Consider the following 72089-nt stretch of genomic DNA (forward strand, 5'->3'; position numbering starts at 1 on the left):
TTAGTTACCATTTATTACTATGTGGTATATTCTAAAACTGATGTTCTATAGCAGGGATCCTCAAACTACGGCCCTCCAGCTGTTGCGGAACTACACATCCCATGAGGCATTGTAAAACTCTGACATTCACAGACATGGCTAGGCATGATGGGAATTGCAGTTCTTGAACAACTGGAGGGCCGTAGTTTGAAGACCCTTGTTCTATAGACATATATTTTATGTGCATCCACTCCTGAGGAAGGGAGCAGTGGATCACGAAACGTGTCAAGTTTTCCCTTATCGTCTTTCAGGACAGCACTTGAGAGAGTGACTCCTCCCCTTGCAAACAGGAAACACCTCTTCCACCAAACTTTAAAAGGAGGCTCCTTTCCACACATTGGCAGTAGTAGTAGTAGAGAACCTCCGGCCCCAAACTGGAACACATAATCGAGATATGATTAGTCACAGTATATATATATGTATATATAACAACAATAGGGCGGGATGCTGCTGTCCTGAAAGACTCATGAAAAACAAGTTACCGGTAAGTCTAACTTGAATTTTCCCTTATCGTCTTTCAGGACAGCACTTGAGAGGATAATAGAGACTTACCCCCCTAGGGAGGGACAACAGCCTGCAGAACCTTTCTGCCAAAAGCCTGATCACCTGCTGATAGGAGATCCAGTCTGTAATGACGGACAAACGTTAAGTAGCTTGACCACGTAGCCGCCTTACAAATCTGATCTGGGGTGGCACCAGCTCTTTCTGCCCATGTAGTGGCCTGGGCTCTCGTTGAATGAGCCCTAATTCCCAGCGGGGAAGCTAAACCCATGTGAGAATAGGCTACAGAAATAGCTGTCTTAAGCCATCTAGCCAATGATCCTTTCGATGCTTGTTGGCCTTTTTTGTTTCCAGAAAAAAGAACAAATAATGAATCTGAAACTCTAAACCCTCCTGTTACTTCCAAATAATGTAATATTATTTAAAGCAAAACACGCAGCTCCCGAATTTTTTCTCACTTCAGAGAGACAATTGCTCTCAGGGGATAGATGCTCTGGCACATCCGTGGGATTTTCACCTGGGGTATGCTTTTCCCCCATTCAGGTTAATCCCTCTAGTGTTGAGAAAAATACTGAAAGAGAGAGTATCAATAATTTTGATTACTCCATATTGGCCAAAGAGAGCTTGGTTTTCCACAGTTCTTCAGTTGGCAATCAAACCATGTTGGCATCTTCCGCTCAGTCAGGATCTGTTGATTCAAGGGCCAGTGCATCATCCAGATGTAGGCAGGTTAAAACTCACTGCCTGGTATCTGAGGAGCAGTTAATGAGAAGCAAAGGCTTTTCAGAACGTTTAACTACTACGTTGCTTTCCAGTAGGAAAAAGGTAACCAGGAATATTTACGCCAAAGTATGGAAAGTCTATGTTTCTTTCTGTCATTCAGAACATAGGGAGGTTAAAGACCTGGTTTCAGTGCTGGAGTTTTTGCAAAAAGGTGCAGACAAGAATCTGGTGGTCAGCACTCTTAAGGTGCAGGTGGCCGCCTTGGGAGTTTATCTGGAGAGATCCTTATCTTCAGAAGCTCTGATTATGAGATTTTTCAAAGCACTTTCCAGGTCTAGACCGGTCCCGGTGAGGCATTTGCCAAATTGGGATCTCTCGGTGGTTCTGCAAGCTCTGGCAAAGGAACCATTTGAGCCTTTACAGGCTATATCCCTAAAGAATTTAACTTTGAAGACTATTTTTCTGGTCGCAATTACTTCAGCAAGAAGGATTAGTGAACTGCACGCCCTATCAGTAAAATTGCCTTTTTTGTCAGTTTTTCCTGATAGAGTTGTCCTTAAAGTAGATCCAGGGTTTTTGCCAAAAGTGGCACGCTTTAGTAACAGGTCTCAGGAGATTACTCTACCAACCTTTTGTGCTAACCCTTCGGGTGCAAAGGAAGAGCAGTTTCACAATTTGGACGTAAGACGTATCCTATTACATTATTTGGAAGTAACAGGAGGGTTTAGAGTTTCAGATTCATTATTTGTTCTTTTTTCTGGAAACAAAAAAGGCCAACAAGCATCGAAAGGATCATTGGCTAGATGGCTTAAGACAGCTATTTCTGTAGCCTATTCTCACATGGGTTTAGCTTCCCCGCTGGGAATTAGGGCTCATTCAACGAGAGCCCAGGCCACTACATGGGCAGAAAGAGCTGGTGCCACCCCAGATCAGATTTGTAAGGCGGCTACGTGGTCAAGCTACTTAACGTTTGTCCGTCATTACAGACTGGATCTCCTATCAGCAGGTGATCGGGCTTTTGGCAGAAAGGTTCTGCAGGCTGTGGTCCCTCCCTAGGGGGGTAAGTCTCTATTATCCTCTCAAGTGCTGTCCTGAAAGACGATAAGGGAAAATTCAAGTTAGACTTACCGCTAACTTGTTTTTCATGAGTCTTTCAGGACAGCAGCATCCCGCCCTATTGTTGTTATATATATATATACTGTGACTAATCATATCTCGATTATGTGTTCCAGTTTGGGGCCGGAGGTTCTCTACTACTACTGACAATGTGTGGAAAGGAGCCTCCTCTTAAAGTTTGGTGGAAGAGGTGTTTCCTGTTTGCAAGGGGAGGAGTCACTCTCTCAAGTGCTGTCCTGAAAGACTCATGGAAAACAAGTTACCGGTCAGTCTAACTTGAATTTTTACGATGTCTTTTTCCAATCCTGTATTGACACTTCCAATTTTCAAGCATGTATCATCTATTTGAACTACTACTAATCGGCTCGACGTTATTGTATTTGCGTGTGATGAAATATGATGACAACTGTAACTACCTTCATATCTAATGGCCATGTGCGGTACACCTCATTCAAAGTCCCAGGGCATAATTTCGTTTTTTATATGTATTAATAGGGCTATAGTTGCAGCACTGGTGGCACCAGACCATTCTTATATATTTTGCTTCAAGGCAGGACTGGTTGGGTGAGTTCAGGGAGAGGTCAGGCTTAGATGAACCTTGGCTGATCCTCATTATGGACATTATAGGTACCTGGCAACCCGTGTGACACACCCCACCCAGAACACACACAGCTATACACACATAATGCACTCTGCTACCTCTTATCAGCAGTAATCCCTTTATTAACCCCTCTCCTGCCATTAACTCCTCACTGGAGCTTTATAGGTATGACTGGGGGTTCACCACTACCATGGGTTTTAAAATTTTGTGGTCCGGACCCGGCAAATTAATGTGGAACTTTGTCAGACCAAGTTCTGTGTAACCATAATGCAGTGCCTGGCCATTGAACTTAGGTAAGCTGGCTCAGGCTGATAATGGGGGGTTTCGTTATGTGCCCACCTCCTCACTATACAAGTGGGGGCTCCTGGTAGCCATTGGTCGGTGTGTGTTAGCGTAGTTTAGGGGGAACTGACGGTCTGTGTAGAAGACTGTTTGGCAGGCCCAAAGGAAGGGGCACAGGTTCTGCACATGGAGGTAGTAAAGGACAACAAATTTTCGATGGAGCCTACACACGGTCAGAATTTCCGACAACAAGCTCACATCGAACATTTGTTGTCGGAAATTCCGACCATGTGTACGCAGCATAACTGTTCTGTAACACAGCATACAGTACCCCCCTCCCCCGACCCCCATCAGCTAGAGGCAAGGCAGGACTATCTTTTCTTTACAGCTACACAATGGACAGGACCTTATGGCTTGCCCTGCTTGCAGGAACATGTGGCATTTTGTCAGGAAGCTCTGGGAAAGCTGGAGTTTGGACCCCCCTGACTCCCTCCTTATCTATGCCTCTGGCCCTGCAATCATTCCTTTTAGATCCTTTGTGGATGCTACTTTCACCACTGGACAAAAATCAGGGGTCACAGCCAAAACTACATTTTTAATGATATAATGAATCAACTTGGGGTTCTGCTGCATGATGCATTCTGTTGCTGTCCATGAAAGTCATACTGTTCTGTAACACAGCATATGGATTAAAGATACACCCCCCCCCCCCCAATTTAGATTTCAGTAGATGCACCTATCAATAATATTGAACCTAACGGATACGTCAAGGTCCCTGGTTTCAGCACTGCCCTTGCCCATACCTCCCGTCTCACTTTTCCCGACCGACCGGGTCATTGCTTCCAGGTAAAGTCCGTGGTCCCAAGAGACTGACTCCTCCCTTCCTCAGGCTTATTATGCCTTCTCCCAGCATTCTGCCTCTCCCTCCAGCTGGCTGGAACTTCCACAACAGTCCGTCTTCAATTTAAACGTGGCTTTCTGGACTACATGTCCCAAGATCTTCTGCTCTTCTCTCACAAGTCCTCACTTGCTCTACATTCAGGATGTGGTAAACAGGGTCTGTGTTGAGCACCAGGGGAAACAGACTCCCTTTGGCAGATCCTGCAAAGTGTCCTCTGTCATGGCAGGCAGGTTGAATGAATAAAAAAAAAACCTCATGCCATACCAGTCCTGACTCCCATTACCAGAGTTGTGGGGAATAGTCCCTTGTCCTCATCATCATAGTGACAAAGTTCTTTCAAAGGGGGTCCCCCCTGGCTCAATACCACCCATTTCAAGGGCAAAGTGTCTCAGGCTATTTTTTGTACTTGTAGGGGGTCCCCCTTAAAATTCATACCAGTCCAGACCACCACATCTACCAGACCAGAGCTGTGGATCCTTTCCTGGCTTGCCATGCTGCATACTTGCATAAGGGTCTGGTAAAAAAAAATTTGGGGTACCAAGGGACCTTTGGTCAGTTTTTATTTTTTTTTTTCTTGTAGGGGTCCCCCCTTAAAATTCATACCGTTTCTGACCACCACATCTACCAGATCAGGGCTGTGGAAGAGGCTCTTGTTCTCATTAACATGGTGACAAGGTGCTTTGCCAACGGGGTTCCCCCTGGCAAGGTAACCAGCCATTTTAGGGGCATGGGGCCTGGCATGGTTCAAGAGGAGGGTGAATGTTCTTCCACTTTTAATGGCTTGGCAGACTGCATACAGAGATAAGGTTCTGGTATGGAATTTGAGGAGCAGCACACTTTTTTGTGTGGTGTCCACTTTGCCAGCCATAGTTTCCTAGGGCAGTACCCAGCCCCCCCATGCTATTTGTTTGAAAATCCTTCGTATATTAGCCTAGGAAATGGCCATTAACATTTGGCTTCAGTGAGGTACGGATTCGGCACGCAAATTTTAGTATGTCCCTGAACCTGCCCGCAACCGTGCTCATGTGTGTTCAGCTCATCATCACTAAGCATCACCACAATCACTAAGGTAAATGGAAACTCCATTTAGAAAGTGAACCTGTTCTACTCCTTTAGTGACCTCAAAGCCACGTAACTCTCTAAATTACAGTAAATGGAAACTGGTTACTTAACGGCTTGGCCATTGTGTGGATTGTTTTGGGATTTACTTTAAATCCTTCAAAACAAATGTTTCTAAGGATTTAAAGCAAACATCTGATGTCAGAGTTGTAGCCCAGGGGAGGGCCAGTCATTGCATCCCAGGAAACTTCCTCCTGTGGCTACAGAATTGGCCAGGACAGAGTGAGCGAGAGACAGAAAGAGAGAGACAGAGCGAGGGAGGGAGAGAGAGAAGAGTGACAGAGGGACATAAGAAGAGAGAAGCGAGAGTAGAAGAGCTCTACAGAGAAAAGAACACTAACAAAAAGAGAGAGAGCAAAGAGAAGGAGAAAGAGAAGAGCGAGAGAGCTTCTGCTACGTGATGCATTCTGTTGCTGATGTTGTCCATGAAAGTCTTACTGTTCTGTAACACAGCATACAGATTAAAGGTATCCCCCCCCCCCCAACTTAGACTTCAGTAGATGCACCTATCAATAATATTGAACCTAACGGATACGTCAAGGTCCCTGGTTTCAGCACTGCCCTTGCCCATATCTCCCAAAATTTTGAGATGGGAATGTGGGACACCTACTAGCAAAGGTATGTAGGCATAGGACACGCCCCTGCCACACCCCCTTAACGGAGAATTAACAAAAAAAAAAGGTTAATTAAATCCACAAGGGGTTTTTTCTACCACTACTATTCCTTTTATATTGGTTTTTAAAATGTACAAAGGCAGCAATTTAGCAATTGGATGAAAGGTTTAGCACTGGGAAAAACTTTTTGAAAGATAAAAAGTGCATTTTATATACAACTATATAGACCAGACCAAAATGAGGGACAAAAGAGGAGAAAAGAGCGACAGAGGGACATTGCTCCAAATCAGGGGGGACAGCCCCTAGAAATCAGGGATAGTTGGGAGCTATGCCCTTACCCTTTCTCTGAATCCACTGTGCCACCCTAACGGCTGGCCAGACACTGCCGACAACGGATGTGTCCACACTTGCTCACCGGAGGTTTTTCTTTGCTGCCTAGGTTGCAGCCCCAACTTGCTTTTCCCGACTGACCGGGTCACTGCTTCCAGGGGAAGTCTGTGGTCCCAAGAGATGGACTCCTCCCTTCCTCAGGCTTATTACGCCTTCTCCCAGTGTTCTGCCTTTCCCTCTGGCTGGCTGGAACTTTCACAACAGTCCGACTTCAATTTAAACTTGGCTTTCCGGACTACATGTCCCAAGATCCTCTGCTGTTTTCTCACAAGTCCTCACTCGTTCTGCATTCAGGATGTGGTAAAGAGTGTCTGTGTTGAGCACTAGGGGAAACAGACTCCCTGTGGCAGATCCTGCAAAGTGACCTCTTTTATGGCAGTCAGGTTAAATGAATAAAAAAAAAAAAATTACTGTTCACCACGCCACACCGATTGGTGAACGATGGGGCCCTACAACTTGTAACATTAAACTAATAATAAAGAAGATAGATGTTAATACATCCCATAGCCTATTGGGGGTCTTTTTATGAAAAAAAAAATAGCTGGACCAATGCCACGCCCACAAGCATTCTCCCAGTCATGGCCGCTGATGAGGGTGTGGCACCAGTCCTCCAGTAAGGGTCTGGTATGGAACTGCCACACCAGTCCTGACCCCTATTACTACAGTTGTGGGGAATAGGCCCTTGTCCTCATCATCATAGTGACAAAGTGCTTTCAAGGGGGGGTCCCCTCTGGCAAGATATCACACATTTCAAGGGCATAGTGCCTCAGGCTATTTTTTGTTCTTGTAGTGGGTCCCCCTTAAAATTCATACAAGTCCAGACCACCCCATCTGCCAGACCAGATCTGTGGAAGAGGCTCTTGTTCTCAACATGGTGACAAGGTGCTTTGCAAGGGGGCTCCCCCTGGCAAAATTCCACCCATTTCAAAGTCATAGTGCCTGGCATGGTTCAGGAGGGGGCCACATGCTCTTTTGTCCTTTCCTGGCTTTCCAGGCTGCATACTTGGATAAGGGTCTGGTATGGAATTTGGATTGCCAGAGTTGTGGGGAATAGGCCTTTGTCCTCATCATCATAGTGACAAAATTCTTTCAAGGGGGGTCCCCCCTGGCAAGATAACAGGCATTTCGAGGGCAAAGTGGAAAAGTGTCTCAGACTATTTTTTGTTCTTGTAGGGGGTCCCCCTTAAAGTTCATACCAGTCCAGACCACCACATCTACCAGACCAGAGCTGCGGAAGAGGCTCTTGTTCTCATCAACATGGTGACAAGGTGCTTTGCAAGGGGGCTCCTCCTGGTAAAATTCCACCCATTTCAAGGTCATAGTGCCTTGCATGGTTCAGGTGGAGGGGCCACATGCTCTTCCCTCCTTTCCTGGCTTGCTAGGCTGCATACTTGCATAAGGGTCTGGTAAAAAAAAAATTTGGGGGACCAAGGGACCTTTTGGCTAGTTTTTCATTTTTTTTTTTCTTGTAGAGGCCCCCCTTAAAATTCATACCAGTCCTGACCACCACATCTACCAGATCAGGGCTGTGGAAGAGGCTCTTGTTCTCATTAACATGTTGACAAGGTGCTTTGCCAAGGGGGTTCCCCCTGGCAAGGTATGAAGCCATTTTAAGGGCAAAGGACCTGGCATGGTTCAAGAGGAGGCTGAATGCCCTTCCCACCTTTAATGGCTTGGCAGGCTGCATACAAACATAAGGTTCTGGTATGGAATTTGGGGAGCAGCACACTTTTTTGTGTGGTGTCCACTTTGCCATCCATAGTTTCCTAGGGCAGTACCCAGCCCCCCCATGCTATTTGTTTGACAATCCCTCGCCTATTAGCCTAGGAAATGGCCTTTAACATTTGGGTTCAGTGAGGTACGGATTCGGCATGCAAATTTTAGTATGTCCCTGAACCTGCCCCCAACCGCGCTCATGTGTGTTCAGCTCATCATCACTAAACATCACTACAATCACTAAGGTAAATGGAAATCTGCTTTAGAAAGTGAACCTCTATACACTACATGTGTAGTCAGGTCAACTCACAACACAAAACGGTCCCCAATGTCAAATACTTGTCAAGTGGCTTCACTCCCTCACCTCCATCACACCTTTTGTTGGGTAGACAAAAGAAAAATATTTCTAAGGTCTTAAAGTCAACAGCTGATGTCAGAGATGTAGCCCAGGGGAGGGCCAGTCATTGCATCCCAGGAAACTTCCTCCCCTGGCTACAGAATTGCTCAGGACAGAGTGAGCGAGAGACAGAAAGAGAGAGACAGAGCGAGGGAGGGAGAGAGAGAAGAGTGACAGAGAGACATAAGAAGAGAGAAGCGAGAGTAGAAGAGCTCTACAGAGAAAAGAACACTAAGAAAAAAAGAGAGAGAGCGAAGAGAAGGAAAAAGAGAAGAGCGAGAGAGCGAAGAGCAACTGAGGGAAGAGAGAGGTAAGTGATTGGCTACTAGCTGACAGAATGTTACATATAAGGATCTACAACTTCTATTCGCTTTGCCCAACTTCTGTTCCCCAGGACATACCAATGCATGGATGCCCAGTAGGTATAAGGAAAATCTTTGCCACATTTTTGCAAAAAAATTGAAACTTTTGGTAATTTTTCTTCATTTTTCTTCAACGGGGAAGACAAAATTAGGATGGTTTTTAATGCCGCGTACACACGGTCGGACTTTTCGTCTACAAAAGTCCGACGGACGCCGACGGACTAAAGCTGGCTGACAATCCGATCATGTGTGGGCTTCTCCGGACTTTCAGCAGACTTTTCCAGCCTCAAATCTGACGGTCTTTAGATTTGAAACATGCTTCAAATCTTTACGTCGTAACTACGCCGGACCCAGAAATCCGCTCGTCTGTGTGCTAGTCCGACGGACAAAAACCCACGCTAGGGCAGCTATTGGCTACTGGCTATCAACTTCCTTATTTTAGTCCGGTGTACGTCATCATGTACGAATCCGTCTGACTTTTGTGTGATCGTATGTAGGCAAGTCCGTTCGTAAGAAAGTCTGCCGCAAGTCCGCCAAAAGTCCGTCGAAAGTCTGTCGGACAGGCTGTCGGACTTTTGTAGACAAAAAAAGTCCGACCGTGTGTACGCGGCATAAGAGTCCAATACATTTTAAACATCTCCTTTTCACCCATCCTGGCCCTATTCTTGTGCCAAAAACAAGAGGCCCCTCATTAGCCTCACTATTTTACATTTTTTTTGCACATAAAAACTGAGAAAAGGGTAAAAAAAGAAAAAAAAAAAAGAAAAGTACACAGACAATGATCAAATACAGAAAAAATGACAAAGATCTCTGGGGCCCGTTTACATTTCCATATTGCAGTAATGTATGTAAAAAATGTTACAGTTACATGCCTAACATTTGTAAGGGGGCACTGTGATGGTGACACCTTATGTAAAAGGAGGGAAAGTTGGGGACACCTGATGTAAGGGGGGCACTGTGATAGGGACACTTGATATGGGCGGGGGGGGGGGGCACTGTGATGGGGACACCTGATACAAAGGGGCACTCTAATGGGGCACCTAATGTAGGGGGCACCTGATGTAAGGGGGGCTGTGATGGGGACACCTAATGTAAGGGGCACTGTGATAGGGACACTTGATATAGGGGAACACTGTGATGGGGGATACCTGATGTAAAGGGGCACTCTAAAGGGGGCACCTGATGTAAGGGGGGGCTGTAATGGGAACACCTAATGTAAGGGGGCACTGTGATAGGGACACTTGATATGGGGGGCACCTGATATAAAGGGGCACTCTGATTGGGGCACCTAATATAAAGGGGCACTCTGATGGGGCACCTGACATAAAGGGGCACTGTTATGGGGACATTTGATATAGGGGGAGACGTAAGAGGGGCACTGTGATAGGGACATTTGATATAGAGGGAGTCACTGATGTAAGGGGGCACTGTGAAGGGAACACCTAATGTAAGGGAGCACTCTGATGGGGGCACCTAATGTAAGAGGCACACTGATGGGGGCATCTGATGTAAGGGGGCACTGTGATGGGGGCACCTAATGAATAGGGCACTGTGATGGAAACACCTGATGTAAAGGGGGAAATGTGGGGATACCTAATGTAAGGGGGCACTCTGATGGGAACACTTAATATATGGGGGGGGCACTGTGATGGGACAATTTAAGGGGGCACTCTGATGGGAACACCTAAAGTAAGGAGGCACTCTGTTGGGGACACGTAATGTAAGGGGGCACTGTGATGGGTACACCTGGTGCAAGGGGGCACTCTGCTGGGGATACTTGATGTAAGGGGGCACTCTGTAATGTACATGTGCGTCTATGGCAGCAGAGGTTTCTATGCTGGCAGCGCACTTCCTACTTACTTCCAACACAGTGACTGAGCTGTCACAGACAACTCCTGGTCTCTGTTTGTGGTCGGGATCAGTGGGGTGGGCTCCTGATCCCATTGTGAAGACCCAGTTAAAGGACCACCAAGAAGAAGTGAGAAGGGGTTTAGTATTTTTTTTCAAAGAAGCTCAAAATGTGAAAAAAAAACATTTCACCAAAATCTCTCTGCTCAACCCTAATCACCAGTCATATGACCAGTGTCCATCTGAGGGTTTAAAGCAGCCTTTCTCAACCAGGGTTCCTCCAGAGGTTGCTAGGGGTTTCCTTAGATGTGGCTGGCTGACTTGGCACCTGATGGGGCCAACACCACTTGGCAGAGCCGGCTGCATGACACCAATGATCTATTTAGTTGTCTGGGTGTTCTTCCCACTGGCCACCAATGAATTGCTTTAAGCAAGTGTCCCTCAAGACCTGAACATTATTTCAAGGCTTCCTCTTGGGTAAATGGGTTGAGAAAGGCTGGTCTAAAGGAAAAAAGGGGTGCTCTACAAAAAAATAAGACGTGCCTCAGGCTATTTTTTGTTCTTGTAGTGGGTTCCCCTTAAAATTCATACCAGTCCAGACCACCCCATCTGCCAGACCAGATCTGTGGAAGAGGCTCTTTTTCTCAACATGGTGACAAGGTGCTTTGCAAGGAGGCTCCCCCTGGCAAAATTCCACCCATTTCAAAGTCATAGTGCCTGGCATGGTTCAGGAGGAGGGGTCCACATGCTCTTTTGTCCTTTCCTTGCTTTCCAGGCTGCATACTTGGATAAGGGTCTGGTATGGAATTTGGAGAGACCTCATGCCATACCAGTCCTGACCCCCATTACCAGAGTTGTGGGGAATAGGCCCTTGTCCTCATCATCATAGTGACAAAGTTCTTTCGGGGGGGTCCCCCTTGGCAAGATAACACACATTTCGAGGGCAAAGTGTCTCAGACTATTTTTTGTTCTTGTAGGGGGTCCCCCTTAAAGTTCATACCAGTCCAGACCACCACATCTACCAGACCAGAGCTGCGGAAGAGGCTCTTGTTCTCATCAACATGGTGACAAGGTGCTTTGCAAGGAGGCTCCTCCTGGTAAAATTCCACCCATTTCAAGGTCATAGTGCCTTGCATGGTTCAGGTAGAGGGGCCCCATGCTCTTCCCTCCTTTCCTGGCTTGCTAGGCTGCATACTAAGGGTCTGGTAAAAAAAAAAAATTGGGGGACCAAGGGACCTTTGGCTAGTTTTTCATTTTTTTTCTTGTAGGGGCCCCCCTTAAAATTCATACCAGTCCTGACCACCACATCTACCAGATCAGGGCTGTGGAAGAGGCTCTTGTTCTCATTAACATGTTGACAAGGTGCTTTGCCAAGGGGGTTCCCCCTGGCAAGGTATGCAGCCATTTTAAGGGCAAAGGACCTGGCATGGTTCAAGAGGAGGCTGAATGCCCTTCCCACCTTTAATGGCTTGGCAGGCTTCATACAGAGATAAGGTTCTGGTATGGAATTTGGGGAGCAGCACACTTTTTTATGTGGTGTCCACTTTGCCATCCATAGTTTCCTAGGGCAGTACCCAGCCCCCCCATGCTATTTGTTTGACAATCCCTCGCCTATTAGCCTAGGAAATGGCCTTTAACATTTGGGTTCAGTGAGGTACGGATTCAGCATGCAAATTTTAGTATGTCCCTGAACCTGCCCCCAACCGCGCTCATGTGTGTTCAGCTCATCATCACTAAACATCACTACAATCACTAAGGTAAATGGAAATCTGCTTTAGAAAGTGAACCTCTATACACTACATGTGTAGTCAGGTCAACTCACAACACAAAACGGTCCCCAATGTCAAATACTTGTCAGGTGGCTTCACTCCCTCACCTCCATCACACCTTTTGCTGGGTAGACAAAAGACAAATATTTCTAAGGATTTAAAGTAAACAGCTGATGTCAGAGTTGTAGCCCAGGGGAGGGCCAGTCATTGCATCCCAGGAAACTTCCTCCCCTGGCTACAGAATTGCTCAGGACAGAGTGAGCGAGAGACAGAAAGAGAGAGACAGAGCGAGGGAGGGAGAGAGAGAAGAGTGACAGAGAGACATAAGAAGAGAGAAGCGAGAGTAGAAGAGCTCTACAGAGAAAAGAACACTAATGCCGCGTACACACGGTCGGACTTTTCGTCTACAAAAGTCCGACAGCCTGTCCGACAGACTTCCGGCGGACTTTCAGCGGACTTGCAGCAGACTTTCTAACGAACGGACTTGCCTACACACGACCACACAAAAGTCCGACGGATTCGTACGTGATGACGTACACCGGACTAAAATAAGGAAGTTCATAGCCGGTAGCCAATAGCTGCCCTAGCATGGGTTTTTGTCCGTCGGACTAGCATACAGACGAGCGGACTTCGGGGTCCGTCGTACTTACGACGTAAAGATTTGAAGCATGCTTCAAATCTAAAGTCCGTCGGATTTTAGGCTAAAAAAGTCCGTTGAAAGTCCGGAGAAGCCCACACACGATCGGATTACCAGCCAGCTTTAGTCCGTCAGCGTCCGTTGGACTTTTGTAGACGAAAAGTCCGACCGTGTGTACGCGGCATAAGAAAAAAAGAGAGAGAGCGAAGAGAAGGAAAAAGAGAAGAGCGAGAGAGCGAAGAGCAACTGAGAGAAGAGAGAGGTAAGTGATTGGCTACTAGCTGACAGAATGTTACATATAAGGATCTACAACTTCTTTTTGCTTTGCCCAACTTCTGTTCCCCAGGACATACCAATGCATGGATGCCCAGTAGGCATAAGGAAAATCTTTGCCACATTTTTGCAAAAAAATTGAAACTTTTGGTAATTTTTCTTCATTTTTAAGATGGTTTTTAAGAGTCCGATACATTTTAAACATCTCCTTTTCACCCATCCTGGACCTATTCTTGTGCCAAAAACAAGAGGCCCCTCATTAGCCTCACTATTTTATATATTTTTTTTAACATAAAAACTGAGAAAAGGGTAAAAAAAAGAAAAGTACACAGACAATGATCAAATACAGAAAAAATGACAAAGATCTCTGGGGCCCGTTTACATTTCCATATTGCAGTAATGTATGTAAAAAATGTTACAGTTACATGCCTAACATTTGTAAGGGGGCACTGTGATAGTGACACCTGATGTAAAGGGAGGGAAAGTTGGGGACACCTGATATAAGGGGGGCACTGTGGTAGGGACACTTGATATGGGCGGGGGCACTGTGATGGGGACACCTGATACAAAGGGGCACTGTGATGGGAACACCTAATGTAAGGGAGCACTCTGATGGGGGCATCTGATGTAAGGGGGCACTGTGATGGGGGCACCTAATGAATGGGGCACTGTGATGGGAACACCTGATGTAAGGGGGCACTCTGATGGGAACACTTAATATATGGGGGGGCACTGTGATGGGACAACTTAAGGGGGCACTCTGATGGGAACACCTAAAGTAAGGAGGCACTCTGTTGGGGACACGTAATGTAAGGGGGCACTGTGATGGGTACACCTGGTGCAAGGGGGCACTCTGCTGGGGATACTTGATGTAAGGGGGCACTCTGTAATGTACATGTGCGTCTATGGCAGCAGAAGTTTCTGTGCTGGCAGCGCACTTCCTACGTACAGTGACTGAGCCGTCACAGACAACTCCTGGTCTCTGTTTGTGGTCGGGACCAGTGGGGCGGGCTCCTGATCCCATTGTGAAGACCCAGTTAAAGGACCACCAAGAAGAAGTGAGAAGGGGTTTAGTATTAGCTCAAAATGTAAAAAAACATTTCACCAAAATCTCTCTGCTCAACCCTAATCACCAGTCATATGACCAGTGTCCATCTGAGGGTTTAAAGCAGCCTTTCTCAACCAGGGTTCCTCCAGAGGTTGCTAGGGGTTTCCTTAGATGTGGCTGGCTGACTTGGCACCTGATGGGGCCAACACCACTTGGCAGAAGCGGCTGCATGACACCAATGATCTATTTAGTTGTCTGGGTGTTCTTCCCACTGGTCACCAATGAATTGCTTTAAGCAAGCGTCCCTCAAGACCTGAACATTATTTCAAGGCTTCCTCTTGCGGAAATGGGTTGAGAAAGGCTGGTCTAAAGGAAAAAAGGGGTGCTCTACAAAAAAAATAAGAATCATGACTAAAAGGTTGGATAGCATTGCTTTGTACTTATTGCCAAAAATCTTCAACTAATCCAGGGAGGAGAATATGGCAGTCCTCACTTTGCTGTTCCGCCGTTTGTCCTGTGTGAACCCCGAGGTCTGCACTCTTATGTTGGAAGGACATATTTGTTTCTCTGCAGGGAGACCAGGTGTAGAAGGAAGAGGAGCACCAAAATGATGATTTCGTAAAATGGCCAACAATTGTATTTTTATAAAAGTTGACTGACTCATCAATTATTCTTTTTGGTGTTCCACCCGCTTCTATGCTTTATGTTTTACTCAAGGTCAGTGGGTAGAGGTCAACTAGGGTCTAGGACAGCCATCACTAAATGCCAGACTGTGTTCTGGACCTGGACTGAGTGGCAGTCCTGTTTGGACCCCCAGCAGGCAAGCCACTCCCCAATACAAGTTCCTCCTCTCCTTTTGGAGTCATTGGTTGCTAGGACTGCTGATGTCCTAACAAGCCGTGTCATTACATGCATGCCCTGCCCCCGGCATTTCAGGAGGACAGTTTAAATTGTCCTATCCAAACTTGCAGGTTGCTCAGGCTCCCATCCTCTGCCTGTCTGGCACTAAAAGGTATGGTGACACCTGATTTATGGGTACACTTAGGGCACTGTGATGATACACCTGATGTAAGGGGGGCACTGTGATGGGGGCACTCTGATTGGGACATCTGATGTAAGGGGGCAGTGATAGGGACACCGGATGTAGGGGGGCACTTTGATAATGACACCTGTGGCAAGGGGGCACTCTGATGGGGACACCGGATGTAAAGGGGCACTCTGATGGGGACACCTAATGTAAAGGGGCACTCTGATGGGGACACCTGATGTAAGGGAGCAGTGATAGGTACACCCGATGCAAGGGGGCATTGTGATGAGGACTCCTGATGTAAGGCAGCACTCTGATGAGGAAACCCTATGCAAGGGGGCACTGTGATGGGGACACTTGATGTAAGGGGGCACTCTGATTGGGACACCTGATGTAAGAGGGCAGTGATAGGGACACCAGATGTAAGGGGGCACTTTGATAATGACACCTGTGGCAAGGGGGCACTCTGATGGGGACACCTCATGTAAAGGGGTGTTCTGACGAGAAAGTTCCCCTCGGCGGATAAGGACCCCCCTCTACTGCGCAGGCGCAGCGCTTGCACAGTAGGAGCTGGCGGAAATAGCCTAAGCAGAATAGAATAGAAATCAGCTGTACACGGCGCCTGAAAGAGGGCCCCTCGCCACGCTTTGGGCACGGCCTCGCTTCACTCGGCACTCTTTTATTCTCCCTCTAGGTCCACTTGGATGGTGGGGCTTCAACCTGGACCCAGGGCGCAGGCGCCGTGTACAGCTGATTGAAGTTTTTCAGCTTTGGCTATTTTCGGCGGCTCCTAGTCATTCGTACTGCGCAAGCACTGCACCTGCGCAGTACAGGGGGGTCCTTATCCGCCGGGGGAACTTTCTCGGCAAGACAGGGGCACTCTGATGGGGACACCTCATGTAAAAGGGCACTCTGATGGGGACACCTGATGTAAGGGAGCAGTGATAGGTACACCCGATGCAAGGGGGCATTGTGATGAAGACTTCTGATGTAAGGCAGCACTCTGATGAGGAAACCCTCTGTAAGGGGGCACTATGATGGTGACACCTGATGTAAAGGGAGGGAAAGTTGGGGACACCTGATGTAAGTGGGGCACTGTGATAAGGACACTTGATATGGGCGGGGGCACTGTGATGGGGACACCTGATACAAAGGGGCACTGTGATGGGAACACATAATGTAAGGGAGCACTCTGATGGGGGCATCTGATGTAAGGGGGCACTGTGATGGGGCACCTAATGAAGGGGGCACTGTGATGGGGGCACCTAATGAATGGGGCACTGTGATGGGAACACCTGATGTAAAGGGGGAAATGTGGGGATACCTGATGTAAGGGGGCACTCTGATGGGAACACTTAATATATGGGGGGCACTGTGATGGGACAACTTAAGGGGGCACTCTGATGGGAACACCTAAAGTAAGGAGGCACTCTGTTGGGGACACCTAATGTAAGGGGGCACTGTGATGGGTACACCTGGTGCAAGGGGGCACTCTGCTGGGGATACTTGATGTAAGGGGGCACTCTGTAATGTACATGTGCGTCTATGGCAGCAGAAGTTTCTGTGCTGGCAGCGCACTTCCTACTTACTTCCAGCACAGTGACTGAGCTGTCACAGACAACTCCTGGTCTCTGTTTGTGGTCGGGACCAGTGGGGTGGGCTCCTGATCCCATTGTGAAGACCCAGTTAAAGGATCACCAAGAAGAAGTGAGAAGGGGTTTAGTATTTTTTTTCAAAGAAGCTCAAAATGTGAAAAAAAAACATTTCACCAAAATCTCTCTGCTCAACCCTAATCACCAGTCATATGACCAGTGTCCATCTGAGGGTTTAAAGCAGCCTTTCTCAACCAGGGTTCCTCCAGAGGTTGCTAGGGGTTTCCTTAGATGTGGCTGGCTGACTTGGCACCTGATGGGGCCAACACCACTTGGCAGAAGCGGCTGCATGACACCAATGATCTATTTAGTTGTCTGGGTGTTCTTCCCATTGGCCACCAATGAATTGCTTTAAGCAAGCATCCCTCAAGACCTGAACATTATTTCAAGGCTTCCTCTTGCGGAAATGGGTTGAGAAAGGCTGGTCTAAAGGAAAAAAGGGGTGCTCTACAAAAAAATAAAAATCATGACTAAAAGGTTGGATAGCATTGCTTTGTACTTATTGCCAAAAATCTTCAACTAATCCAGGGAGGAGAATATGGCAGTCCTCACTTTGCTGTTCCGCCGTTTGTCCTGTGTGAACCCCGAGGTCTGCACTCTTATGTTGGAAGGACATATTTGCTTCTCTGCAGGGAGACCAGGTGTAGAAGGAAGAGGAGCACCAAAATGATGATTTCATAAAATGGCCAACAATTGTATTTTTATAAAAGTTGACTGACTCATCAATTATTCTTTTTGGTGTCCCACCCGCTTCTATGCTTTATGTTTTACTCAAGGTCAGTGGGTAGAGGTCAACTAGGGTCTAGGACAGCCATCACTAAATGCCAGACCGTGTTCTGGACCTGGACTGAGTGGCAGTCCTGTTTGGACCCCCAGCAGGCAAGCCACTCCCCAATACAAGTTCCTCCTCTCCTTTTGGAGTCATTGGTTGCTAGGACTGCTGATGTCCTAACAAGCCATGTCATTACATGCATGCCCTGCCCCCGGCATTTCAGGAGGACAGTATAAATTGTCCTATCCAAACTTGCAGGTTGCTCAGGCTCCCATCCTCTGCCTGTCTGGCACTAAAAGGTATGATGACACCTGATTTATGGGTACACTTAGGGCACTGTGATGAGACACCTGATGTAAGGGGGGCACTGTGATGGGGACACCTGATGTAAGGGGGCACTCTGATTGGGACACCTGATGTAAGGGGGTAGTGATAGGGACACCGGATGTAAGGGGGCACTTTGATAATGACACCTGTGGCAAGGGGGCACTCTGATGGGGACACCTGATGTAAAGGGGCACTCTGATGGGGACACCTAATGTAAAGGGGCACTCTGATGGGGACACCTGATGTAAGTGGAGCAGTGATAGATACACCCGATGCAAGGGGGCATTGTGATGAGGACTCCTGATGTAAGGCAGCACTCTGATAAGGAAACCCTATGCAAGGGGGCACTGTGATGGGGACACTTGATGTAAGGGGGCACTCTGATTGGGACACCTGATGTAAGAGGGCAGTGATAGGGACACCAGATGTAAGGGGGCACTTTGATAATGACACCTGTGGCAAGGGGGCACTCTGATGGGGACACCTCATGTAAAGGGGTGTTCTGCCGAGAAAGTTCCCCTCGGCGGATAAGGACCCCCCTCTACTGCGCAGGCGCAGCGCTTGCACAGTAGGAGCCGGCGGAAATACCCGAAGCAGAATAGAATAGAAAGCAGCTATACACGGCGCCTGAAAGAGGGCCCCTCGCGGGCTCGCTTCGCTCGCCAAGCTTCGCTCGCCACGCTTCGCTCGCCACGCTTCGGGCACAGCCTAGCTTCGCTCGCCACGCTTCGGGCACGCCCACGCTTCGCTCGCCACTTTTTTATTCTCCCTCTAGGTCCACTTGGATGGTGGGGCTTCAACCTGGACCCAGGGCGCAGGTGCCGTGTACAGCTGATTGAAGTTTTTCAGCTTCGGCTATTTTCAGCGGCTCCTAGTCGTTCCTCCTGTGCAAGCGCTGCGCCTGCGCAGTACAGGGGGGTCCTTATCCGCCGGGGGAACTTTCTCAGCAAGTTGGGGGCACTCTGATGGGGACACCTGATGTAAGGGAGCAGTGATAGGTACACCCAATGCAAGGGGGCATTGTGATGAAGACTTTGATGTAAGGCAGCACTCTGATGAGGAAACCCTATGCAAGGGGGCACTATGATGGGGACACCTGATGTAAGGGGGCACTGTAATGGGGAATACCTGATGTAAGGGAACACTCTGATGGGGGACATTTGATGTAAGGAGGCACTCTGATGGGGGACATCTGATGTAAGGAGGCACTCTGATGGGGGACATCTGATGTAAGGGGGCACTGTAATGGGGAATACCTGATGTAAGGGAACACTCTGATGGGGGACATCTGATGTAAGGAGGCACTCTGATGGGGGACATTTGATGTAAGGAGGCACTCTGATGGGGGACATTTGATGTAAGGAGGCACTCTGATGGGGGACATCTGATGTAAGGAGGCACTCTGATGGGGGACATTTGATGTAAGGGGGCACTCTGATGGGGGACATCTGATGTAAGGAGGCACTCTGATGGGGGACATTTGATGTAAGGGGGCACTCTGATGGGGGCACCTGATGTAAAGGAGCACTCTGATGGGGGACATCTGATGTAAAGGGGCACTGTGATGGAGACACTGGATCCAAGGGGGGAAGCTGATGGAGACACCTGATGTAAGGGGGTACTCTGTTGGGGACAGCTGCTTTTAGGAGAAAACCTTATGGGGACACCTGATATAAGGTTTGGACCTCTGCTAGAAGAAAACTTTACTGACTGACCTCCATGAATTTTAATTCAACACCTGGTCTACAAGCAGCCTATTGGCTGCATAATAAAACTTAACCCCTTCACGCCAACCATACGCAAATTTGGGGTCATACCGGGATAATGCCTACCGTTTTTTAGAGCGGGCGGATGGCTCTTCAGTGATAACAACCAAAGTGGATAAAAGCCGCGCCGCTGTTAACCTAAAGAAGCGGGAGGGGACACCCCTCTCCTGCCGCCTTCCGCCTCTCTTCCCGGGCCTCCCGTCCCACCGGGAGACCCAAGCATCCCGGACCCGTACAAAGCCAAATTCGGCTCCGATCTAAAATCCTTTACTCGGCTGCCAATGGCGCCGATTTAAAAAAAAAATAAAAATTGCAGTATTCAGAATAGCTATTTTTGGCAATCTGAATACTTTGAAGTGCAAAGGAGGCATTTGGGGTCCCCCGATCCATCCATAAAGGGTACCTGTCACCACCTATTACTGTCACAAGGGATGTTTACATCCCTTGTGACAGCAATAAAAGTGATCAGATTTTTTATTTTTTTAAACGGACGATGGAAAAATAAATAAATAAATAAGAAAAAAAATTTGAGCGCCCCCTGTTCCCGCGAGTGAGAGCAATAATTCTAGCAAAAGACCTCCTCTGTAACTCTAACCTGTTAAAAAAATTTAAAGCGTCGCTATGGAGATTTTTAGGTACCGTTGTTTGTCGCCATTGTGCACTATTTCAAAGAATGACATGTTAGGTATCTATTTACGCGGCGTAATATAGTCTTTCACATTATACAAAAAAAAAAAAAAAAATTGGGCTAATTTTACTGTTTAGTTTTTTTTTTTTTTAATTCATGAAAGGTGTCTTTTTTCCAAAAAAATGCGCTTGAAAGACCGCTGCGCAAATACCGTGTGACATAAAATATTGCAGCAATCACCATTTTATTCTCTAGGGTCTCTGCTAAAAAATATATACATAATGTTTGGGGGTTCTAAGTAATTTTCTAGCAAAAAATATGGATTTTAACTTGTAAGCAACAAACCTCAGAAATAGGCTTAGGCATGAAAGGGATAATAAACATTCAAGAAAGCGTAATAAAGAATCTTCCTTCCATTTCATATAGTGCACAACTAAATAAATAACCAACAAAGTATCCTTTTATAAAGTAACAATATCTGTATAAAGTAATAAAGTATATTTCTTCACTGCAACACAGACTAGATAACAATGTCCTCCTTTGTTGGACTTTATTCATTTCTACAAGTTAGACTTTTACTTTTGTATTATATTTTTTGTATCATGTTTATTAACAATAGAGGGCACGGTGTATCTGGTTTGTGGTGCTGTGAAGATACACTTTGTTGGTTATTTATTTAGTTGTGCACTAATGGAAATGGAACTTAGATTGGAGTGTTGTGCTCTATTATCCTTTGTTACACTTTTTTGGGTGTTGTATGACACTTTTATTATACAGTTGTAATAAAAAGTATGTGAACCCTTTTGAAATGATATGGATTTCTGCACAAATTGGTCATAAAATGTGATCTGATCTTCATCTAAGTCACAACAATAAACAATCACAGTCTGCTTAAGCTAATAACACACAAATAATTAAATGTTACTATGTTTTTATTGAACACACCATGTAAACATTCACAGTGCAGGTGGAAAAAGTATGTGAACCCCTAGACTAATGAGATCTCCAAGAGCTAATTGGAGTGAGGTGTCAGCCAACTGGAGTCCAATCAATGAGATGAGATTGGAGGCGTTGGTTACAGCTGTCCTGCCCTATAAAAAACACACACCAGTTCTTGGTTTGCTTTTCACAAGAAGCATTGCCTGATGTGAATGATGCCTCGCACAAAAGAACTCTCAGAAGACCTACGATTAAGAATTGTTGACTTGCATAAAGCTGGAAAGGGTTATAAAAATATCTCCAAAAGCCTTGCTGTTCATCAGTGCACGGTAAGACAAATTGTTTATAAATGGAGAAAGTTCAGCACTGCTGCTACTCTCCCTAGGAGTGGGCGTCCTGTAATGATGACTGCAAGAGCACAGCGCAGACTGCTCAATGAGGTGAAGAAGAATCCTAGAGTGTCAGCTAAAGACTTACAAAAGTCTCTGGCATATGCTAACATCCCTGTTAGTGAATCTACGATACGTAAAACACTAAACAAAAATGGATTTCATGGGAGGATACCACAGAGGAAGCCACTGCTGTCCAAAAAAAACATTGCTGAGCGTTTACAGTTTGCACAAGAGCACCTGGATGTTCCACAGCAGTACTGGCAAAATATTCTGTGGACAAATGAAACCAAAGTTTAGTTGTTTGGAAGAAACACACAACACTATGTGTGGAGAAAAAGAGGCACAGCACACCAACATCAAAACCTCATCCCAACTGTGAAGTATGGTGGTGGGGGTATCATGGTTTGGGGCTGCTTTGCTGCGTCAGGGCCTGGACAGTTGCTATCATCGAAGGAAAAGTGAATTCTCAAGTTTATCAAGACATCCATCTGTCTACCAGCTGAAGCTCAACTGAAGATGGGTGTTGCAACAGGAAAACGACCCAAAGCATAGAAGTAAATCAACAACAGAATGACTTAAACAGAAGAAAATACACCTTCTGGAGTGGCCCAGTCAGAGTCCTGACCTCAACCCGATTGAGATGCTGTGGCATGACCTCAAGAAAGCGATTCACACCAGACATCCCAAGAATATTGCTGAACTGGAACAGTTCTGTAAAGAGGAATGGTCAAGAATCACTCCTGACCGTTGTGCACGTCTGATCTGCAACTACAGGAAATGTTTGGTTGAAGTTATTGCTGCCAAAGGAGGTTCAACCCGTTATTAAATCCAAGGGTGCACATACTTTTTCCACCTGCACTGTGAATGTTTACATGGTGTGTTCAATAAAAACATGGTAACATTTAATTCTTTGTGTGTTATTAGTTTAAGCAGACTGTGATTGTCTATTGTTGTGACTTAAATGAAGATCAGATCACATTTTATGACCAATTTGTGCAGAAATCCATATCATTCCAAAAGGGTTCACATACTTTTTATTGTAACTGTAGCTGTACCTTGATAATACAATTTATGTAGATAGCGCTAATTTCTCTTCCCTCTAATCTATTCGCCAAATGGAATCTCAACTGCTGCTCTTCACATCAACCAATTCCGAAGTCCATCAGATCCACCGCCATTTCTGACCAGACCTTACTAGGTGGATGATGGACTCAGTGATGCAGCTGTGGGTCACATCAACCAGTTCCGATATCCGTCAGATCCACTACCATCCCCGACCAGACCTTAATAGGTGGAGGACAATGACAAGGTGATGGAAAAAGCAAGGGGCCAATTGCAGGTCAAAGAGAGTTCCAATTAAATTAGGAGCACATCAGATAGAAGACCAGATGACTCAAATCTGAGCTTCTGGTGACCTGTGGCCAAGCACCAGTGCATCAGAATATTTATCTGTGAAGGTTCTTATTTATCCAGATCACAGGGGTGCAGACAGAAATACATTCCTGACAAAGGGTAGAGGGCTGGATCTTTAGTAAAGTTAAAGAAGAACTTCACCCCCCCCCCCCCCCTTTAGATTTTTCTGCCCTCTTATCTGTACTGCTAAGTTTACAGAAACACTGCTCCAGCTCAGCACTCCGGGTCACACACCGCCATCTTCTCATGTGACATCAGCAAGGAGGCTCTTCCGATAACTTTGAGTTCCCCCCCTGATGACGCAGTGGTACATGTGCAGTGTGGCAGAGGATGCCTCAAGTCTCCTGTCATGTGTGATGTCTGTATGAGAGGGCTTTGGGAGGGAGATGTGGTGATGTTATCCTCACTTAGGCAAGAAAGTAGGAAGTGCGGGTTTGGAATCCACAAAAGAGGCACTTATTGCCTCTATTTTTTTTTTTTTAAATGTCCAATTGAGTAGTAGGGTGTGGGGCAGGAGGAAGACTATACCAAGCGATAGAAGAGAGTGACTGACTTGGGTCTCGTCTTTCATAGAGGTTTTCTTTCAGATGATTTTTCTGAGAACAGGGGGTGAAGTTTGGCTCTTATCTCAGGAAGACTGAAGGTGTATATAGGAAATCACCAAAATCAGTATGTTAGGTCAAAAAAATGTGCAGTCAACACATTGTGGTGGTCCTAAGAGACCCCGTTCTTCTGGGCTTCTCATAGATTACATATGTCAAACACAAGGCCCTGTTCTGTGGCCCTCACTTCCACCACCTCCGGCTCTCACCCTCCACTCCCACCTCCTGCGGTGGGGACAGATCCCCAGAAAGAGAGAGACAATCTGCCTGCAAGGTGACGTAGAGCCACCTACACAGGTAGGTACTAGAGCTAGGCCAGGTAGGAGGGAGCTATGCGAGGAAGCTTTGGGGGGGGGTTTGGGGGTTGCACACAGCACACCCCTGAACCCTGCACTCTGTATGTAGCGCACCCCTGAACCCTGCACTTTGTACATAATGCAACCCTGAACCCTGCATCTGTACATAGCACAACCCCAGATACAACCACCACTTTGAGTTTGAGGGCAACCATTCTGCTGATGTGGCCCACAATAAAATTTTAATTGACACCCCTGTCATAGATAAAAGCCCAATTGAACTTTCCCTTTAAATCAGCTAAATACATTCCAGGAGCAACAAATGATAAGGCTGCACAACGTCTTATATTTCAGCAGCAACAACCTTTCCTCGGCCAGCATGCTACAGGAAAGGAGCCTTGCTTTGTGCATGGAAACAGTGGTCTCCAGATATAGGCAGAACGAAAACATTTGTTTTGTTTCATGTCACTTAGATTTGTTAATTAACTAATTTTGTTTAGTTAAATTTGTTTTCGGAATTTGTTTCGTTTAGTCTCATTTATTTGTTTTCAAATTAATTTAAAATTCTCCGGATTCGACCGAATTTAATTTAATTTGAATGAATATGGAAAATTTGCATTAATTTTTTTTTTTATTTGGATGCGGCTGCTGAATTTTTCACATCTAATGCAGCGTACACACGACCGGACTTTCTGGGAAACTATGTCCGACTTCCGACGGACTTCCGACGGACTTTCGGAACGGACGCACTTGCCCACACATGACCTGACTTTCCGGCAGACTAGGTCCCCCGGCCTGCCCGACGGAGTTACGGCGGACTTTCCGAATAAACGGACTTGCCCACACGCGGACAAGTTCGTTCATTTTGAACGTGACTCGGGTACGACGGGACTAGAAAGGAAGTCAATCTTGCCGCTTTTATCGGCGAGATTGACACCTTGCAAGCCCCGTCACGGGGCATACCAGGCCCTTAGGTCTGGTATGGATTTTAAGGGGAACCCCCTACGCCGAAAAAATGGCGTGGGGTCCCCCCAAAATCCATACCAGACCACTATCCGAGCACGCAGCCCGGCCGGTCAGGAAAGGGGGTGGGGACGAGCGAGCGCCCCCCCTCCTGAGCCCCCCCCACCCCAAAGCACCTTGTCCCCATGTTGATAAGGCCTCTTCCCGGCAACCCTGGCCGTTGGTTATCGGGGTCTGCGGGCGGGGGGCTTATCGGCCTGGTATGCCCCGCACTCGCCGCAATAGGAAAATTTGTTTTTCCTATTGCAGCGAGCGCAAGATGCAGCACCCTGCCCTTGCGTTATATCTGGTCCGTCGGACCAGCATACAGACAAACGGGCTTTCCGACAGGAACTGAGTCCGGCGGAGTTACGACGTAAAGATTTAAAGCAAGTTTCAAATCTAAGTCCGTCGGATTTCCGACCGAAACAGTCCGTCGGAAGTCCGATGCAGCCCACACACGGTCGGATTGTCCGCTGGATTCGGTCCGTCGGACCAGTCCGGTCGGAAAGTCCGCCCGTGTGTACGCGGCATAAGAATTGCAATTTACATTTCATATTCGTTTCAAAATTCAAATCGAATTCGAATTTCCTTACAGTATGTCTGACAAATTTAATGAAGTTATTTCCAAGGATTCGTTTACATGTTTTACTATTGTATAGCGAATAACAAAAAATTTGTCCGAATTTCGATTCGGAAGGAAACAAATTACACATGCCTAGTGGTTGCTCTTCAGAGGTCTGACGCACCCCCTGCTGAGTCAGAGCTCTAGATCAGTAAAGCTAACGTTCCCCCCCGATTATATTTAAACATTAACAGAGGATAGAATTAAAATTAGAGTTGAGAAACTTAACATTAATAAATCACCGGGACCAGATAGCTTGCATCCGAGGGTACTTAGGGAACTCAGTCAAGTAATTGCCAGACCAATTTTTACTGACAGTCTACTACTGTAGCACCAATATTTAAACAGGGCCCAAAATACATCCCTGGGAATTACAGACCAGTTAGCCTAACATCAATAGTATGTAAACTCTTGGAGGGGATGATAAGGGACTATATACAAGATTTTAGTAATAAGAACGGTATCATTAGCAGTAATCAGCATGGATTCATGAAGAATCGTTCTTGCCAAATCAATCTATTAACCTTCTATGAGGAGGTGAGTTGCCATCTAGATAAAGGAAGGCCCGTAGACGTGGTGTATCTGGATTTTGCAAAAGCATTTGACACAGTTCCCCATAAACATTTACTGAACAAAATAAGGTCTGTTGGCATGGACCATAGGGTGAGTACATGGATTGAAAACTGGCTACAAGGGCGAGTTCAGAGGGTGGTGATAAATGGGGAGTACTCGGAATGGTCAGGGGTGGGTAGTGGGGTTCCCCAGGGTTCTGTGCTGGGACCAATCCTATTTAAATTGTACATAAACGACCTGGAGGATGGGATAAACAGTTCAATCTCTGTATTTGCAGACGATACTAAGCTAAGCAGGGCAATAACTTCTCCGCAGGACGTGGAAACCTTGCAAAAAGAACTGAACAAATTAATGGGGTGGGCGACTACATGGCAAATGAGGTTCAATGTAGAAAAATGTAAAATAATGCATTTGGGTGGCGAAAATATGAATGCAATCTATACACGGGGGGGGGGGAAACCTCTGGGGGAATCTAGGATGGAAAAGGACCTGGGGGTCCTAGTAGATGATAGGCTCAGCAATGGCATGCAATGCCAAGCTGCTGCTAACAAAGCAACAGAATATTGGCATGCATTAAAAAGGGGATCAACTCCAGAGATAAAACAATAATTCTCCCGCTCTACAAGACTCTGGTCCGGCCGCACCTGGAGTATGCTGTCCAGTTCTGGGCACCAGTCCTCAGGAAGGATGTACTGGTAGTGGAGCGAGTACAAAGAAGGGCAGCAAAGCTAATAAAGGGTCTGGAGGATATTAGTTATGAGGAAAGGTTGCGAGCACTGAACTTATTCTCTCTGGAGAAGAGACACTTGAGAGGGGATATGATTTCCATATACAAATATCGTACGTAAGGGGAAATCCATCATTTTGTCAGGCGATGTAAATTCACGACGATGACCAGGCCAATTACCTGGAGATGTAGAATGACAGGGGAGAGTCACATGACACGCAAATCCTGGTCTCTGCATTACTCAAATCAGCGTCCCCATTTCCTGGAGGTGATGATGTCACCCGATCTGTGGGGGATGGGAACTGAGATTAGTAAAGACACAGAAACGTGATTTACCGCAAAATAATAATAGGCAGATCTTATCTGTGAGAACTCCTAGTAAGATCAACCATCCACTGTACTATAGGAGTCCCTGAAATGGAGCCCTCCTCAGTGATCAGACTGTACATTGTAACTCTGTATTAGGGGCCCCCCCAGTGATCAGACTGTACATTGTAACTCTGTATTAGGGGCCCCCCCAGTGATCAGATGTTCATTGTAACTTTGTATTAGTCCCCCCCCAGTAATCAGATGTACATTGTAACTTTGTATTAGTCCCCCCCCAGTAATCAGATGTACATTATAGCTTTGTATTAGTCCCCCCCCAGTAATCAGATGTACATTATAGCTTTGTATTAGTCCCCCCCTCTAGTAATCAGATGTACATTATAGCTTTGTATTAGTCCCCCCCCAGTAATCAGATGTACATTATAGCTTTGTATTAGTCCCCCCCCAGTAATCAGATGTACATTATAGCTTTGTATTAGTCCCCCCCCAGTAATCAGATGTACATTATAGCTTTGTATTAGTCCCCCCCCAGTAATCAGATGTACATTATAGCTTTGTATTAGTCCCCCCCAGTAATCAGATGTACATTGTAACTTTGTATTAGTCCCCCCCCCCCAGTAATAAGATGTACGTTGTAACTTTGTATTAGTCCTCCCCCCTCAGTAATCAGATGTACATTGTAACATTGTATTAGTCCCCCCCCCACCCCCATCAGATGTACATTGTAACTTTGTGTTAGTCCCCCCCCCTGCTTGTAATCAGAAGTACATTGTAACTTTGTATTAGTATCCACCTCCCCCCCCCCCCCAGTGATCAGACTGTACATTGTAAGTTTGTTGCAACTCACAAGGTGAGAGGCTGCAGCGGGGGCGGATCTGTATCAGACGTTTGTGAACACAGCCAAGAACTAGGATTTACTGGATTGTCGTCTCTGAGCTGGCACCTCAGTCAAGGAAGTAGAGGGTGACCCTGGATGAGGCCTGAACAAGGATGGCACTGTCCTTCTGGGGTGAAAACCAGGTTAAGGCATTGTCAGTTTACTGTGATCCTTGGGACAGGTAATAATAACCTGGAAGAGTCACACTGGCACATTACTCATCATGCTGCACTTCTCATAAAATAATGGATCGGAGGCCCAGTCTGGGATGTTCATCTATGATGTCCAGGGATGGGGAGATCCTATGTGGGACAAGTCCTGGTTGGGGGTTTAGTTCTGACACGTATTGTCTCTTTTCAGAGTCTGCCCTCACCTGCCAGAAGATGATGTCCAATGTGTCCATCCAGCCCATCGGGGCACAGCCAATGTCCGTCTCGCAGTCGATGACAATGACCAACGTCATGCAGCCGAATGCATGGGCTTCAGGGATCTGCGACTGCTGCGAAGACATGGGAGTGTGTAAGTGACATCATCAGACCCATTATCAGACCCATCCATAGCATCATAAGACCCATCATCAGACCCATCATTAGACCCATCGTCAGACCAATCATTAGACCCATCAAACCCATCATTAGACCCATCATCAGACCCATCATCACACCAATCATTAGACCCATCATCAGACTCAAGAAGAAAATGACACAAGGAGCCATGAGCAGGGTGATCAACAACGCCCCCTAGTGTTTCCCCCTATGTATCACAGTCGATAACAATGACCAATGCCATGCAGCCGGAGGCATGGGGTTCAGGGACCTGGGACTGCTGCAAAGACATGGGAGTGTGTAAGTGACATCATCAGACCCATTATCAGACCCATCATCAGACCCATTATCAGACCCATCATTAGACCTATCATCAGACCCATCATTAGACCCATCATGAGACCCATCATCAGACCCATCATTCGACCAATTATTAGACCCATCATCAGACCCATCATTAGACCCATACATAGACCCATCATCAGACCCATCATTAGACCCATCATCAGACCCATCATTAGACCCATCATCAGACCCATCATTAGACCCATCATGAGACCCATCATCAGACCCATCATCAGACCCATCATTCGACCAATTATTAGACCCATCATCAGACCCATCATTAGACCCATCATAAGACCCATCATCAGACCCATCATCACACCAATCATTAGACCCATCGTCAGACTCAAGAAGAAGATGACACAAGGGGTTATGTGCAGGGTGATCAACAATGCCCCTAGTGTTTCCCCCTATGTATCACAGTCGATAAAAATGACCAAAGCCATGCAGCCGGAGGCATGGGGTTCAGGGACCTGCGACTGCAGCAAAAACATGGGAGTGTGTAAGTGACATCATCAGACCCATTATCAGACCCATCATCAGTCCCATCATCAGACCCATCATCAGACCCATCCATAGACCCATCATGAGACCCATCATGAGACCCATCATGAGACCCATCATCAGACCCATCATGAGACCCATCATCAGACCCATCATCAGACCCATCATCAGACCCATCATCAGACCCATCATCAGACCCATCATTAGACCCATCATTAGACCCATCATAAGACCCATCATCACACCCATCATCACACCCATCATCACACCCATCATCACACCCAAAAAGAAGACAACACGAGGGGTCATGTGCAGGGTGACCAGCAACGCCCCCTATTGTTTCCGCCTATGTATAACGTACAGTGGTGCAGCATTTTCAATATAGAGGGCAGGATTGCGGTTTTGGTTGCATTGTGCATCCCTATTTGGCTTGGCCACTTAGAGGTGCCGGTTTTACTTGTCTACCTAGGCAACGTTTTAAATTTTTTGCACGCATGTTAAAATATCCACTTGAAGACCAGGCCTTTTCTAGCACTTTTTGTTTATGACTAAAAATCTGTATTTTTTGTTAGAAAATTACCTAGAACCCCCAAACATTATATATTTTTTTAGCAGAGACCCTAGAGAATAAAATGTCGACCGTTGCAATTTTTTATGTCACACCGTGTTTAAACAGTGGTTTTTCAAACGCAATGTTTTTGGAAAAAAATACACTTTAATGAATTTTAACGCAAAAAAGCACAATATATATACGCCAAATAAACAGATACCTAACATGTCACGCTTTAAAATTGCACAAGCTCGTAGAATGGCGCCAAACTATAATATTTAAATGTCTCCATAGGCAACACTTTAACATTTTTTACAGGTTACCACCGGTTTACAATTACAGAGGAGGTCTAGCAGTAGAATTATTGCTCTCGCTCTAACGTTCACGGCGATACCTCACATGTGTGGTGCGAACTCCATTTACAAAAGCATGCGCGACGCATGTATGCAATCGTTTCTGCACATGAGCACGGAGGGATGGGGGCACTTTAATTTTTTTTTTTCTTATTTTACGTTTTTTTATTTTATTTATTTTTTTCTTATGGGTTTGGGATCGGAATCTGGCCAGGCTAACTAGTAGCTGGATTGCATTTACAAGCAGCAGGAGGGGACGTCCCCCTTCCCTTGGGGCACCCAATCGACTAGCCGGTGCTTCAGGCGACTGATCATAGAGGCAAACAAAGAACCAGGACGGCTTTGATTGCCTCTATGATAAAGGAACCTGGAAGCGATGGGCATACATCACTTCCTGGTTACCCATATGTAAACAGCACCATTTTTAAAACTGAAAAGCATCTGATCACACCGATCTTGGTATTTTGAATACTTTTAAGGGCAGAGGAGGGATATGGGGTCTTATAGACCCCAGATCTTTCAATTAAGAGTACCTGTCATGTGCCTATTGTTGTCACAAGGGATGTTTACATTTAAAAAAAAAATATTAAAAAAAAATTTAAATCCCCCCCCCCTCATGCTTACATGCAAAGCCAAACAACAGTGATCATCCCACACATGTAAGGCATCAGATCATGGGCAGTAATTCTAGCACCAGATCTCCTGTGTAAATCTAAAGTGGTAACCCGTGAAGTCTTCTAAATGGAAAGTAAAATTTACGTTGCATGTGCATGCGCAATTTCAAAGCGTGACATGTTTGGTATCTACTGGAAAGGACTGGAGAGGAAAGCTCTGATCAAACTAAGCAGGAACTGGTGAAGAAGGATCTGGTCAAACTAAGCATAGAATGGAAGGAAGAGCTTTGGTTAGGCTAGGCAGGCACTGGAGGAATGGGATCTGGCCAGGCTATACAGGGACTGAAAAGGTCAAGAATCTGATCATATGAAGGGGTTGGTCAGGTTAAGCATCTGGTCACACTAGGCAGGGGCTGGACAGGTGAAGCATCTGATAATATGCAGGGGATGGGCAGGTCAAGAACATTGCTTTACCAGACAGGGGCTGGACAGGTGAAGCATCTGATTATATGCAGGGGCTGGGCGGGTCAAGCATCTGGTCATACTAGGCAGGGGTTGGACAGATCAAGCATCTGGTCACACTAGGCAGGGGTTGGACAGGTAAAGTATTTGGTCACACTAGGCATAGGCTGGACAGGACAAGCATCTGGTCACTTTAGGCAGAGGCCGGATCGGTCAAGCATCTGGTCACACTAGGCAGGGGTTGGACAGGAGAAGCATCTGATCACACTAGGCAGGGGCCTCTACAGGACAAGCATCTGGTCACACTAAGCAGATGTCTCTACAGGACAAGCATCTGGTCACACTAGGCAGGTGCTGGACAGGACAAGCAAATGGTCACATTAGGCAGGAGCTGGACAGGACAAGCTTCTGGTCACATTAGGCAGGGGCTGGACAGGACAAGAATCTGGTCACATTAGGCAGGGGCTGGACAGGACAAGCATCTGATCATATTAGGCAGGGCTTTACAGGACAAACATCTGGTCACATTAGGCAGGGGCTGGACAGGTCAAGCATCTGGTCACACTAGGCAGGGGTTTCACAGGTCAAGCATCTGGTCACACTAGGCAGGGGTTTCATAGGTTAAACATCTGGTCACACTAGGCAGGGGTTGGACAGGTCAAACATCTGGTCACACTAGGTAGGGGCTGGACAGGTCAAGCATCTGGTCACACTAGGCAGGGGCTGGACAGGACAAGCATCTGGTCAGAGTAGACAGGGAAGGAAAGGCTTTGATGATGGGACTAGAGGGGAAGGATCTAGTATGACTAGGGGGAGAGACTGGAAGGGTGAACCATTCGATCAGAGTAGGGAAGGACTGGAGGGAAGGATTGGATACACTAGATATTGATCGGAGGAATCAGGGAACTGATCATACTGTACTAATCAGGAACTGGAGGGGAATGGGCATGGGTCAAACTAGACTGGAGGGGAAGATCCTGGTCAGACTAGACTAGAGAAAGACTGGAATTGTCAAGCATGTGATCAGACTAGGAAGAGAATGGAGTGGAAGGATCTGTCAGACTAATAATCATTGACTGGAGGGGTCAGTAATCTGAAACTGGGCGGGAACTATGGTTTTGGTGAAGAATTATGATTGGCCAGGATTGCCATCAGCTAAGGATCAGCTTAGTCTGTGAACAGGCAAGGTCTGGTCAAACAAGAGACAGTTCCAGAGCCAATGGACAAACTTTAACAACCAGAATAGAGGAACCAGGGGAAGCCAAGTAGCTTCTAGGGGCATTCAGGGACCAGGGCCAATAAGTTGATGGTGGGCACTACGCATGCACTTTTCTTCAATCCCTCCTTCTCTCCCATGCAGGTTGCTGTGCCTTCTGGTGCTTCCCATGCTTCCAGTGCAAGACGGTCAGTGACTTTGGAGAATGTCTGTGCCTCCCTCTGCTGGATCCAGGATGTTTAGCCTATACTGGGAGTAGCATGGTCTGTCCTCCCATTTCTATGGCCATGAGAGCGGCTGTGAGAGAAAGATACAGAATCCCTGTAAGTTTATATTCGGTGGGGGCTGGGGGTGCCATGGGTCTCAGAACTTCATTGTACCAAAAACGGTGAAGCAATAAGAACATGCATATGAAGAAAACTAAGACTCATCCAGGGGAATTCAGTAAAGCATTACCAACACATTTCTGGTGGAGGTTTATCCGCACCTGATTTAGGAAAGCTTTCGTGTCATTACAGATAATGGTGACAAAATCAAGTAGTTCTAACTACCACCATTTTAAGAATTTCTATCAGTTCACAGATTTCTGGGAGTAATTTAGACCTGTTTTAAGCTGGTGCACAGAGGTCCTCCAGTGCTCAGAGTGGGGTAAGTCTGTGCTGGGGAGCTTGTAGGCAGGTGCAGTTTACTTTCACAGCAGTACTGCAGTTGGAGAGGAAGTCAGGTGGAACATAGTTCCTCTATGGTTTCCTGGGTCACTAGGGAAGCATCCAATTGGATGCTGCAGCCATCTTGCGTCAGGCAAAGCCTATTTGAGGTCCTTGCTCCTAGGTTTGGCGCGCATTTGTGAGTCAGTAGAGTAGGGAGATGTATCCTGCCTGGTAGGGACATTACAAGCCACAGGTAAAGGTTCCTGATGAGGAGGGAAAGTGCATGGCTTGCAACTTCTCTGGGCACCTGCCTTTTGGGCACAAGATGGCCAGGTCGCATGCTTGCCCTCTCTACAGACACCAACAGTGTGGCTACATTCTGCTTTCTTCATGTTTTTGGAACTGTGAGTGTTCCTAGTTGGGCTGCCTTACCACCAGATTATTTGTGAACTGTTTCTGCATCATTTCAATACAAGTTCTTTCATTGCAAATGGGGCTGAGTGTGTTATTCCGCCACACCATGCTGCACCCCACCTACAAGCAATCATGAATGTGACCCACCCAGAGCCCCATTCAGGAGAATTCCTGACAGTAAGCTAAATGTAAACAAAGGGGCTGGGGATAATAGTGGTAATGTCCTTTTTTGGAAAAATCTTTTTGTCAGTGGGTGGGCAAAGCCTGATGAGGAACTGAAAGATGTGTTCCCTATCAGTCTGTTTTACTTTGATTGACAGTGGGTGGATCCAAAAGAAGCTATTGGACTGAATAGCAGCTATGGATCATCCTCTGCTGTGCAATGTCAATCAACAGCAAGATGGACCTGATGGGCAACTACTTCCTCAGCTCCCCATCAGGGTCTGCCCACCCTTAGTGGGTGGCTCAACAGCCAAATCGCTTGTAGAAGGATGAGACCTCATTGTAGTGTTGGGTTATAGTGTTTAATACCCCTTTGAAAAAAAAAAAAGACTTTGCTGATGGGCTTCTCTCTATACACAAGGTGGTCAAATGAGGGTCTCCTTAGGCTGCAAACAGATGGGACACAAGTCCTGAAACTAATACATCCCATTGTGTGGTATGTCTGCTCTGCTGACTAACTGGGATTGCCATGGTGCTGATAATACAGAACTGTAAGATTAATGGGTTCCTTTGTCATCTCATGTTCATTCTACCTCTAAGTTGCCCTGATGGATAAGAGCTTCTCCTGGCTCGATTTGGTTTGGATGTGAATTGTATCAAACGAATGTGAAACAATACTTTCTGGGTTATTTACTCTCTGATGGAGGCACTTTGGGTTCTTTAAGGTTGAACACTTTTTACATTGTCTTTGCTTTGTCCACTGACCTTCTTCTCTCCTTCTGGTCAGGGCTCCATCTGTGATGACTGCTGCATGCTCTACTGGTGCTTCACTTGCTCCTGGTGCCAAATGGCTCGTGAAATCAAGAAGCGCAAAAATCCAGTCAACTTTGTGACAGCGCAGACAACCTCCGTGAGCGTGGCTATGAACCCTCAGCCTTACCCACAACCTCAGGCCTACCCACAACCTCAGCCCTACCCACAACCCTACCAGCCATACCCACAACCAGCATACTAGAATACTGCATACAACCCACCACAGGTCACTTCAAGAGGTTACCATAAGTGGCTGTAGAACATGAGCACACATCTAATCACAAAACAGCATCGCAAGATTTGGTGGGCTTTCTGGGTGCAGATTAACTTAATGAAAATATTGCTGAAGTCTATTTGTAGCCAAAAGTATTTTTATCTTATTTTTCTACTTCTAAGTAGAGTAGGGTATTTTTATTAAGGTTTTGTGTATTCAGGTCATGCTCTAGCTAGTAGTAGTTGGTCACATTCAACTTACTTGTATCTGTGATGGTCAATACATTTCACTACCTATCCAAGTGGTTTCATCAACTGAGGAAGTCAAGTCCAATACAGGGTGACTAACTACAGCTAGCTATAGGGTACAGTTAAAACCCCTTCTATGTTCATTTCTGCCTGTTATCACCTGACTTAATGTCCTGAGACACAACAGCAAATATGAAAAAATCTCCACAAAGTCAGGGTCAATCACCTCCTAGACAACCACCGAGTGTCCCCATTGGAAGACTGTCCCTCACATGCTGTACCGATAATAACGGTTACCCAGACCAGGGGTCTCCAAACTGTCCAAACAAGCCAGTTTACCATCCTTTAGACTTTACGGGGCTGGATTGTGGCCAGTGGGGTAGAAAATGTCCCAGGTCCAACATCAGTGGGAGTAAACAATGCCTCGGGTGTGTTGTTCAGTTGCATAGTACCTGTGGTCCAGTAGGAGGAGGAATAGTGCCCCATCATTGGCATCAGTGGCCCATCATTGGCGTTGGTGGGAGGAATAGTGCCCTGTCATTGGTATCACTGGGAGGAATAGAGCCCCAGCATTGGCATCAGTGGCCCATCACTGGCATTGGTGGGAGGAATAGTGCCCTGCCATTGGTATTACTGGAAGGAAAAGAGCCCCATTGCTGGCATCAGTGGGCGTCATAATGCCCCATTATTGCTATCAGTGGGTGGAACAGTGCCCCATCACTGCTATCAATAGGAGGAATAGTGCCCCACCATTGGTTGGTTTTAGTGAATGAAATAGTGACTCACCATTGATAATAGTGGAAGGAATGGCGCCACATCATTAGTGTCATTTGGGGGAGTTATACCCCACTGCTGGTGTTAGTGTCAGGGATAGTGCCTCAAATCGGTGGGAGGAATATCACCATCGGGCTGCGATTTGGAGACCATTGACCTAGACAAGTAGAAATGGTTAATTTCCCCAATTGGGTTACACAGACCTCAGGGAACAGCTGGCGTACAGACTCCGCAATGCGACCAAAAAATTCAGCCTCATATTGCAGAATTGGTTGGATAACCCCAACCTTGCTCCCCCTCAGTTAGTAATGGATAGATTGCTGCAGTTCTAGATCCTTCTACTGTTTCTAGGATTTCCTCCTGAGCTTGGGGATCCTCCTACAATACATGTGCTGTGTTGATGAAAACTCATGCGATACATATGCCTGTGAACAAGCCTGGAGGAAAGTGTCTTTTCTTCTCCTCTTCTTTCTTTCTTTTATTTCTATTATTATTATTATTTTCTCCCCCCTCAAACAAGTGTATGAGCCTGATACAGGTAACTGCTTACTATGTACATGTATGTTTAATCTGTATACAATCCAGCTGAAGTGGTGTATGTATACCTTCTTACTGTATCTCAGTTACCCATTATTCTCATCAATAAAAAAAAGTTTTGATTTAAAAAAAATATAAACCTCAAACAAAAATTTTCAGCACACAAACGATTGGTAGATCTCATACTTTTACTGAGATCTTAGTAGCAAAACATAGACATTTCAGAAACACAATGATCTCCTTTCTCAAGGTGACACATCCAACCCTAGCTCTAAGGATCTGTCACCTTAAGAATGGACACCATCGTGTCTCTAAAACATCTGTGTATTTTACTGCACTTTGTTTTGCTACTAAAATATCATTAAGAGTTTGAAATCTACCATTATTGCGGTCAGGTTTATGTGGTAGTGAGCCCTTGTAGAAATCCATTTGCACAGAGTCTAAGCCCTAGCCTGCTTCTTCACCAAAGCCTCTGATAGTGGGGATGGAGTTTCAGCAAGCTGGAAACCAGTTCATGGCCCCCAAGTTGGCCCAGCTGAGAACGGCATATGCAGAGTACAGATGGCAGGAGAGAGAAGAGGATCCCGGAAATGAGCCGAGGTCAGGGCGGGCTGCAGGCAAGCAAAAACTATAGATTAGGCTTTGGTCGGTACACGGGAAGTCATACACTGAATACGACTAATACAAGGCAAACTAGGAGCTCAGAGAAACTGGGAAGTTGCTCAGGCAATGTGGGCTGCACTGATCATATCTATCTATGTATAGTGAAGCAGACTGGGGATGGGACAGGAAATGATAGAAGGAAAAGGGATATGAATCCACAGTAAAGCTTGGCAACGCCCATAGTTGAGCACAGAAGCCAGCAGCACATGTGAATAGAACCACAGGTGTAGCAAAAGCACTGCAGCAAGAAAGTAAGAATTTCACATGCAGGAAACTGTAGGCCAGACCATGACAGTTGGTGTGCTGGATATTTTTGGTTTTACACAGTGTCTCCATTTGCCGTGCACCCTCATAAAGCATAAACGATGCAGGATGGATATATGGTCAAGAAATAAAAACCCGACATGGGTTCTAACCCATCTACACTTAAACCAAAACTTAAAAAATAAAAAATAAAAAGGTTTGACTAGAGATGTACTTTAATTCCATGAAAATAGGAAGAGCAGTTACTTGAAATAGTTATAGTTAATGTTAGTTAAATAGTAGTAGTTATACAGTAATAGTACTATTAATAATAGTAGTTATAGGCAACCTTTGCATTATTCTAAGTTTGTGTGAGTGAGGTATAACTGAGTTGTAGGCTGTGCTCACCTCACCTCCGTGTCCACTGGCCTCCAGTTTACTTCTCTGAAGTCTCGATTTAAGCTGCTGAAAACTGTAATGTAGGCCTGGCATAAAATATCCAAGTCATGGAGCCTATAGGAAAACAAGCTCTTGTTGCCATCTGGTAGCACATAAAAGCAAAACCGTGTACAAATCTGGAAATTATCTCCAAGATGGAGGAGCAAGTAGAACACTGATATGGTTGGACTTCAAGTTCAAGAATGAGAAGCCATGGCCTGCTCCTGAAGTTTATCAATGTTTAGATCAGCAGCCACCATTAAGATCTGAGGGGAAACTATCTTCATGCACATAACATGAAGGGAAGGGTCACACCAAGCACTGAACTTGAGAAAGGAGCATACATGCTCGTACTGTGCATTGCGCATGCTCCGAAATGTGTTGTGCACTCCCCTTTTCTGGTATGTCATCATGCCAGTGTTACGATCCATGTTGTGCTTCATGGAGAGTTCTGCCCTGGGTGATCTGGATGAGAGTGGCTGGTTATTCTCCTCCTGCATCACGGCTTCTGTTTGTGGGCTTTGGGCGTTCTACACCTTTTGATGTCAACCAGCTTTTATGAGCCTTTGCACTTCATGTGAGTTGCCCCTTTTTAGTGTACTAATAAACTGCTTGATGATATTACACTTAGAGGCACTTTTTTCTGGTTTCTAGCTCGTGGTTGGTATACAAAGAGACTTTGGAGATAAAACTGGACTATAGGTTCTCCAAATTCTTAGAATTAAAAAAAATATATTCAAGAGTCAATAAGTGAATGTGGGAAGTTTGGTGAGCTCAGCTCTTGTACAGGGTTAGAAGAAAACATAAAGGTTTTGGTATTTACAGCAGGGAGGAAGAGATGGGGTGGATACAACTTTTGCACATTGTTTTCCAATGCTCCATCCGCTTCTTAAAGGGTAAGATTGTTGCTGGTAGACAAACAGGGTTCTCAGGGGCTCAATTCAGAGCATAAATTCAAAATTGAGCATGACGTGATGACAATATTAAGCAGTGTGAAATCATAATGTTATCTGAGACCGTGAAGTCTCAGTTGTTGGCTCCACCACAAGCCTGGTGGTAGTTGTTACCCATTTCCTAGACACCAACCTGTACCCATCTCCTCAACTTCCCCTTATATGTCATCATTTCAAATGAGATCGTGTCTGTCGATTTAGTACAACTAGATTAGAAACTCCAGTAGCTGACCAGTCTTCTACTCTAGTACCATACATCAAGATATTGCCTCCTACCAGTGAGTAATAAGTAAGCAAACCATTCAAAGTTAAAGAACTACTTGAGAAAGGGGACATACCTCCACCCGAAACATTGTAGCTCTAGATCCTTATATATTCAATGGCCACAGGGCTGAATAATCCAGCTAAAGCTTTCTGTGTCTTTTCAAAGTCCTATGTATAAGTTTGAGCGTTGTATATTTACTTTTGGTCCATTAACATGGTGTTGCACTAAAAAAGAAGTGTTCATGAGTAAATAGTCCCAAGTGAAAATTTGAATTAAATAAACAGTCCTAAAGAAATCATGGTGAAAAATTCTTGTAGCCACAGATCACAGGTGAGTCACATCACACTGCCTTCACTACAAAGGCCGTTGGTGCGTCTTGGTGTGTGTAAGAACTGAAGAGGAGAGCTGTGCAGTGGATTGTCGTCATGAGGTTTTCCCTTTAAAAGAAGAAACACCTGCTAATATGCGATTTCTGGGAAGTTTGCAGAGGATGAAGGTGCCCCCTGTCTTTTGTACTTTTCTCATCCTCCTCCCCATCTTGTTTGGTGCCCTTGCTGCCCTCCTCCCCACTGCTCATAAAGATTCTATCCTTTGGTGACAAAACGTGTAGGGCGGAGCAGCATGCCTACATCAGCGTATTTACCGGAAGTGACAGCGGACGCCATTTTCACCTGCCGGATGTCTTTTGGAGATATGCTCATTTACAATATACCTATGTGAGTGGAATCATTATTCAATAAATCAGCGTTTTTAAGGTTTTACACTATCTAGCGCTTTCTTATTTCCATATACATGATTGGGAGCTCTGAATGTCCACTGGATGTACACCCCAAGGCTCATACCGGAATGTGGTTTTAAAGGGGAGTTCCCCAAAAGCTTAACAGACCTGCCTGTAACTAGAGGGTCCTTGCCATTTGGTAAGAGTACATCTTGTCTGTATGATGGGGATCGGCCTTCGTGGTGAAGGGAGTTTGATGGGACTCACCTGTGATCTGTGGCTACAAGAACTTCTCTCCATCATTTCTTTAGGACTGTTTATTTAATTTTTTACTTGGGACTATTTACTCATGAACTGCTTTTTTGTTTTTAGAGCTACACTTTGTTTACCAATTTCCTTTTTTCTGATGAATATCTCACTGATGTGTTTGCACCTTATGCACTGTATTAGAAGTTGACACAAGTGCAGTATCTTTTTCTTCCATTAACATGTGCCTGAAATTCAATAGGGAGACAAAGCCTTGAAAAAGGGGATGTGGCCACATTCATGCCATTTTAAGGGGTGTGGTTTTATAGTGACATGCCTGTGAGGTTAAATTACCAGTCCTCAAAACAAACAGAGCTGACTTGGTCCCACACTGGCACAGATGGCACCACTAAAGTAAATGGTGGTAATACATGAGCAAATTAGGTTACATGTGTGCAGCATACACAAACAATAAACAGGCAGTCATTGTAATACTCAGGAAACAAACAGATAGTCCTGGCTATAAAGGGACAACAAATGGAAAATTGAGACAGATTGTGGGCAACAAATGGGCATTTATGGTAATACATGGGCAACAAACAGGAGCTCATTATAATACTTAGGAAACAAACAGGCAGTCATGGCAATACTCAGGAAACAAACAGGCAGTCATGGCAATAAAGGGGAAACGTGCAAAATTGAGACAAATTGCTGGTGACAATTGGGCATTTACAGTATTACGTGGGCAACAAACAGGCAGTTAAAGCAATACTCAGGAAACAAACAGGTAGTCGTGGCTATAAAGGGACAACATATGGAAAATTAAGACAAACTGTGGGCAACAAATGGTCATTTACAGTAATAAAAGAGCAACAAACAGGCACTTATTGTAATACTCGGGAAACAAACAGATAGTCATGGCAATACAGGGGCAACATATGGAAAACTGTGACAAATTGTGGGCAACAAGTGGGCATTTTTGGTAATATGTGGGCAACAAACAGGCAGTCATTGCAGTACATGGGCAACAAATAGGAAATTGCTATAATACCCTGGCAACAAGAGGGCAATGGTGCCTATAAAATGCTGGGACAATAACCAAACTCCAGTCCACCTCCCATTGTCCCAACATATACAAGGTCCATCATCTTTACACAAGGTCTCAAGCTGCATATTGTAGCCCCCTTCTGGCTACATACACCCTTTCCTTGGAGGAGGGAAGAACCGGAGGAGGAGAGTGCACCAGTCACATCTCCTCAGGCTTTCCCCTCCCCTGAAGAGCTGGCTTATCACCATTGCAAGTGTCATTCTTCCATTCAGCCAATTGGTGGATGAGCCAGAGTGAGCTCCCAGGGGATTAGTGACTCAATATTACTGATTAGCTGAAATTCCCTGGGCCGATTCTAGAGAGTTCCCAGGCTGGCCAGTAACATGTTTTATAACGGTGGTATTGTTGGCTTTATCACTATATACTGAGAATGTTTTGCTGTACTGATGATGTATATTGTGGTTCAATGCTACTGATAGCTGCTGCCTTCATCTATCCATGTGCACTGTTCTGTACATTTAGTCTTATACACCGATCAGCCATAACATTATGACCACCCACCTAATTTTGAGTATGCCCCCCCTTTTTCTAAAACAGCCCTGACCCATTGAGGCATGGACACCACATCAATGGCAGGACCCAAGGTTTCCCAGCAGAACATTGCCCAAAGCATCACACTACCTCTGCCAACTTGCCTTCTTATACCGCATCCTGGTGCCATCTCTTCCCCAGGTAAGTGACCCACCCGGCCATCCACATGACGGAAAAGAAAAAGTGATTAATCAGATCTGCCCACCTTTTTCCTTTGCTCCATAGTCCAGTTCTTATGTTCATGTGACCACTGTGGAAGCTTTGGGCTGTGGACACAGGTCACCATGGGCTTCACACACAGCCCCATAACCTAATATATCCTACCAATTTTCAGATGTCATTGCAACAAGATTTTCCCTTTACCTGTCAGTGGTCATAATGTTATGGCTGATCACACCGATCTGTGCCTACACATTCACAATCTTTGCCTTAGTCAGTGGCGTCGCTAGGGGTGGCCATTGGGGATATAGCTCTGAATCTGGGGTCCATAGCCCCAAGTCTCTTGCCGCAAGGTGCCTTACCAGTGGGCCACGGCTGCAGGCGGGCTGCATGAGAGAGGCGCATGAGAGGAGAGAAGCAGGGGCGTGACCTGGCCACCGAGCAATATGGCCGCGTGATCCGCTGCTGCTCCGCTTCACAGGGGGAACAACTCGGCTCTCTGCATCCCAACCCACGGATTCTTTCTCTCCCAGGGAGGAGAAGATCCCTGCACGCCTGTGGACCATGACCCAGCGACGATTGCAGACATCGGGTCCATGCTGCTTGACAGATTACTTCATGAAGCCACCACATACAACAGTCCAAGATGGCACTGTGGAGAACGGCCGCCCTGCCTTACCACAACCACTGCCCAAAGACTCTGTCTCCCAGACTCTGACATGGAAGGGTCCACAGCTGAAGCCTCCTTCTCCTCCTCATCTGACAGAGGAAGGAGATCTGCAGTCTCCCCAGCCTCATCACCCACTAAGCTGCCCTCAGCCAAAAAGCAGCACTGGGCTTCACTGCCAGCACAGCCCGCTGATCATGAGGAGAACAACACTGACTCCCTCTCTGCCTTCTCTGCAGCAGATGTCCCAGCCACAGAGGCTACTCTAAAAGAGGAGAGAAGCGGGCAGACGAGCAGAGATGACATCTCTCACTGCCCGCCCCGCATCACCGCTCTCCTGCCCTCACTAAATGAACCAGTGCTGCCAGCCTGCCACCAATGCAGCGACAATGCACATTTGGTGGCAAAGGCTGGAATGGTAAGTGACAATCCACATCTGGTGCCAGGTGATGTGGCAATTGATAATCCGCATCAGGTGGCAGGTGACGTGGCAAGTAACAATCTGCAAATGGTGGCAGTTGATCTGGCAAGTGACAAACCACATCTGGTGCCAGGTGACAGTGGCAAGTAACAAGCTGCATCTGGTGACAGGCGACGGTGGCAAGTGACACGTTGCATCTGGTGGCAGGAGATGTGGCAAGTGACACGCCCAGGGCTCCCACTGATTCTTCAATATGGTGAGTTGAACAACTTCATTATATATTAGAATGTAACAATAGAAACAATGCGCTTCAATCACCCTGACCATATCAACCATGGTGCCATGATGATTGAAGCGCCAACACCAGCCATTGCCCGTGAAAAATTGCTTACCACCGATGTGCCCCCCCCCGGTTAGTGACCGCTGCTATGGGCTCTAGCCCCAGATCTTTTTAAGACCTTGCAACGCCTCTGGCCTTAGCTACATATTTCATAATAGATTAGTGACATTTCCTTTGTGCGTGATGTGCCTACTTGTTTTTTTTTACAAGCACGAGGCGTAAACCATTAGTAGTGAAGATAACTTTAGTAGAAAACACCAATGAAGTCCTAGAGGATCGAACATCGTTATGTCTGTCCAGATCTTGGGACCGACTCTCAGAGAATGCAAAAAAGCCGGTGCTGGTGCAGTTTCATCTCAAGGACGCAAGCCCATGGCGACTAGCTAGTCCAGGCAAGGATCTTGTTTTGTGGAAGAGGGGATGGGGGGGGGGAACTTACTTTGAGCAAGTAAAACCAGCTGTGATATACTGTATCTACAATCTTACTACTTTTACATCTCAGCCATTGGTAAAACTACCTCATTTATAATACATCTCCACCTCTAGATGACACATAGCTGAGCCTAAATGGGTCAGCTAACGTGTCTACATGGAAGGTTCCCTGGGTCAAGGGGTGAAGGTTCCTCAACTGAAGTTCAACAGTGGTGACATTTCAGTCTGTCCCCTTGCAGATTGGAGAGAGCTACTTGTCATTGTTAGCTGTCACCATTCTCAGCCATGGGCCCTCACCACCACTGGCTTTTTGCATTCTCTGACTGTCTGTTGCTGTTCGATCCCCTGGGCCTCCCTCTGAGTCGTGTATCGCACGCCAAACCCCTCACATAATTGGATATTGTTTGTTTTTCTATTAACGTTTTCTTCACCGCTATTGCTGGTTTGCTCCCTGTGTTCCGTGATTCCACACACCTGTCAGCTGGACTCCCCTGAGATCCCTACGCAGGTGTGATGAAACCTTTGATGTACGATTAACCCCTGATGTGCCTTCTCCTCCATGTGGATATCATATGGACTTGAGCCCCTCCATATGGACTTGAACATATGGTCTCCTTTTTTATGAACTTTACTGGACCCTCTTGGGTTGCAGGGATTATAATAGTTGAGCTATACTACATCTGCTCATTGTAGGGTTTCTGTATTACTATATTTAGGTTTCAGCTCCCTGCTGTCTTATGACATGAACGTGTTTTGTGTATATGAGATGTACTGTCATGGAAACGGCAAGATTCACATGGTCCAGTTCAGTGGCGTTGGGGGGGGGGGTTGGGGCTGAGGGGGGCTGGAGCCCCAAGTTGGCCCCCAAAAAGCCCCGGGTCTTGGGCATTTGCAACTCAATTATTAGCCCCGAGCCTGAGCGAGAAGTGATCTGACTCCGAGCATGGCAGGGTGACATAGCAGGTCCAGCCTTCTGGAGCCCGCAGCATCTATGATGGACGTCCCACTGGTCCATTGCTGGGACCGCGGGACATGTGACGTCCATCATAGGTGATGCAGGCTCCAGAAGGCGGGAATTACAATGCGGCAGTGTCAATATGAGAAGATCACCTCTCATCGCTCGGGCGGGCGGCTCTCCTCTTCTGGCTCTGGCTGGTAGGTCAGTGTATGTCAGGTAGGGCAGTGTGTGTCAGTGCATGTCAGTGTGGGTCAGGTAGGTCAGTGTGGGTCAGTTCATGTCAGTGTGGGTCAGGTAGGTCAGTGCGTGTCAGTGTGGGTCGGTGTATGTCTGGTAGGTCAGTGTGGATCAGGTAGGTCAGTGTGGGTCAGGTAGATCAGTGTAATGGTCAGTGTGGATCAGGTAGGTCATTGTAATTGTCAGTGTGGGTCAGGTAGGTCAGTGAAATGGTCAGTGTGGGTCAGGCAGGTCAGTGTAATGGTCAGTGTTGGTCAGGTAGGTCAGTGTAATGTTCAATGTGGGTCAGGCAGGTGAGTGTAATGGTTAGGCAGGTCAGTGTAATGGTCAGTGTGGGTCAGGTAGGTCAGTGTAATGGTAAGTGTGGGTCAGGCAGGTCAGTGTAATGGTCAGTGTGGGTCAGGCAGGTCAGTGTAATAGTCAGTGTGGGTCAGGTAGGTCAGTGTAATGGTCAATGTGGGTCAGGTAGGTCAGTGTAATGGTCAGTGTGGGTCAGTGTAATGGTTAGTGTGGGTCAGGTAGGGCAGTGTAATGGACAGTGTGGGTCAGGTAGGTCAGTGTGTCAGGTAGGTGAGTTTAGTGGTCAGCACTGATGGGCACTGGTAAGCCAGGCAGCAACCAGCAAGTGAGCTTACCCCCCGCCACAGCTTCCTCCTCCGTGTGTCTCCTCTTCTGCCAAAGTGCTAGGCATCCAATAGGACAACCTGACGCTTTGGCCAATCGGGAAACCGGTCTCACAGGCCTTCCTCCTGATTGGTGGGGAGGAACTTTAGCAAAAATTCATTTGCTATGGTCACACAACTGGGTGGGCTCAAACTGCAATGCTCTGCACACTGAGCCCCCCCCCCCTTTTTTAAGCCTATTAGAGCCTCTGGAATCCATGGTCTGGCGCCACTGATATGTAGATCATGTAGCCCGTGCGCCCTTTATGGACAGGCCACCACTGGTATGTAACAATGAATATCGGTCCTTGAGTGACTCTTATTACTGTGTAACTAGAAGCAAACTATTGAAGGGGAGCATAGGGAGCATAGGTGTACGCAGCCTATTGCATTAGTGTGTGCACGCCAAAGCTCAAACACACATGTATGTGTGTGTGTGTGTGTGTGTGTGTGTATATATATATATACATATATATATATATATATATATATATATATATATATATATATATATATCTCACAAAAGTGAGTACACGCCTCACATTTTTAAAAATATTTTATTATATCTTTTTATGTGACAACACTAAAGAAAATACACCTTGCTACAGCGGTTTAGACATTAATGGCTGTGTGTTGAGTTATTTTGAGGGGACAGCAAATTTACACTGTTATACAAGCTGTACACTCACTACTTTACATTGGAGCAAAGTGTCATTTCTTCAGTGTTGTCACATGAAAAGATAGAATAAAATATTTACAAAAATGTGAGGGGTGTACTCACAGTCATAGGCAGTGGGGAGAAGGATCTACTTGGTTCTGGCCTGCCAAGCTCACCATTTGTGGGCTCTCAGTGCTGCTGGCTGCCACTCCCACACTGATCTCAGCTCCTACCGCCTGCAATAGAAGTCAATGCGGAACAAATTATCTTTGTTTCCATTGACTTCTATGGGGAAACTCGCTTTGATATGCGAGTGCTTTGGATTATAAGCATTCTCCTGGAACGGATTATGCTCGTAATTCAAGGTTCCACTGTATTAAACTCTGTAGATCCAATCTATTATTGAATATATGCAGTCCAAAGGCTACATTCTTCTTTAAGCGTATATGTTCGCCTACTGTCACCTTGCAGTACTCATATTCCAATAATCAATGTGCTGACCCTCCACCAGATGTGCTCTCACCTGAGATAATGTCATCTTACAGGTAAGTATGGTCAGAGAACACCAGTGTTCCTCAGGGACTCAATGGGATGTGCTCAGTGGATGGATTCCTCCAGCCTCACTTCTTTCCCAATACGTCACTTCTTCCCAAGTTCTATAGCTCTTGTATCCTCATGTCATATTTGGATTGGCCATGCACATTAGGAAAAAGTAAAATTGGCAAACAATAGCGTTTATATAATTTAAAAAAAAACACTTTCCTTTATTCCCCAACCCTCCAGAAATTACACTCACATACAGCAAGTATCAAAAAATGCCAGTGGTGGAGATCAGCAATATAGTATAGTTTAACACATTTGGGGTCAAACACAGAGCAACATGACGTCAGTTGCCCCTTACCCTACGCGTTGCACCACAAGGTCATGTGGCTTCCTCGGGGGGATTCATTTGGATGTCACCTCACTCTGAGTAAATATAGGCTTTTATAAGCACCATTTTGACGCAGACCAGTGGACCAGTGCTCCATTGTCCTTCATATGTATAGAATGTTTCTGTACCACCCTCTTAGGTAGGTGCCAGAGAGTACAGCCGTGGCCATTGGCAGAGGAAGGTGCCTCAAGGCATGCTGGATGACTGTATATATGCCTAGGGCACATGTACTCATATTCTTCAGCTGGAGAGCGGGGTCCTGGAGGGAGGGGGCTGCTGCCCCTCCTCTGTACAGACTGCCATGCGGCCTCTTCTGCGGTTCCAACCTGAGGGCTGGAACCGCAGAAGCTGCAACCCAGATGTCCTGCAGAGCTGACTAGGAGAGAGACGTATCTAGGAGGATCTGTTCCTAGCTACTGTGAGTACAGATCTGCGTATAGAGGCCTGTTCTCTGAGGGCCATCACTTCAGGCTAGTAAAGTCAGCGGATGGGTGTCAGTGGAAGGGGATACTGGTGAGTGTCTCAAAGAATTATAGTTCATTGAGTCTGCTGCTAGAGCAAGCAAAGGACTTTTTCTTCCATAAAATTGTAGTGTGGTTCAGCAGGGAGTCCGCTAATCAATTCACTCTAATGAGGTCAAGTGAGAGCTCTCCTCATCTGTGCATAGTTCAAGTTCAAGTAGCCCACTAATCCCTTCTCCTATTCACGTTCTACCAATAAGTATAAAAAACAATAATACCCTAGACTGATCGTTGGATAATGAGCGGAAGAATGTGCGGGTGGTCGTGTAAGAATATCCAAGTGTCTGGCTGCAGGATCAGAGGGAGGCCCAAGAAAGACTATACTCAGCGACCTATGGGAGCAGGGGGCAGTGCTGCATTACATAGACATTTGACAGCATAAACCATCCCCTTAATGTCACCAGATATCAAAGTCTTTTGAAGTCTTTCATTTCATAAGATTTGCCTGTAGATAAGTTGCTACTATTCAAGAATGTGAGATTCCTCTGTTTGGGGGGATCCACTACATTTTTTTACCAATACTTACCTTGGATAATAAGAGGTTTTTTTCAGATGCGGAAGATGTTATAGCTGTAATAGAGTTACTAGTAATCCAAGAAGAAGAAAGAAATTTACTAACTAACAGGCAAATCTTATGAAATGAAAGACCTGATATGTTGTGACACTAAGGGGGTGGTTTACGCTCTCAGATGTCCATGTAATTTTCTATACATTATAAGGACAAAAAGGGCTGTAAAAGAAAGGATTAAAGAACACGTATACAATATTAGTGGGGGGGGGGGCATGAAACATTTTCTATCATTACATTTCTGTAATATGCATGTAGCACCCTGCTCCTGTTGATCAGGTGCTTGCATGTAAATGTAGTGGGTTATCTGTTCTGTATATAGTTCAGATTCAATGATATGGCTAAATTAGCCTCTGTTTCAGCATTGGCTGTGTTGCGTGCAGTTCCACATTGTCGCCGGTGGGTGTCGTTGTCACCACAGGCCAGTGATGGAAGGGCAACAGGCTAAGGTGTATTGAGTGTCCTCCTTTCCCAGAAACAGCCCAGTGGGAGTGGTTCACCGCTGTGAATTCTGGAAAAGGATACTTAAGGGGCAGACGCCATTTTTCTCTCTCTCTCACCTCCTGGCCCTCCTGGCCTAAGGTATGTGACAACTCCTTTTCTGTCTTGGGGCCCTGCTGGCCAGAGGCTATGTGACTGCAAGTAGGCCCAGAATCTGTCTGGGGCCTACTGGTTCAGAGATGGTCCTGTGCTGTCTGTCCTGCGGGAAAAAGCCGAGCAATTGAAAGACCTGGGGGAGGACTCATCTTGGAGACTGAGCGAAAGGCTGGTATCTCAAGAGGAGCCTGGTGACTCAATTGGAGGATACATCCTAACCAAATCTACCTCACAGTACTGCCGGATGGCTTAAAGGAATTATTAGTACTGTGTTGCTGTGTTCATTACCATTACTATACCTGAGGATCGTCCAACTAATACTAAATCCTGTGGCAGAGGATTGTCCAACAATTATTGTTCTTATCTTGTGGCAGAGACTTTTGTCCGGGCATCATTCCGGCTGCTAGGTCAGTGAGTGAGGCCTATCCGGGTGAGCAAGATCCGTTGACTGAAGGTGTACTTATCTATGGGATCTAAAAGTTCCTCAGTGATCTGCACAAGGTATCTGAACTTTCCCTTAAACCCTCCATCCCTCTACTGCTCAAGTTGTTAATAAAAAGCATTGGAAAAAGAACTAAATGACTTGTGCATATATAGGTGGGCGCAAGGCCCAGTATAGGCTCTAAGTTTCTGGTATGGTGAACTGTGAGTGAGAGGTGACGGCAAAGACCCAAAATAATAACCAGCAGCTCCTTCGGGGGTCAGTGCTACATGTGGGGGCATCATCCGGGATATTTGCCGTTGCCCTGAGCAACTCCGAGAAGTTATTTCACCGAGAGTCTACGTTAAAGAGGGCTCTGGACTGTGTTACTTGTTGCTGGACAAAAAGGGCTTAAGTGCGGATCACTTTCTAAGTGCCTAGGCTACAGGCGGAGCCAAGTAGGCCCGGGAGCTACGTGACTAAAAGGGAGCAGGGAGGAGGAGTTCCCGCCTGCTGCTGCGTGAGACGCATGGGCATGTCTGGAGCTAAAGAAAAGAGGCCACGTGATCACACTGAGAAGTTCGGAGTGCAGCCATGTCCTCTTTTTCGCTGTTACAGTTGGCCATGGGGTCCAGGATGTTCCCTACAAGCACCGCTGCGGGTGCCATGCTAACCGGAACCCTGCTGACGGATACCGGCATCCGCTTGAAGCCGCAGGGGCGATTTGTGTTGTACACTATTGGAGACATTGAAGGGCTGGGTATGCTATGCCACAAGTGCCAGGGACTGGCCATACATCTCCGTCCATTTGTCCGATGTTTGCAATGTGGAGAATACCTGTTCACTGTGGAGCAACCTACAATGTCACCCTGTGCACTACCGAGTAGACTGGACTACAGGGACCGCTACAGCGGAAACTACTGCCTTTGCTTCTGTGAGCCAACAAACCCTCATCCCATCTGCTACTAAGAGTGTTCCTGAGGGAGATGTCGCTGTTACTGTTCAATCAGCGGACATCGCCCTTGCTACTACCTCCGCTAAACCTGTCCCCACTGCACCTGTCCAGAGGAAGGTGGGATATGTGAAAGCTTTCCGTGGCCACGGTCGAGGCCTACCCCAAAGACTACCTGAACCGGAGCCGGAGGAGAGCATGAACACGGAAAAATCCACGACAGGAACGGGTGAGAGATCAAGGGGGAACATATATGGGACTGTCTGTAAATATTTGCCTGCAGAGGAGTTGAGAGACTTGGAGATAGATTCTCTGTCAGATATCTCCGGTGATGATGATCTATTTGAGACAATGTCACAGGAATTGTTGTGGGCTCAGGGTGAAGATGTTGCCTCTGCCTTTACTTGCTCAGACTGGATAGCCATGGATTCTGGGAAGACATCACCTAGTGTGGAGTCACACAGCACTACTAAAGAGACACTGTCCAAGGTTACTAGTTCATTTGAGTCTGAACAGATGCCCATCAGATCTATGGTGCGCAAGTCACCAAATTCATGTGTGCCTCCTGGTCTGGGGAAAACCAGAGCTTTACCTAGACTTACCCGATTGCAGAGAGTGCTCACCAAAAGAGTTGCCACAGAGTATGATCTGGAGTTTCCTTACGTTACTAAAGAAATTATGCACAAAATCATGGCCAACCGAGAGCAATGGTACAGTGGAGCTGTCTGGGACTATTTGTGTGTGCCAAAACCTTTCCGGAGAGCTGGCCATTCTGCTATTATGGATGAATGGTTCAGCGGGTGCCTACTGCATTGGGGATATGGCCGGCACATCTATGCTGACAAGGTGGTCATCTGCAGGCCAGGAAAGGATGATATTGTCTATTTCATTACCACTATGGACAAACAGGATCCCCGGTTCTATTGGTGATTATCCAGAGGGACTGTTGTTTTTTCCTCACTTTGCCAAGATAAAAAAAGAGACTATGGGGTGCATAGTTAGATAGTGTCAGGGTTGGTGAGAACTTCATGGTCAAGAGCTTTCACTTACTTCAGCATTTTCACACCTAAAGACTCTTTGTCATACTAAATTTCTGCCACTAGGTGGTGGGAGTCGCCCATAGAGAGAATTGGACTTTTAAGTCATAGTTTAGCACGTTTGCACTTAAAGTAGGTAGGAAAGTTTCATTTCTTAGGAAGTGCAGCTTTGCTTCTTGATGTACAGAAATGAACCAGATCGTCTGTCAAGCTGCTGGAGAGTGGGTGGTTTAGATAGAGAGTGAGGGGTTGTAATGTGATCTGATAGTGTGTTCATGTTTAAAATCTATAACTTTCTAATTTCCTACCCTTCCCTTTCCCATCCAAGTTTTGTGGTTCAGATACTGACTCTCAGGACTGAGAGTCATTTTTTTTTCTCAGACGCTGAGGACATTGTCTTTTGTAGTGGGGGGAGTATGTAGCGCCCTGCTCCTGTTGATCAGGCACTTGCATGTAAATTTGGTGGGTTATCTGTTCTGTATCTAGTTCAGATTCAATGATATGTCTAAATTAGTCTCTGTTCCAGCATTGGCTGTGTTGCGTGCAGTTCCACACTGTCGTCGGTGGGTGTTGTTGTCACCACAGGCCAGTGATGGAAGGACAACAGGCTAAGGTGTATTGAGTGTCCACCTTTCCCAGAAACAGCCCAGTGGGAGTGGTTCACTGCTGTGCATTATGGGAAATGATACTTAAGGGGCAGACACCATTTTTTCTCTCTCTCACCTCCTGGCCCTCCTGGCCTAAGGTATGTGACAATTCCTTTTCTGTCTCTGGGCCCTGCTGGCCCGAGGCTATGTAACTGCAAGCAGGCCCAGAATCTGTCTGGGGCCTACTGGTTCAGAGGTGATCCTGTGCTGTCTGTCCTGCGGGAAGAAGCCGAGCAATTGAAAGATCCGGGGGAGGACTCATCTCGGAGAGGACCGAGTGAAAGGCTGGTATCTCAAGAGGAGCCTGGTGACTCAACTGGAGGATGCATCCTAACCAAATCTATCTCACAGTATTGCCGGATGGCTTAAAGAAATTATTGGTACTGTGTTGTTGTGTTCATTACCATTACTAAATCCTGTGGCAGAGGATCGTTCAGCTAATACTAAATCCTGTGGCAGAGGATTGTCCAACAATTATTGTTCTTTTCAAGTCTGTGGCAGAGACTTTTGTCCGTGCATCATTCCAGCTGCTATGTCAGTGAGAGAGGCCTATCTGGGTGAGCAAGATCCGTTGACTGAAGGAATACTTGTCAACGGGATCTAAAAGTTCCTCAGTGATCTGCACAAGGTATCTGAACTTTCCCTTAAACCCTCCATCCCTCTACTGCTCAAGTTGTTAATAAAAAGCATTGGAAAAATAACTAAATTATTTGTGCATATATAGGTGGTGCAAGTCCCAGTATAGGCTCTAAGTTTGTGGTACGGTGAACTGTGAGTGAGGGGTGACGGCAAAGACCCAAAATAATAACTAGCAGCTCCTTCGGGGGTCAGTGCTACATGCATAATAAATATTATAGGGCTTTACAATTTTGGGGTATAGAAGCACATACAAATCACTGAGGGGGGATACACTTGGAGAACTTAGTAAATAATATCATGGTGGATCTATGAGCTGAATACTCAGCCTCCTAGAGGTTTGAATAAGGAGTTTGACCTCACATGTTTTTTTGAGTAATTATTACTTTTCCGTCTTTTGGACACCAAGTAAGGAATATTTATTAAACTGTACAGTAGGTATAGGAATCATTATAAATACGGTTACTAGGTTCATTTTAAATAATGAACAAACAAAATGGCCCCTGCCCCCACCTATAACTGGCCTTCACAGCAAGGAGCACATGGAAGGGCAATGCATACAAGACAAAACCAGAGAAATTCCCAGCATAACTCACCAAGCAATCTGCTTACCAACCGAATTAACCTGTCTAACAGTATGCGATAAAAACAGGGGTTTAGTTAGCACACATTTGCAAACGCATGCGTGAGCTGCAAGGCCTCTTCACAGCACCTTGTATTACCTGCAGTCTTAACTCCTGTAAATTTATGAGAGTCTCCACAGTGGAAGCACATGCATTTCAATGGATAGATAGGGGCCAGGTGGGCCTGGAGGTAGCCCAATCATCCTCCTGTGTTTCACTCGCCAGCCCTCCTGGCTGCACTCTGTGGAACCCCTGGGGGCTTTCCTGGCAGTGTTCTCCTGTTGTCCTCTCTTGCTCCTCCTGTGCCTCTTGGTCAGGACACCTCTGTGGGTTATAAGAGAAGAGGGTCTCACCCACACCCGAGCCCAGGCCCAAGGTCAACCCCCCAGTCTGGGGAGCTCCCTCAAAGGCCACGACAGCCTAACACTCCATCTCCATCTTCCAGCCGATCACAACTCCTCCCCAGCTGGCCTGACCCTGAGTATTTGAGCGGGCCTGCCTCCTGCCAATCTAAGTTGGGAATTGGAATACTCCAGGTAGCTCCACCTCTCCTCTCCTTCCTCCTTTCCAGAAACTTCTAGAATGTTCTGGAAGGAGAGGGGAGGTCTTGGTGATGCTGCCTGAGAGCCACCCAGCCATTCTTGGCTTCCTGCCAACCCAGAATCAAAACAAACAGGCTTGGCTACCAGCCAAAATATACAAAAAGTGAGCCACTGCCCCCATCTATAACTGGCCTATACAGCAAGGAGCATTGGAGGGCAACAAATGACAAAAAACATCCAAGGAAAAAAACAAGCTCTACTTACCGACCAGCTTCCGACCAACCAAATTAACCTGTCTAACAGTATGTGCTAAAAACAGGGGTTTAGTCTGCACACATTTGCAAATACATGCGTAAGGCCCTGGCAAGGCACCCTGTTACCTGTAGCTGGCAAGGCACCCTGTTACCTGTAGATCCTACCTCTAACTTATAAGAGGCTCCACAGTGGAAGCACATGCATTTTGATGGGATAGATGAAGGGCAGATGGGCCTAGAGGGGTGAGTACCCACAATCCCTTGGATTCCCATCATCCCTTGGTCTTTTGGACATGCTCCAGCTCCACCTTCCTGGGCTCAGTGGGGTCATGGATGATGGGATATGTAGCTGAAACCATGCACAGGGCCCCCATGTCAGAGCTGGTCAGCCATTGCTGTGTGCAGTCTGTGCGGGGTCCCTGTCCTTGGCTTCCTGTGATACCTATTGAAACTAGTCCTTTGATAGAAGAAGAAGACATTCGGCCACCTGGAAGCAGAAGTATCTGGATATTGTACAGACTTTGTTCACTGAAATCAGAACTTCACTCTCTCAAACAACGCTAACTCTGTGTAATCCTCATGCTGCTAGCATTAGTATAGAGAAAGGAAAGCAGATTGTATTTTCTTGGGACCAAAATGATGTCATACATCCCAGGAGACTTCATGGGAGGAGGGGCTTTCTTAGCTAAGCACACCCTCCTTCCTGCATGTCTGAGCTAAGTGCAGATGGATTCCAGGAAGTCAGTGCTGCATGAATAATCTGCCCTTACTCAAGATGGCCATGGCCAGAAACGCTAAGGGGGGTGTTTTTCAAAGTGATTTCTTAACAAAATAAAGCATGAAGACATGGATGGATGGAGACATGGATAGATGGGCGGACACATGGATAGAGGGGGGAGTTTGCTTTGAATATTAAAAATGAATTAAAGAGCAGTTTTGATTTGCTGTGCTCAGGCGCGGCGTAGTTCCAACTAATAGTTACATAGTAGGTGAGGTAAAAAAAAGACAAGTCCATCAAGTCCAACCTATGTGTGTGTTGTCTTGTTATTCTATACTGCCACCTGGTGGCTCAAGGTGAGAATCATTTCTGACTTCTCTATTACTGGATGTGGATTCACTCCAATTGGTTCTTCTCTGTTTTTACCCTTCTACCAACCAGTCTGCATCATTAATTATCCTGCTTTCTGACAGTAAATACCAAGTTGTTTCTCATTGTTGGTCTGCTCGTTTGGCTGATAATAATTGCAACATTGTATCTATGAGGAAAGCATTTTATCTAAGTATGCAGTTATGTTTGTATGGCAATCCTTCACCAGGAAAGTCATTGAGGAGGACATTGAGGAGGACATTGAGGAGGACATTGAAGAGGACAAGCACTTGTTCCACTTAAACAAGCATTTAAGTGAAGAAGGTTGTTTAAGTGGAACAAGTGCTTGTCCTCCTCAATGACTTTTCTGGTGAACGATTGCCACACAAACATAACTGCATATTGAGATGAAATACTTTCTCATAGATGCAACGTTGCAATTATTCTCTGTGTAGCCACTTGTTACATATAGTTACATAGTAGGTGAGGTTGAAAAAAGACACAAGTCCATCAAGTCCAACCTATGTGTGTGATTATGTGTCAGTATTACATTACATATCCCTGTATGTTGCGGTCATTCAGGTGATTATCTAATAGTTTTTTTAAACTATCAGTGCTCCCCGCTGAGACCACCGCCTGTGGAAGGGAATTCCACATCCTTGCCGCTCTTACAGTAAAGAACCCTCTACGTAGTTTAAGGTTAAACCTCATTTCTTCTACACCCTGTTCCAAATTATTATGCAAATTCTATTTCAGTGTCGCAAAGATTAAATATTTTGTTTTTCAGTTTAACTCATGGATGGCATTGTGTCTCAGGGCTCTTTTGATAAATGAAAACAATCTCTGACACCTGTGATAATTAGATTGTCAGGTGAGCCCAATTAAAGGATAAACTACTAAAGGAGGGTGTTCCACATTATTAAGCAGAGCACCATTTTCAAGCAATATGGGGAAGAAAAAGGATCTCTCCGCTGCCAAAAAGAGTGAAATAGATCAATGCCTTGGACGAGGTATGAAAACATTAGATATTTCACGAAAACTTAAGCGTGATCATCACACTATTAAGAGATTTGTGGCTGATTCAGAGCACAGACGGGTTTCGTGCAGATAAAGGCACATTGAGGAAGATTTCTGCCAGATCCATGCATCGGATCAAGAGAGCAGCTGCTGAAACACCATTAGATAGCAGCAAACAGATATTTGAAGCTGCTGGTGCCTCTGGAGTCCCACAGACATCAAGGTGTAGAGTCCTCCAGAGTCTTGCAACTGTGCATAAACCTTCCATTCGGCCACCACTAACCAATGCTCACAAGCAGAAATGGCTGCATTGGGCAGAAAAATACATGAAGACTAATTTTCAAACAGTCCTGTTCACTGATGAGTGCCGTGCAACCCTGGATGGTCCAAATGGATGAAGTAGCGGATGGTTGTTGTTCCAACAAGGCTGCGACGTCAGCAAGGCGGTGGTGGAGTCATGTTTTGGACCAGAATCATGGGAAGAGAGCTGGTCGGCCCCTTTAGGGTCCCCGAAGGTGTAAAGATGACAGTTTGATTGAAATAGCTTTTGATTTCAGTAAATATGCTGCAAACACAACAAATGACAACTTTCAGTTCTTTACAACCTATAAAGTGTTTTGAAACTTACTGTGCCTAATAATTTGGAACAGTGCATTGTAAGTTTTAAAAAAAAAATGTTATCATTAGGAGGTTTGTTCAATAAAGTTTGAATTGTACTCTTAATAGTTGATAACATGAAAATTATGCTGACTGTTGTTTACATCAATTATTTAGGTAAATGAGAAAAATATCATTGGCATAATAATTTGGAACAGGGTGTAATTTTAATGAGTGCTCACGTGTCCTATTAAACTCCCTTCCGCGAAAAAATGTATCCCTATTGTGGGGTCACCAGTACGATATTTGTATATTGAAATCATATCCCCTCTCAACTTGCGTCTCTTCTCCAGAGAGAATAAGTTCAGTGCTCGCAACCTTTCCTCATAACTAAGATCCTCCAGACCCTTTATTAGTTTTGTTGCCCTTCTTTGTACTCGCTCCATTTCCAGTACGTCCCTCCTGAGGACTGGTGCCCAGAACTGGACAGCATACTCCAGGTGCGGCCGGACCAGAGTCTTGTAGAGTGGGAGAATTATTGTTTTATCTCTGGAGTTGATCCCCTTTTTAATGCATGCCAATATTCTGTTTGCTTTGTTAGCAGAAGCTTGGTATTGTATGTAATCAATCATCTACTAGGACCCCCAGGTCCTTTTCCATCCTAGATTCCCCCCAGAGGTTCTCCCCCCAGTGTATAAATTGCATTCATATTTTTGCCACCCAAATGCATTATTTTACATTTTTCTACATTGAACCTCATTTGCCATATAGTTGCCCACCCCATTAATTTGTTCAGATCTTTTTGCAAGGTTTCCACATCCTGCGGAGAAGTTATTGCCCTGCTTAGCTTAGCATCGTCTGAAAATACAGAGACCACCAACAGTACATTTTAGGTCCCAATTCCTCTATATAGACCTTGATAACACTAGAGGGGTCACCAGTAGGAAGAAGGAGGTCCCAATTCCTCTATATCAGTGGTACTCAACTCCTGTCCTCAGGACCCACTAACAGGACAGGTTTGCAAGACAACTAAAATAAATCACAGGTGATATCATTTGCTGCTCAGTGATTGCCGTATTTTAGTCTGCATCTCCCCAAGGTAATGCGTAAAATCTGGCCTGTTAGTGGGTCCTGAGGACCGGAGTTGATAACCACTGCTCTATATAGATCTTTATATCACTAGAGGGGTCACCAGCAGGAGGAAGGAGGTCCTGATTCCTCTATATAGATCTTTATATCCATAGAGGGGTCACCAGCAGGAGAAAGGAGGTCCTGATTCCTCTATATAGATCTTTATATCACTAGAGGGGTCACCAGCAGGAGGAAGGAGGTCCTGATTCCTCTATATAGATCTTTATATCACTAGAGGGGTCACCAGCAGGAGGAAGGAGGTCCTGATTCCTCTATATAGATCTATATATCACTAGAGGGGTCACCAGCAGGAAGAAGGAGGTCCTGATTCCCCTATATAGATCTTTATATCACTAGAGGGGTCCCCAGCAGGAGAAAGGGGGTCCTGACTCCTCTATATAGATCTTTATATCCATAGAGGGGTCACCAGCAGGAAGAAGGAGGTCCTGATTACTCTGTATAGATTTTTATATCACCAGAGGGGTCACCAGCAGGAGGAAGGAGGTCCTGATTCCTCTATATAGATCTTTATATCACTAGTAGGGATGCGCTTCGAGTTTGAGTTGAACGTAAGTTCGACTTGAAAATCGGCCGTTCGACCGCTCTTCAAATTACGAACATTATGGGCCGTTCGCGCCAAATTCGAGTGGCGCGTCGCGGCCCATAATTCACTGCGGCATCGCAGTGCATTGCTGGCTGTTGATTGGCCAAGCATGCACTATGACCCGCATGCTGTGGCCAATCACAGCGCGGTAAGAACGGAGAGCCACAATTGGCCAAAGGCAGGGTGGCTTTGGTCAATTATGCCTCAGGGGATTTAGTACACGACCCACACTATATAAGGCCGCCTGGAAGTCGGCCCTGTGTAGTGTGTTCCGGTGTGCTGAGAGATAGCGAGAGAGAGAGAGAGACAGTGTCATTTCATTTGAGTTAGATAGAGTAGGCAGGTGAGTCAGTTAGCTGCAGTCAGTGTATTTAGTATATATATGCATCCCAGGTGTTGTGTATATATATATATATATAAAAATAGGCAATAAAGCATAAATAAACAAAGCCAAGTCTCTGATTCCATATTGCAGCAGCGCTATGTGTCAGATGTCAAGACACAAAATAAGACCAATGGTTAAAGAAGATGTTTAGGAAAGTTCAAAAAAAGGTTGTAGTCTGTGGATATGAAGAGTGTTTTTCACCAAGATTAATCACCGCGTGAGGGGGTAACCCCCAGTGAGATTGCACTCACCACAATTCCAGTAAACACAAGCCTTTATATTGTAATCTTTGATAGCCTTCCGTCTCCCCTATCCAACCACCAGATGTCGCTAACACTCTCGGTTAGTGTTGTGTCCCCAGCAGGTTCACAATCCAGCAATGGATCCTCACACAGCAGGCCGCTGTGTCTCTCTCTCTCTCTCTGACCAGAGGAGAGTGTGTTTACGGTGATTACTCTTGGTGAAAGACACTCTTCATATCCACAGACTACAACCTTTTTTTGAACTTTCCTAAACATCTTCTTTAACCATTGGTCTTATTTTGTGTCTTGACATCTGACACAGCGCTGCTGCAATAAGGAATAAGAGACTTGGCTTTGTTTATTTATGCTTTATTGCCTATTTATATATATATGTTTAATATTTTAAGTAGCTGCTTTTGGTTTACTACAGCGGATTTTGGAGTAGTCCTTGGCGCGGAGTAATGTGAGGTAGAGGCGGTATATATTTCCACACATTATTTGCAAATATATATATTTATGGTTGGAGCCCTATGTCCGATATGGACATAGATAACATTTATAGTAAACATAGGACTTACCATCGGAAATAGACCTGGAAGTGTGGATTTATAATATGAAATGGACCTGAAAGTGTGCCTTGGTCTGATGGATGGTATGCCAAAATAAGGGGGCATACCCTGGTTTAAGAAATGATTATTCTGTAAAGAGAAATGAATAGTTGAGAAATGCCTTGAAATGGGGATGGGAGGGTGGGTATCGCGCACAGAAAACCGACAAGCACCACAGGTGAGCGGGCTGCTTAAATACCCCCCAGGCTCCTCCCATAAATTCAGGCCACCATACTGGCCTTCCTACTTATGGTTTGAGTCCTATGTCCGATATGGACATAGATAACATTTATAGTAAACATAGGACTTACCATCGGAAATAGACCTGGAAGTGTGGACTTACCATATGAAATGGACCTGAAAGTGTGCCTTGGTCTGATGGACGGTATGCCAAAATAAGGGGGCAAAAACATTCAGGTAGGGGTATAAAAATTTTTTTGGTTTTCAGTTATTCATTGGGCCAATTTTGAAAATGCCTGTGCCATCTCTACTTGAGGATTAGGAATATACCGGGCGAAGCAGGCTGACTTCCACCTGCCTAGTCTTTTAATGACGTGGTCTGGGACCCCGTGGCGGGATGCTGCGGAGGCTGCTCCGATACGAAAGGAGTGTCCGGAATACTGACTAGGGTTAAGGTGAAGGTTGCGGAGAAGTATCCTTATGTGTTTCACAAACTGACAGGCGCTTAAGGGTTTGACTGGGAATGGTAGAAGAGGACTGGTGTCCGGCTGTTCAGGCAGGAGCGACAGAAGACGGTTGAGTACGGTGACTGGACACCAGCTGTTATTGGTTTTGTAAAGGTGAATGTCCACTCCAGAGCCTGTTTGCTGGGTCTTAGAAACCTCGAGGTGAAGGACGAAATGGTCTTGGTAGCGAACCAAGTGCCGTCTGCGTAGTACCTGGCCTGCGGGATTGTTACAGGTGAACTCGCCAGGTCGCAAGAACCCGTAGTAGGCCAAATATATGGCTGCTTGTAGGACCGTACTGGGGAGAAGACCAAATGGAGAGGTAGTCAGGATGGTCGACATGTCCCTGAAGATGGGCCCCGTAATGGGTAAGCGTTTGGTACTGATCACTGATTGGTGTTTCTGAATGCCACGTAGGATGGCTCGGATAGCGTGGGATGAGAACAGTGAAGACTTTGCGGGGTCTTGAAGAGTCAAGAAATGTTGTATGCCGGCTAGATATAGCCGTATGGTGTTATAAGATAAGGCCAGCTGAGTGTGGCGGTATGAAATGAAGGCCAGTACTTGTTTGACATCTGTTGTTCCCTTGGAGCAGGGTGCCAGGAATTTATTGAACGCTTTCCAAGCTGTCTGGTCGGCTTTGAGTGTGTTATGGGACAGTGAGTGATTGATGAGCTGCGTTGCTCCTTGTAAATGTTCTACTAGTCCAGGGTCAGCTGTGACCAGACAGGGATAGGGGCCGACACTGGATCGGCTCCGGGAACCTGTTTAAAAAAGGAGGTGTAATTAAAACGTGACAGTGCGTCAGCAGCTAAATTGTATTAGCCTGGAATAAATGAACAGTGGATGTTAAACTGATGTTGTAAAGACAGTTGTACCAATCTGCGCAGGAAGGACATGACTGATAGGGACTTGGACCTGCCTTTGTTGACAATGTCTGCCGTGGCCTGATTGTCGGTGGTGAAGACCACGAATTGCCCTGTCCAATGGTGACCCCAGAGCTGTGCGGCTGCCACTATGGGATAGAGTTCGAAGAGGGAAGATGTTCGGGTAAAGCCGGGTATCAACAGTATCTGTTGAGGCCAGGGTCCTGAAAACCATTGGTGGCCAAAAATTGCAGCGAAGCCTGTAGAAGCTGCAGCATCTGTCACCACCTGGGGTGAGAGGGCCAAAACCATGGGTATAAATAGGGATATGCCAGGGGCGTTGCTATGGGGGTGCGGTGGGTGCGGCCCGCACCGGGTGACACCCGCCAGAGGGGTGACACCGTCACCGAGGCCGCCGCTAAACACTATAGCTTCTAGTGGAGCGGTGCGAGCAGGGCATTCAGCAGTGCGGGGGAGGCTGCCTACAACATTCCCCAGCTGTCACTCGGGGATCTCCAATATCTCCCGTGGCAGCCGGATTAGGTGGGCGGAGCTGGGGGCGTGGCCGCCTCCTCCACTCCTCCCACAGACCCCTTCACGCTGATCCCACAGCTGAAGGAGATAGAGCCGAGGACACAGCCCCGCCCACCCGCCCGGGTCTTCATCTGCAAGTATGCAAGCATGAGGTATGGTATGAGTTACTGCACAGCACACTGTCACACACCCCTACCTGCCTTGTACCACCCCAAATCTGCCCTGTACCAACCCCAACCTGCCCTGTGCCACCCAACCTGCCCTGTACCATCCCCAACCTGCCCTGTGCCATCCCCAACCTGCCCTGTGCCACCCCCAACCTGCCTTGTGCCACCCCCATCCTGCCCTGTGCCACCCCCATCCTGCCCTGTACCACCCCCAACCTGCCCTGTGCCACCCCAACCTGCCCTGTACCATCCCCAACCTGCCCTGTGCCACCCCCATCCTGCCCTGTGCCACCCCAACCTGCCCTGGACCATCCCCAAACTGCCCTGTACCACCCCAAACTGCCCTGTACCACCCCAACCTGCCCTGGACCACCCCCAACCTGCCCTGTGCCACCCAACCTGCCCTGTACCATCCCCATCCTGCCCTGTGCCACCCCAAACTGCCCTGGACCACCCCCAACCTGCCCTGTGCCACCCAACCTGCCCTGTACCATCCCCATCCTGCCCTGTGCCACCCCAAACTGCCCTGGACCACCCCCAACCTGCCCTGGACCATCCCCAAACTGCCCTGTACCACCCCAAACTGCCCTGTACCACCCCAAACTGCCCTGGACCACCCCAACCTGCCCTGTACCACCCCAAACTGCCCTGGACCACCCCAACCTGCCCTGGACCACCCCCAACCTGCCCTGGGCCACCCCCAACCTGCCCTGTGCCACCCAACCTGCCCTGTACCACCCCCAACCTGCCCTGGGCCACCCCCAACCTGCCCTGTACCAACTCCAACCTGCCCTGTACCACCCCAAACTGCCCTGTACCACCCCCAACCTGCCCTGGACCACCCCCAACCTGCCCTGGACCACCCCCAACCTGCCCTGTGCCACCCCAACCTGCCCTGTACCAACCCCAACCTGCCCTGGACCACCCCCAACCTGCCCTATACCACCCCAACCTGCCACTATACCATTCTATACTACCCTAACCTGTCACTATACCACCCTATACTATCATTTACAGGGGCTGGTTTTGGGTGCACCCCGTGACTGTGCGCTGCCTGCAGGTTGCTGGGCAGCCTAGGCGGGGGGGGTGACACCATGTTTTACCGCACCATGTGACACCAACCCTAGTGACGCCACTGGGATATGCCATTCCAGGCGGACAGGAATTCCTCCCACATAGATAAGTTCGCTATTGCTGTGGAGTCTAGATTTAGGATCTGATCGGGGTCTTGTGTTTCTGACAGGAATCTCAGCAGACGTGACACGAAGGAGCGGCCTTGTGGAATAATTTGCATGGCGAAATTAAGCATTCCCAGGAAAGATTGCAACTGCTTTTTGGTACACCCCCTAGTGTGGGTGAATTTGTGAAGGACCGCCCTAATGCGGGTTAGTTTGTCAAGAAGGAGACTGGCCTGCATGGTACAGGTGTCTAAATTGACCCCGAGAAAGGTGATGTTGTGTGTTGGGCCGTCAACTTTGTGCTCAGCGATGGGAACATTGAGATTTCCGAATACAACTCTGAGTTTGTCGAGGTCTCCTGGGGGCCTGCTGGGTGGTTCTATTAGTAAGAAGTCGTCCAGGTAGTGGATGACTTCTTGGCACTGAGCCTTGTGCAAGAGTATCCAAGCGAGGTACTGAGCGAATGTGTTGAAGAGCCAAGGGCTACTCTTTGAACCGAACGTCAGTTTTGTGGCAAAATAGTATGCTTCCTTCCACTTGATCTTGAAGGCATCCGGGATATCGGCTTTGGAGAGCCAGGCGCCTGTACCTGCTTTGATGATTGCTTGGATTGCCATGTCCATGGAGGAATATTTTAGGGAGAATTCTTCGGAGGGGATCAGGGAATTGAGACTGGGAATGTGGGAAGAATGAGGCGCAGACAGGTCGTACACCAAACGTAATTTATTTGAGAACTTGCCTTTGACAGGGCCAATAGGGCTGACTCTCCAAGTGCTGAAAGGGGGCTGAGTGAAGGGGCCTATAACAAACTCTTGGACTACTTCTGTCTGTAAGAGCCGATCTATGGCCTGTTCGTCAATGGCCGCTGAACGAAGATTCCTACATTTGTAGGTACTGTGGGGTAGTGAAATGAGGCCGGTGTGAAACCCTACTGTGAACCCCTGGATAAGGTAGGTGGCCAGGGAGGGGGTGGGGTGTGAGGTGAGGTAGAGTCCTAGCCACAAGACGTTGATCCGGCTTAGTCATGCCCTCTTCTGTTGTTTGACAAGTAAGTTTGCACAAGTTCCTTGGGTGCGCTCTTTGGCATAAGGTGCAGATGTGGAGTAGGCGGCACTGATTGAAGTTGCAGGACCCGTAGTTGTGGCAGTGTGAGTGGAGGACTGGCAAATCGCACACAGGGGTGAGCGTAAGCGTAAGCCGGCAAAATGGCAGCAGAACAGCTCCGTGTCCATGAGACTCCAATTTGTTGTCGTTTGAAACTGTGTGAATCTGGCTGCCACCTTTGCGGAAAAGGAACGGCGGTAGTCATAGAAGGAAAATCCTCCATACTTGTAGCCCAAGTCTACTACAGTATGGAGGTACAAGTCCAGCTCTTTCCTTCTGCTGGGAGCGGCTGAACATAGGACATCTCTCAGCACGCCAAAGGCCAAGGTGAACTCTGGGACAGATAATTTCCGATTCAGTCTGGGGTCTTTGGCTTTAAGGACCACCGATATGTCACCCCAGGTATAGGCCTTATTTTCTGCCAGATCATGAACAGAAATCAGGAGGGAGGCCAGGTTGACATCCCTGCCATCCAAGATGTCCTTCCTGATGCTGGTTGGAACCAAATGGGAGGGGTAGACAAAGGGACTCCACCCTGTGGTACCTGCAGGAAGGGGTGTTAAAGCTTGGGTTGTGGTTGGGTTGGGAATAGCCGCGGCCGGCCAAGCCTCCAGGAGTGCCACCCTGGTTTGTACGTCCGTGACCAAGGAAGACAGGGACGACACCATAGTGTGAAGTTGTGAGATGGCAGAGGATATCGACTGGAGAGATGCCTGCTGGGTACTGGGTCCTGCTGCAGCTGGTGGGGGGAAGAGGAGTTTGAAGAGCTCGCCTTTCCTAGCTGTAGCGGAGAAGGGCCCGCCTCTGCGTCTTAGCTCTGCCGTCAATTTGGGGATAGTCCATCCCCTGAGGGACTGCACGCTGCCGCTCTCTGAGACCGGAGAAGGTGACAGAGGGGCCGTGAGGTCTTCGCTGCTGGCCTGGGACATGGTTAATCTGGTAAAGATATCCTGTCCTTGAGATCGTGTTTTGCTTGACTGTAACCTATTGGGGGTGACATGAATTTCAAGTTTGCTTTGTTCTCCCTGAGCCATACTTACCCAACTTGTTTTCTCCCTTTGTTTTTTTTTTTTTTTTTGTTTTTTTTTTTACCTGGGGGGATATCATCCAACCTGGTGCAGGGTGGACCTACTGAACTTTGACTGACCTGGAGGAAAATGAAAGGTGATAATTCATGAAGGGTTTGCTGGCTAACTTGAAGCAGTAACTTGTATGGTGATTTGCAATCTAGTGACAACGAAATGATTTGAAATGTTTGCCTTGATTATGAAATGAGTGAAATCTCTTGACATGACAGTGGTCCGGCTTAGTCATGCCGTGACTGCGACCGACCGCGAGCCGGGCTCTGGAGCATGTACTGAAATGAGGCAACCGAAAAACATTGGTGCACACCGGGACGAATCGGTGCATGTTTGATGCATCTGGATTCGAATCGGAGCGCAGTATGAAACAACGAAATGACAGAAATGTTTTCACCTCGACCGAGGCTCGAATTAGTTGTGCCGCATTTGCGACTGGCAACGAACCGAGCTCTGGTATAGGTATGGATACAGCCGAAACAACTGGGGCATTCCGTGACGAATCGGTGCATCTTGGATGCGACTGATTTCGAAACGGTTATGCGTTATGTGGGAGTGAAATGAATGGTAATAATTCCCATAACAGAGATGCGGATCGGTCGCTCGATGTCTGCGACTAGCTACGATCCGGACTCTTGAGCATGTTCAGAAAGGAGGCCAAGCCCTGGGGCACGCCGTAACGAATCGGTGCATCGAAGATGTGACTGGATTCGAACCGCAGCGCGGTAAGTGCAGGTGTAGCAGTTTGTTGCCATGACAGAGGCGCGAATCGATCATGTCCCTATTGCGGCTGACTGCAAATCGGACTCTGGAGCATGTACTGAAATGTGGCAAATAACTGGGGCACGCCGAGACGAATCGGTGCATTTCCATGCGACTGAATTCGTATCGGAGCGTGATACCTGGCAGTGAAATGATAACCATGACAGAGGTAGGGATCGGTGAGTCGTAACGAGCGACTGACAGTGAACGTGACTCTGGAGCATGTACTGAAATGAGGCCGTAACTACTGGGGCACACTGGAGCGAATCGGTGCATCTTTAGATGCGTCTGGATTCGAATCGGAGCGCGGTACGTGACTGAAATGAATGAAATGATTCAAAATGGTTTGTAATGTTAGAAATGTTTAGAAATGTACTGAAATGAGAAATGACTTGGTATCGAACTGACATGGGTCGATAAGAAATTGCGAATTGCGAATCACAGCGGTTATCTACTGACGCATGGTAACAATTTAGACATGCCTGAAATGAAGCGACGTCTACGTCGCGGTGGTTTTTCAAATAACGAGAAATGATAACATAACGATGGTGCGAGTGATATGCATTGCGGTTACGTTGTGAAATTTTCCGAGTGATTCGTGAGTTTGATATCACGGTTTAGTGACATGATATCTAACAATGCGTGAAAACAAAGGTCCGACGGGACCCTACCTGCGACAGCCGAGCCAGACGCGTGGTACGAACTACGAATCGGTAACACAGATTTCGAAACTCTCAAGCACGGAAAATGCGAATGCGGGAACTTGCGAGACAAGAACTTGCGGACGCAATTATTCGAATAGTCGGCCTAGTGATGTATATAGCGCACAGGAAACCGACAAGCACCACAGGTGTGCGGGCTGCTTAAATACCCCCGGGCTCCTCCCATAAATTCAGGCCACCATACTGGCCTTCCTACATACATATATATATACACACTGTATTCAGTTTAGCTAGATCCGTTCCTGTTATTCTCTTCCTAATATACTTACAGGCAGGCAGCTGTACTGTGCAGTCAGTGTACTGTATCCTGTGCACAGTGTGCAACTAAAGCTACCTGCAGACAATTGCTGGTGTTCTTTTCTTAATAATACCACAGGCAGGCAGTTGATTCAGCTAGCTGCAGTATATTAGTGTACTGTATACTGGGCACAGTGTGCAGCTAAAGCTCACTGCAGACAATTCCTGTTGTTTTCTTCCTAATAATACTACAGGCAGGCAGGCGATTCAGCTAGCTGCAGTATAATCAGTATATATATATATATACATCCTAGCTTTGTGCAGAGAAGAGTGAGAAAGCAAAGAGAAGGAGAAAGAGGAGAGCGAGAGTTTCTGCTGCGTGATGCATTCTGTTGCTGATGCTGTCCATGAAAGTCTTACTGTTCTGTAACACAGCATACAGATTAAAGGTATCCCCCCCCCCCCCAACTTAGACTTCAGTAGATGCACCTATCAATAATATTGAACCTAACAGATTTGTCAATGTCCCTGGTTTCAGCACTGCCCTTGCCTATACCTTCCAACATTTTGAGATGGGAATGAGGGACACCTACTAGCAAACGTATGTAGGCATAGGACACGCCCCCTTAACGGAGACTTAACAAAAAAAAAAAAAGATTAATTAAATCCTCAAGGGTTTTTTTCTACTACTACTATTCCTTTAAAAAATTTACAAAGGCAGCAATTTAGCAATTGGATGAAAGGTTTAGCACTGGGAAACACTTTTTGAAAGATAAAAAGTGCATTTTATATACATCTATATAGATCAGACCAAAATGAGGGACAAATGAGGAGGAAAGAGGGACAGAGGGACATTGCTCCACATCAGGGGGGGGGACAGTCCCTCAAAATCAAGGACAGTTGGGAGCTATGCCCTTGCCCTTTCACTGAGCCCACTGCGCACCCCCCTCCCCCCGGGCTGGCCAGACACTGCCGACAACAGATGTGTCCACACTCGCTCACCGGAGGTTTTTCTTTGCTGCCTAGGTCGCAGCCCTGGCTCGCTTTTCCCGACCGACCGGGTCATTGCTTCCAGTTGTCGTCCATTGTCCCAAGTGACACCTCCCTTCCTCAGGCTTATTACGCCTTCTCCCAGCGTTCTGCCTTTCCCTCCGGCTGGCTGGAACTTCCACAACAGTCCGACTTCAATTTAAACTTGGCTTTCCGGACTACACGTCCCAAGATCCTCTGCTCTTCTCTCACAAGTCCTCACTCGCTCTGCATTCAGGATGTGGTAAACAGAGTCTGTGTTGAGCACTAGGGGAAACAGACTCCCTGTGGCAGATCCTGCAAAGTGTCCTCTGTCATGGCAGGTAGGTTGAATGAATAAAAAAAAAAAAATTTACTGTTCACCACGTCACACCGATTGGTGAATAATGGGGCCCTACAACTTGTAACATTAAACTAATAATAAAGAAGATAGATGTTAATACATCCCATAGCCTATTGGGGGTCTTTTTATGAAAAAAAAAAATAGCTGGACCAATGCCGCAAGCATTCCTCCAGCCAGGGCCACTGATAAGGGTATAGCACCAGTCCTCCTGTAAGGGTCTGGTATGGAATTTGGAGAGACCCCATGCCATACCAGTCCTGACCCCCATTACCAGGGGCGGACTGACAACTCATGGGGCCCCCGGGCAATAGAAGATTATGGGGCCCCCAGGCTTACAGGTGGCCCCCATGCCAGGAGTAAGTAACAAACAAAACATATAGAGTACAGCAGTCAGGATGAGCGCCAGGCTCACATCGGAGTCCTCCCTTACATCAAAGTCCCAACATTCTCCCTATACATCACAGTCCACAGAATCCCACCCTATGGCAGAGCCCCCCCAGTGTGCCACCCTATGGCAGAGCCCCCCCCAGTCTGCCACCCTATGGCAGAGCCCCCCCAGTGTGTCACCTTCTATCAGTGTCCCCTTACACACACCTTTACACCTTAGTGCTTGGTGTGGTAGGCAGCTGGCAGGAAAAGGCCTTTATATTAGAAAAAAAAATCCACATGTTGCAGACTCTGAACTGCGCAAGTGAGTCGTGGAGCCAGCGGAATAGTGAACTGCTGTGGTTGGCCTCAGATCTGGCAGTGGGGCATGTGAATAAAAGCCATGCTTGATGTGTGCCCTGATATCACTGCACAGGTGTGTACCCAGACCTGCCCTGCTGCCTGATCTGAGGCCGAGCTCAGCAGAGCACCAATCAGCTGCCTCTGAATGTCAACAAGTGGACTTTTCACGGGCATGGGATTGTTAGATCGACATCTGTTTAGCGGCAGTGGGCACACATGGATCATACAGTATACACACACACAGTATACATACAGTATACACACATAGACACACAGTATACATATACACACATAGACATAGAAACACAGTATACATATATACACATAGACAAAGACACACAGTATACATATATAGACATAGACACACAGTATACATATATAGACATAGACACACAGTATACATATATAGACATAGACACACAGTATACATATATAGACATAGACACACAGTATACATATATACACATAGACACACAGTATACATATATAGACATAGACACACAGTATACATATATAGACATAGACATAGACACACAGTATACATATATAAACATAGACACGCAGTAAACATATACACATAGACACACACACAGTATACATATATACACATAGACACACACACAGTATACATATATACACATAGACATACACACACTGTATACATATATACACATAGACACACACACACTGTATACATATATACACATAGACATACACACACAGTATACATATATACACATAGACACACACACACTGTATACATATATACACATAGACACACACACACTGTATACATATATACACATAGACATACACACACTGTATACATATATACACATAGACACACACACACTGTATACATATATACACATAGACATACACACACTGTATACATATATACACATAGACACACACACACTGTATACATATATACACATAGACATACACACACAGTATACATATATACACACACAGTATACATATATACACACACAGTATACATATACACACAGGCACACACCAGCACTTTTCACCCAAAAATCTGCCTGATTGAACACACTGTTGCCCCCCCATCTCCTGACATGCTGGGACTTGTAGTGCTCCAGCAGCTCACGGGCACATTCGGTGGTAATACAGGAGAGGAGAGGACTGTGCCTGTGTACTGGTGGGCAGGTAATCAGTAGGCAGGGTAGCAGAAATTGGGGGATTCTCACAGCAAAATGATGTCGGCAAGGGACATTTCAGGGACAGATGTAAAAAAACACAGATTTTTACATACTGTCCCTGGTTTTACTTAGGCTGGCCACCCTGATGGGGCCTCTAGTGGCCCTGGGGCCCTCGGGCACTGCCTGAGTGCCCGAATGGTCAGTCCGCCCCTGCCCATTACCACAGTTGCGGGGAATAGGCCCTTGCCCTCATCAACATAGTGACAAAGTGCTTTGCAAGGGGGGTCCCCCCTGGCAAGATATCACACATTTCAAGGGCATATTGCCTCAGGCTATTTTTTGTTCTTGTAGGGGGTCCCCCTTAAAATTCATAACAATCCAAACCACCACATCTACCAGACCAGAGCTGCGGAAGAGGCTCTTGTTCTCATCAACATGGTGACAAGGTGCTTTGCAAGGGAGCTCCTCCTGGCAAAATTCCACCCATTTCAAGGTCATAGTGCCTGGCATGGTTCAGGAGGAGGGGCCACATGCTCTTTCCTCCTTTCCTGGCTTTCCAGGCTGCATACTTGGATAAGGGTCTGGTATGGAATTTGGAGAGACCTCATGCCATACCAGTCCTGACCCCCATTACCAGAGTTGTGGAGAATAGGCCCTTGTCATCATCATAGTGACAAAGTTCTATCAAGGGGGGGTCCCCTCTGGCAAGATACCACCCATTTCAAGGGTAAAGTGTCTCAGGCTATTTTTTGTTCTTGTAGGGGGTCCCCCTTAAAATTCCTACCAGACCAGAGCTGCGGAAGAGGCTCTTGTTCTCATCAACATGGTGACAAGGTGCTTTGCAAGGGGGCTCCTCCTGGCAAAATTCCACCCATTTCAAGGTCATAGTGCCTGGCATGGTTCAGGAGGAGGGGCCACATGCTCTTCCCTCCTTTCCTGGCTTGCTAGGCTGCATACTTGCATAAGGGTCTGGTAAAAAAAAATTTGGGGGACCAAGGGACCTTTGGCTAGTTTTTCATTTTTTTTTTCTTGTAGGGGCCCCCCATAAAATTCTAATTCAGTCCTGACCACCACATCTACCAGATCAGGGCTGTGGAAGAGGCTCTTGTTCTCATTAACATGGTGACAAGGTGCTTTGCCAAGGGGGTTCCCCCTGGCAAGGTAACCAGCCATTTTAAGGGCACGGGGCCTGGCATGGTTCAAGAGGAGGGTGAATGTTCTTCCCACCCTTAATGGCTTGGCAGGCTGCATACAGAGATAAGGTTCTGGTATGGAATTTTTTTGTGTGGTGTCCACTTTGCCATCCATAGCAACTGAACTGTTTCCTAGGGCAGTACCCAGCCCCTCATGCCATTTGTTTGACAATCCCACGCCTATTAGCCTAGGAAATGGCCTTTAACATTTGGGTTCAGTGAGGTACGGATTCGGCACGCAAATTTTAGTACATCCCTGAACCTGCCCCCAACCGCGCTCAGGTGTGTTCAGCTCATCATCACTAAACATCACCACAATCACTAAGGTAAATGGAAATTCACTTTAGAAACTGAACCTGTTCTACTCCTTTAGTAAATCAGTCCCATTCAGTGACCTCAAAGCAACGTAACTCTCTATATTACAGTAAATGGAAACTGGTTATTTAATGGTTTGGCCATTGTGTGGATTGTTTTGGGTAAGTGATGATTACGGTGTGTGATTTGTGTTACACG

General features: G+C 46.6%; 1 protein-coding gene across 2 annotated transcripts; it reads left to right on the forward strand.

The window, feature by feature from the left end:
- The first annotated feature begins 8378 nt into the window (after nt 1-8378).
- LOC141133739 (cornifelin homolog) lies at nt 8379-38647 on the forward strand. Of its 2 annotated transcripts, none has more exons than XM_073623271.1 (4): nt 8379-8709; nt 28642-28800; nt 33015-33193; nt 34884-38647. In XM_073623271.1, the coding sequence occupies exons 2-4, from the start codon at nt 28665-28667 to the stop codon at nt 35109-35111; spliced, it is 543 nt and encodes a 180-aa protein (XP_073479372.1). In that variant the 5' UTR covers nt 8379-8709; nt 28642-28664; the 3' UTR covers nt 35112-38647. The 2 variants fall into 2 exon arrangements, with proteins under 2 accessions (XP_073479372.1, XP_073479373.1); XM_073623272.1 differs by lacking the exon at nt 8379-8709 and adding an exon at nt 12575-13277.
- The last annotated feature ends 33442 nt before the right edge of the window (nt 38648-72089 follow it).

Source organism: Aquarana catesbeiana, linkage group LG03, assembly GCF_042186555.1.
Source record: "Aquarana catesbeiana isolate 2022-GZ linkage group LG03, ASM4218655v1, whole genome shotgun sequence".
Classification (NCBI taxonomy): Eukaryota; Metazoa; Chordata; class Amphibia; order Anura; family Ranidae; genus Aquarana; species Aquarana catesbeiana.

Excerpts from the sequence above, each read along its gene's own strand:
- LOC141133739 (XM_073623271.1), top strand. The coding sequence starts at position 28,665 with ATGATGTCCAATGTGTCCATCCAGCCCATCGGGGCACAGCCAATGTCC. Across the intron at positions 28,801-33,014 it reads CTGCGAAGACATGGGAGTGT|GTTGCTGTGCCTTCTGGTGC; the intron begins GTAAGTGACATC and ends TCTCCCATGCAG. Across the intron at positions 33,194-34,883 it reads GAGAAAGATACAGAATCCCT|GGCTCCATCTGTGATGACTG; the intron begins GTAAGTTTATAT and ends CCTTCTGGTCAG.